The 72,089-nt window shown below is 35.2% G+C and overlaps 2 protein-coding genes across 2 annotated transcripts; both read left to right on the forward strand.

Annotated features, from left to right (window-relative positions):
* Window positions 1-454: 454 nt before the first annotated feature.
* LOC115448092 lies at window positions 455-7,994 on the forward strand. Its single transcript, XM_030175392.2, has 6 exons — window positions 455-676; window positions 2,027-2,177; window positions 4,718-4,835; window positions 5,728-5,862; window positions 6,164-6,377; window positions 7,496-7,994. The coding sequence occupies exons 1-6, from the start codon at window positions 514-516 to the stop codon at window positions 7,648-7,650; spliced, it is 936 nt and encodes a 311-aa protein (XP_030031252.1). The 5' UTR covers window positions 455-513; the 3' UTR covers window positions 7,651-7,994.
* Window positions 7,995-27,302: 19,308 nt separating this feature from the next.
* Window positions 27,303-32,093, forward strand: LOC115448099. The gene is made up of 6 exons (XM_030175403.2): window positions 27,303-27,465; window positions 28,221-28,377; window positions 28,773-28,890; window positions 29,951-30,085; window positions 31,027-31,240; window positions 31,948-32,093. The coding sequence occupies exons 1-6, from the start codon at window positions 27,303-27,305 to the stop codon at window positions 32,091-32,093; spliced, it is 933 nt and encodes a 310-aa protein (XP_030031263.1).
* The last annotated feature ends 39,996 nt before the right edge of the window (window positions 32,094-72,089 follow it).

Below are 72,089 nucleotides of genomic sequence, written 5' to 3' on the forward strand. Positions count from 1 at the left end.
CTATAGAGAACTTCTCAGTTGTACAGGTTTCCTCACGGTGTTTTCCTTCACCGTTAAAGCGAACGATAAATTCACAAATAATACACACATGATTTTTTAGAAAAGTCAGAGGTGTGTGCCCTTAGGATTTGAACCTGCGGACATTCGTCTCGGCAGTCCGTGCCACACCAAACTAGGCTATCGCCGCTCTTTTTGACAATTACGTATGGTTAAATCGGATGAAAATGGATGCATGGGTCCATGGAGATGGAAGTTATGTTTAAAAACATACATGAATCGATTGTATTATTCAATAGTTTGTTTATCGCTATTTTCTTGAAAATATTTATTAATCACATCATAACCATCTCATTTTCATCCTCATATCGTCTTGTTTATGCTGATTAATTTTATCGAATCATTGCTCAAGAAGAAAATATTTGATATAGTATTTTGTGTACTTTTTTCCAGTAAAGTAATAAATTGAGAGTATTATAAAAAATATTACTAGACCGATAATCGTAAATCGGCATCATGGACGCCATTCTAGAAGACAAGTTGTTACGGTACACTCCTGACACTATGCAGGCGTTACGAAGGCTCTGTAATTTAGACAAACCCGGTGACATGGACTTTGCAATAACAGCACTACAGGATTGGTTGAAGAAACAACAACATTTGACTAAAAAGGATTACTGTAAGTTTTTTTTATTTAATTTAACCACTAGGAGTTGTTCGTGGCTCCGTCCGCATGTTTTTACACGTGTACGGCAATGATGATTACCCTCGGCAGTCGACATAATTATGCCGATATCTTTGAACTGGATATCACAAAATTTTGCACCTATAACATTAGTAATGGTCGCCTAAATAAATCAAGCCCACCTTTGAGTTAAGTCTCAAGTAGATATTTAATCTATTGAATTATTTAAGGCGATACCTCAAGGTAAATTTTCATACATTTTATTTCACCTTTAATCTGGGTAACTAAACAAGTATTGGCAAGTAAAGAATTTAAATTCTCGTCTAGTTAGTGATTAGTTCTCGCAGTTGAAAGAAAAATGTAAAAATAATTAATAATCATGGATATTTCGGCCTTTAAAATTTAATATGACGAAATTTTAAAGGCCGAAATATCAATACTTGTTTAGTTACCCAGATTAAAGGTGAAACAAAATGTATGAAAATGGACCTTGAGGTATCGCCTTAATCTTTTTTTTAATTGCTTTGAATGACAAGACGAGTTTGCCGTTCGCCTGATGGTGACCTATACGACCGCCCGTAAACAGAAGAAATACCATCCAACATCTTGGATTACAAAATACTGTTTGGTATTCCACTGCTCCCTTAACACATGAGATATTAAGTCTTATTATGTCCAGTAGTTACACTGGCTACAATGTTCTTCAAACCGGAACCCAACAGTGACTGGCGAACTGTCGGTAGAAATAGAGATTGCAGTGGTAACACGGGCGGACTCTGAAATATGAGAGACCTACCACCAATGCTATTTAATAAACCAACCTTAAGCTGTCATTTAAGGAGATTGTTGTTAGCAGAGTTACCAATGTTTAGTGAACATAACTCAGGGGCCTGATTCTCTATCCCGCACGTTATTTTAACAGTGCGTAACAAGCACGTAACACAACGCATCATGTTTAGGACTATAGAAATTTGGCTTACAGAATACCATTCCACGCACATTTCTCGAAGATAACATGACACGGCCGCGTTACGCGTTTACACTATCATACAGAATAAGGGCCCAGCTGTCAAAATCCATATACTGCGACTTAAGATATCATTTGAGTTGTTGTTAATATCTTCTCATTAAATAACGACGGTATTCAGATGCTTACTGTATTTGACAACGTGTGAGAGAACACTTGAGAGCGACACTGAGTAGTATTTATTGATATGGTACAAGGACTCGTTGAACTTCACTGTTCTTTGTCATAAAATACGTCACTGACAATACTCACATTGGAGAAATATAAAATTTTTAACTTAATTTAAATATGCCTAAAGTTTAATATTTATATTACAGCAAGATCCTATTTGGAGACATTGATAATTCTACAAAAAGGTTCGTTAGAGAGATCAAAAGCTCAAATAGAGAATATTTGCGCGATCCGAACATTATTGCCTGAATACTTTGAGGTTAAAGAAGACGAAGAGATATTTAAACTGGATGGCTTGTAAGTTTTAATTATAATTCAATATGAAATTGGCTGATTGGGGAAAAATGATTTTGGTCCTTTTAAAAAGAAGTTTTGTATTTTTGATTCATTTTATTATCATATACGCAACAAAGATAATATGAAAAAGAAATTCTTCTGTGAAATGAGCTTCAAAATTGGTTGAAAGATAAATAAAAAATAAAATAAAATACTTTATTTATCACGTAGGCGAACAAAGTTGCACTTATGATACGTCAAAACAAAGAATAAGAATAATTATTATTTCTAAACAACTATTAAAATCACTTATATAACTATGGACATTTTAAATTAGGGATAAAGTTTATACAAAAGACAAGGTACAAACCGAAGTAACCAGCTCGGGCTGGCAAGTAGGGGGAAATAGAAGGGTAACGCATCGCGATCCTCACCGGCGAGGACATGAGCCCTAATCTAGCTAACCTACCAGCCTTTCACTAGCTACCTAAGTGATGACTACCCGAAGAAGAAAGGCAGAAAGAAACTCCCGGGCTTTCTTTTTTTGTCATCAATTGTTCAGTACTTCTTTTGTATTTTTTTCCAAGTCTTTCTTGTACATAGTCACAATAGTTATATAAGCTAATGCACGCACATCACCGTTAACATGGGATAAGATGAAATCCAATCGACTAAACCTGGAGCGGCATAAAATAAAATTAGCGAAAGGAAATAAAAGAGAACATAGATTCATACTTAGATAACGGCGTACAACGTGCATTCGCCTACATTTACAATCATAGTTTTCAATCATGAGAAAAGAAATAAAAAAATAGTGATATTAAACAGACAAACACAACATGATCGGGTGGTCGTCTTTCAAAAATTACATTTCATTAAGATATGATATGATTATGTTAAATTAGAATTATAGAAATGTCATTATTATAAAAAAGTATGTGAGACATGTAACAAAAGACATTTTTAGGCAGTTAATTAATTACTAATGTGTGCTAACATGGTGGGTCATTGTGTGCAGGACAAACTTTCCAAACCGTCTGATCATTAAGGTAATCAGATACAGTATAGTATCCTTTACACATTAATTCACGCTTAACATAACACTTGAATTTTTGTTCGGTCAAATTGGTAATTTCGAAGGGCAGTTTATTATAAAACTTAATGCTGTTAACTAAGAAAGATTTATTGGTTTTACAGAGCCTATGATTAGGGACAACCAATTTATTTTTATTTCTGGTATTTAGACTATGCAAGTCACTGTTTTTAATAAAGGTACTAAGGTTTTTACGGACGTACATTATATTCTGAAAAATATATTCGGCCGGCAAGGTCAGTATATTCACCTCCTTAAACATTTGCCTAAGGGAATCATGAGAGCGAAGGTTGTAAATAACTCTAATCGCTCGTTTCTGCAAGATAAAAATGGTCTGCAGATCTGCAGCAGAGCCCCACAGAAGAATACAATAGGACATAATGCTGTGGAAGTATGCAAAATACACTAGCCTTATTCATATTTGAAATGTTGTTGTGAGCAAAAGTGGGGGCGTAATGGGGCTATCGCGTTGTCCTTTTCTCACTCATGGAGCTTTATGGCCGGTAACACTGTGTGACGTCACATTTCATTATTACTGTAATTAGACAGTTTTCCTTTCTACCAAATTTCAAAGCTTTATAACTTATATGTTGTTGCGTGGGTTTAAAAATTCTTTTCCCGATAGATTTTTAAATGAAATAAATTTTTGATAAATGTATTTAAAAACGTCGTCAACTACCGTATTGTCTAAACTACAATTAAGTTTGATGTACATTTTTTTCTCTTAATTTTTTAATTGCTACATAGAATAAAAATGACTCATTTTTGACGAAAAACTAATTGGTGATGCAAAATGTTTCGTCAAAGAAATATTCTAATATGTGGTGGGTACTTTCTACTGTAGTGGGTACTATGGGGCTTCAGTTTGCTTAAAATAAGGTGCAGTGAAGCCACTGTGCCGAGCGACGGTAAAAAAATAAAAAATGATGACGCTATAAATCCCTATTCCATGGAACTTTCGTATCAAGTATTTAAAAACTCAGATAATCTATTATTAGTCAAGGGAGAAAATTACTGGGATAAAAAGTAGCCTAATTAATCTACAATATAGAGCAAATGTGCGTCAAATATCATCAAAATCCGTTGACTTTTAACATAATAATAATAATATCAGCTTTGTATTATATACTGTCCCACTGTTGGGCACGGGCCTCCTCTACTACTGAGAGGGATTAGGTCTCAGTCCACCACGTTGGCCTAGTGCGGATTAATAGACTTCACACATCCTCGAAATTCCTATAGAGAACTTCTCAGGTATGCAGGTTTCCTCACGATGTTTTCCTTCACCGTTAAAGCAAGCGATAATTCACAAAGAATACACACATGACGTAGAGGTGTGTGCTTTTTTGATTTAGACCTGCGGACATTCGTCTCGGCAGTCCGTTCCACAACCAACTAGGCTATCGCCGCCTTACTTTTAAAAGTAAGTAAGATATAAAATTATCCATTGTGTATCTATTCTTTACAGGACTTTTGACTTGCTTCCGACGCTCACAGAAGATTACTATAGAGTATTGGCAGTCAAACACTTCGCTCGTAATGGCGACACTCAACGATTTTTCAAAATCTACAAATGTGCTATTCGTGTAAGTAACATTTTTTCTGGTTATGAAATCGTACACCGAATTAAAAATATTTATCTTGCAAAGATGTATAAGTTTAAATCTAAGCCGGTAGATCGAATTATATTTGGAGTAGGGGCAGGTGGATAGCTTAGGTTATATCAAGAACTAAGTTTGGATTGGTTGGATTTTTGATAGAAGTAAACGCAGAAACAGCTAAACGTATTTCGATGAAATTTCGCACACGGATATACCATGTCTTGTATTAACGCATAGGCTACTTTCTAACCCGTTAACTTTCTCTCATAGTAAATTATGGATTTTTTAAAATTTGATTTCTAAATAGATGACACTAGTGTCCTACAGGTGGTGTTATGACTCACTACAGAGTTATAGGTACCCTTGTAGCGGAAACGGTTTGTTACGCCGGTGAACCGAAGGCAACACTTAGTTACGAAAATGTATTAACTCAATCTTGAAAAACAAAAATGTTTCTACGTCTTTTTCTATTATAACGGGAGTATTGTATTCATCTCTCTAACTTCATGGATATAACAATAATATCAGCCCTGTATTATATACTTGCCCATTGCTGAGCACGGCCTCCTCTACTACTGAGAGGGATAAGGCCTTAGTCCACCATACTGGCCTAGTGCGGATTGGTAGACTTCACATACCTTCGAAATTCCTATAGAGAACTTCTCAGATGTGCAGTTTTCCTCACGATGTTTTGCTTCAAGCGAACGATAAATTCACAAAGAATACACACATGATTTTTTAGAAAAGTCAGAGGTGTGTGCCCTTGGGATTTGAACCTGCGGACATTCGTCTTGGCAGTCCGTTCCACGCCCAACTAGGTTATCGCCGCTTGGATAGCGTTTACTATTAAATAAAGTTCGTGCGTCTGCTGTTTTAGATGACTGAATACGCAATGGCCACGGACTACTGCCGCGGGCTAATTTGTATTCTTGACTTCAGAGATGTCGACATTGTAGACTACATAGGTGCTGTTAACATCAAGGAATTCTATCAGTTTATACAAATAATGACGGTAAGTTCTCTTTAAAAGCCTTGCCGTTAAAATCGCAGAAGAAATTATCATTTAGAATATCGAAAGTCTTTTGTCACTCTTTAGGTTATTCTTTGCAAAAAATATTTTGATCTGTTGGTGCATTGTTTAAACGACAAAGTAAGAAATACTTTCGATTTATGTATACCAATATTAGAGGTCACAATTAATACGATATTGATGAGTATGAAATTATTATTCATTTTACGGCTTTAATCAACTGCGCAACATTTTAACATAAAATACACGACATCAAATTTTAGAAATCATTTTAAAATTACAGAAAAGCTATGCTTTAAGTATAAAGTATATACATGCAATAACACCATCAACAGCAGCAAACGCTTTCGTCAACTTGGTAAAGAAGATGCTCAGTAATAAAATAGCAAATCGCTTCTACGTACATAAAACGATAGAACAATTGTACGAATACGTGGCCCGAGACAAACTGCCTTCAGAATTTGGTGGTCACGGGGAAGCACTAGCTGATAAGCACAGTAAGTTTGTTTTGTTTGCAAATATAAGATTAATACTAGTCCTGCGTTATGTTTTGCCCACTACTGAGAATGGAACTCAACTGCTGAGAGGGTTTTCAAGCTTGGTATACCACGCCGGTCTTATGCTAGTTAATAGATTCCTCATATCTTCGAAATTCTTGTAGTGAAGTCTCAGATGGGATAGCTTGCTTACGATTTTCTTCCCCTTATTATTGAATGATAATTTATTAACAAACGCACGTAACTTCAAAAAGTCAGAGGCAGTGTACCTTGTATTTTTGGGCACCTTCGTCGCAGCAATCCATGTCCGATTACGGTTTTTTCAATTTTCCCAATTATTTGTATAACCAGACCAACTTGTTCGACAAACGTTTACTGTGGGTGTCCATAATTCCGATTCCACCGAGTAATTCCATGTCAGCCAAAGCATTACCATATATATCTAAAAATATAATTGAAAATGTGGGGGGATTTATTATTTTTTGGAACCGATTGGTACGGTAATTAATACAATATTGTAATTTTCAACCATTATGACGTAATGTTCAAGTCGGAAGAAGTTACGTCTATATAACATTTGCAATAACACCTAATATTAGATGTTTGAATAATTATTGCTAGCAATAATTGTCAGGGCATTAGCCTAATATTGTTTAGAGGCAAGCGATTATGTGATAAAAGGATCGCTCAAACCCCTTTTTTCTATAGAGGGTACGAAGAAGAGGCCTTACTGCATCTAATGGTAAATAAAGAGATGCCTAATATAGAAAAAAACCGTAAAAGGACTCGTATATGATTATTATTTAGGCCATTAATGCCTATAACCGCTGACGAGAAATTCCTCACCATTTCTTTTCATAGCAATAATTAGGCTTAAGTGATTGAGTCTTAGGCTTAGTTTGTGAATTAAGATAAACTTAAATCCCAGAATGCCCAGTTACAGTGTTTGTAACGTCCAGACTGGAACACAAAGAACTAATACATTGCTTGGAGACAAAAATGGATATTGTAGTGGAACCTATTTGAAGGAATCTGGCTTAGGAGATATAGGCACATATTATATTTAAATGAGTCGGAGTAAGATAACAAATATTAAATAAAAAACTAATTTATTTCAGTAAAATGGGTGGAAGCGCTGACGTCCAAGAAGTTGATCGAGCATTTAAAAGAAATGAGTGAAGCGAAATCAACGCAAGCGAACAAAATGAAAGACACGATTAGTGATCCGGATTTAGGAATATCAGGAAGCTTCCGATCATTGAATGTGGATTAAACATGACTAAAATTTAATTTATAACATGTAGGTCTATGCAGAAAAAATATAGTCCAAAAAAGTATTTTTTATTTAAAAATGTATTGTGTTTAGAGGATTTTATATGTAAGAATGATTGTGTAATAGTTAACGCGTTTGCAACTTCTCAATTAACGTTTTTTTTTACCTTCATCATATAACCAAATTGAGATTAAAAGTACATCCTTATTCAAATGTAAACCGTGTACAAATTGAAAAAGAAATTACTTCGGTTACACTCTGATCAGATAAAATGTTAAACAAACGGCTTAAACTTGTTCAGGAGAATCAGTAGGTAACAATAAATGAAATCGCAATAAATGAAACACGCCGTTTTATTCCTTTTAACTGTTAATTTTACCCTGAGGCTGCGTTAGTCGAAATCAATTTAAAGATCGTATATTTCGGAAAATCCGGCGCCGCAGCGTCATTCGAAAAGAGCTTTTCTTCTGTAGGTGCGAGGAGTAATTTTATTTTGGCACCGAAACAAATTCGACGGGTCTTTAGGATGATTTAAATCCCAGAGTTTTTCAAGTGTAAAGTTTAAATATTGTTTTGAAGGTGCACGCATCACTGACTTTAATGGAATTTTTAAACGGGAAAGTGAATCGGTGTTTTTGGTATTTGATACAATTTGCACTTAGATTTTATGACATTTGAGCACTTTTTAGATAGTGTTCCAAAATAATACTTGATTACGCGCATTCTTTAAAATTTGCTAGATCATCTTGTTACAATAATTTGTATGAGATAATTGCAAAAATATTTTGGCGAACACTATTTTAGATTTAGAGGCAATGGCATAAAGTGCGTTTTTGAAATCATGCAGACGTTGTAAACTTTCAATTTTTTTTATTACTGTTAAAAGGCTGATACGTGAGACATATTATCGCTAGGACATTGATTCGCATCGAACATAATGTTCTTGGCATTTGATTATTTTTTATAATATTATTTTCTAATTATTTTTTCCTGTAATTTATTTTTAAAGTAGTTTGCATTTGTTTTATATTTATAACTAGCTTTTGCTCGCGGCTTCGCCCGCGTGAAGGTGTTTTCCAGGATAAAATTCCACTGTTTGATAAAAGTCTTGCTACATATTTTCCCGGTACTTATAGGTTCAAACTAATTTTATCCCCAATCTATAATTTCAGTTCAATCAGTCGAAAATCTAAGAACATTTATACAAACTTTCATCCCCTATTTTATCCCCTTAAGGGTAGAATTTATCAAAATCCTTTCTTAGGGGATGCCTACGTCATAATAGCTTTATGCATGTAAAGTCTTAGCCCGATCCGTCCAATGGTTTGGGCTGTTCCTTGATATATCACTGTCAGTCACCTTTGAGTTATATATTATATTAACAACTGAAGTTAGCTAAAATTGAGTTTCTCGAAGCCGACCACTATTTATGTACTATGTATTTTGAGACTATGCAATTTTGTCGCGTTCGCGATTCACTTTCACTTTTGTTGAGTTTCAGAACGCGATATTAGATCCTCCAACGCGCACGCGAATTTGAACTTTATACAGCGGTAATAAATTACAAATTGACTCTCCATTTTATTTAGAAAACGTTTGTATGGGAAATAGAAAAATGCTGTTTTGAGGATTTTCCCGGCAATTATTCGAATTTTTCTCACCTTTTAAAACTTCCCTAGACCTCCACGAATAATTCAAGACCAAGATAAGATAAATCCGTTCAGCCGTTCTCGACTTTTAGCGAGACTAACGAACAGCAATTCATTTTTATATATATAGATGATAGATGTTATATTGTTTATTATTTTGTAAGCCTTCTTGAAAATAAAAAAAAATTACGTCAACATTTGAAGAGATGTCCCATCATTACAATAATTGATCCGTCTAAATGAAGTTAAAGCATGATATGGCACAATTATCATCCAGCACCACCTAGTGATTATTACTGAGGCTACAAGATGAAATAGATAATTAGAAGGCCTAACGGCTCATGTGTCAAAGTCATATTGACAATTAGGAAAAAATATCCAAGTATAACACCAGATGGCCATAGTAAATCCTAAATTGCGGTAGCAGAATTTGCACGACACGCAGCATATATACCCGCTCTGAATGACATCCGTTGGAAGGGCTGCGGTTGGTCAGTCGCATCATCTGCCTGACTGGAGATCCCATCCATACAGAAACGCAAACATCTGTTCTTCTACAGTGACCCATATAGTATTTCGCCAATAAATTGACAGAATTAGCGCGGTGTCTGTGACCGTAATCATTTTGAAAAATAAACCATTATTAATTTAACATAATATTATCAAATCTATCCCTGGTTTCGGAGATTCTGCCTTTCGACGCCATAACTAGCTAGCTGTTAATCTTCTTTTGATAGAAATGAGTAAAACGAGTATATACAGTAATACCCATGTCTTTCCTTTATAAAATAATGTCACGTCCCAAGTTTTCTTCTCTATAAACTTATAATCCTAATCCATTCCTTTATCTTACTCCCCCCGCCGATCCTCACACTTCATCCTGCCTTATTGTCTATGAACGGTAACCGGAGCATCGACTGGGATCCTCAACGTTCCCGGAGACACGCGCTCGTCACTTCATCTTCAAGATCGTTGCGATCACCTAATACTTTTTGCCCTCTTGAAGGGGACATCATAGTAGTGCCTTTGTATTATCTGGTCTATTCTCTTGCCCATTCGTTGGCATACGCCCTACCTATGCCTAACAGACCACTTCAAACAAGAGACAAACTATTTAAAGAAGAAACAACACACGTGTTTTTAAAGTCCTGTATACATATTAAAACACCGTTTACGTTAGTTTTACTAGGAAACTCGCGGGTCCTGTTATTCTATGCACATATTTGCTCCACTCAACTTTTGCTATTGTTCTCTACTTATTTGTTGCGAATGCGTTTACCAGAAGTTTCTGGAAGGCACAATCGCTTGAATAATTGTGTTGTGATATGTTGATGTTGGTATACATTAAGTTTTTATACAATCTTTACATACAACAAAGTCCTTGCAGCATCGGAACGCGGTAAACTCAAAAAAAAAACCGAAAGGATTGCTATGAAATTTGGTGTAGACGACGCGCCTACTCTCGCTAGCTACGTATCGACCCCTCAAATCACCGGTAAGTGTAGGGAATAACTAAAGAAGTGCGTGCATGTATTGTGCCGACCCTTTAATAGTATTAGGAACGTTATAAAGACGATATGGACATTATAGGTAGGTGTGAAAAAGATGTGATATATGTTAACTTTTTGCTTACGATTTTAATTATAACTGGCCACTATATAATGTAGAGGAATTGACGAATATTAGTGTTGCCCAAATTCAGTCTTGGTCTTGCAGTCTTGGTCTTGTTCTTGCGTTTTTGCAAGACCAAGACCAAGAACAAGACCGCGTATTTTTAGCAAGACCAAGACCAAGACTGACCGTGCAAGACTTGAGCAAGAACAAGACATAGCCTGCAAGACTCTTGCGTCTTGCAGCTAGGACTTAGCGCTATTTCACTGAGTAGTTAGGTGTAACAGTTCGGTGTATAGGTAGGTACGCTTAGGAATTCTATGAGACGCAAAAACTGTATCAAAGAATATGAAAAACTGGACCTATGCGCATTACGACTAATACCATAAACATAGCGAATAAAAAATATCTATTAAAATCAAACTGAGTGCATGCATAGCTATGTTTTAACCATCGGCACTTTGATAATGCGGCATCAAAGGTTTTGTACTTACTTCTCAAAGAAATTTGCCGCTTTTCGGAAGTACATGGTTATGATACACGCGCCGGCGGCTTCTTTTGAAATCTAAAACAATCGTTGCCGCCACGCCGAAATCATAACATTTGACACTATTTGATTGCCGCCATAGGGCGTAGGTATACTCATGCAAAATAATTTCGAATTTTAAGAGTACCTACAGGTGTTCCAAAGAATAAATAAGTTTCAGAGTGCTTAGAATGAAAATGAATACATTATACTGATCACGCAAGTAGTATTATGATTGGGATAAAATGGTAAGGATAGCCCGACTAGAAATTTAAAAGTGCGACCAATGGGGCCCCTCTTGGGCTTCCCTCTTGGGGCCCACTTTGGGATGTCACGCAAAGCCCTCTTGGGCCCCCATTGGGAAATCCCAAATGGGCCCCCATTGGGAAATCCCAAATGGGGCCCAATTGGGAAATCCCCATCAGATCCCAATCTAAATTTATAAAAAATCTAAAATTTCAAAAAATCAAAAATAATTTTGAATTACGGACTCTGATGGTACTATAACTTTATATTTCGATTAGAAAGTGAACTATTGGTTAAATGCATCCTTGTCGTCAGTTGGGCTCGAACTCGGGTCCTCTTGATCATCAGTCGTTCACGTTACCACTGGTCCAAGCGGGAATATTACATTCGTCGCTTTATTTGATGTACATCGAATCAACTAGATGATATTACTAATATTGCGGTTAAATGTTTAATATTTGTTTCTGTTTTTCGTTTATCTTAGTTAGATTTATTCAAGCGGAACTATTAGCAATAATTTACTATTTCAACGTTGGGATTTCCCACTTAAATCCCACTCAAGCCCCAATTAGGAAATGTTAACAATAATTTTTCATTTTTACTTTGGGATTTCCCACTTTGGCCCCACTCGGGTCCCAATTGGGAAATATTAATAATAATTTTTCATTTTTACTTTGGGATACAATGATAAATCGTAAAACTCTTTTATTAAATTTCTTATAAGTTGAAGGTTCAATCTCTTTCTAGACAGATAAGTATTGTTCTTTAAAATACAGTCAAGTTATTGTAATTAATTTGTTTTTTACATGTTTTAGCAAATGTAAGCTTATAAATCATAAATGTTTATTAAGAAACAGTTACTTTCATGGAAAACGACATATAGGTCAGTTGATTTTTCGAATTTCTTATCAAATCTTCAGTTATTTATTAATCTGCTTGATCTTTACTATGGCTATGTTAATTCAAGCTCACAATGTTCCAATTCTAATACGTTTTTCTAAGATTTAAAGTAAACTTTAATAAATAGTAATAGACTAATAGGTAATTGCAAGACTTGCAAGACTCTTGCTGCAAGACCAAGACCAAGACCAAGACTGGGAGCGCAAGACCAAGACCAAGACCAAGATCAGGTGTATTGGCGCAAGACCAAGACCAAGACTGGCTAAGTCTCGTCTTGTTCTTGCATTTGGGCAACACTAACGAATATATTAAAAAAACAAAAGTGCATCGGCGTTTTTGTGAGTAGTTCTCAATGAAGTGGCCAAGAATCTAAAAACACCTAAAAACTTATTGACGCCATTGAATCTTCTTTACTTTCCAATCACAGAAAACAAATTTTAAGTGGTTTCTCTGTTTTACTTTTAAAACAAGATAATGCTAGGCTACATGCTGAAGTCATCCCATCAGATTATTTACGGCATCATGTAATGCGTGTACTGGAGTGGCTTTCCATGAGCCCTAAATTAAATACAATTGAACATATTTGGGACTTGCTTGACAGGCGAATCTGGAAGCGATCTATTTATTACACCTCAAACACTGTATCAGCTCGCTGAAGCGTTCATATAAGGATGGGAGCGAATTCCACAAGAAGACATTTGGAGGATCATATGAGACAACGCATCGTTGTCAAACTCTGATTAGGGCTCATGGGGATAGGGATGTAGGAGAAGAGGACACAATACTCAAGACGAATTTTTAGTCAATATAAGAATATTTCTGTGATGGTTCTTTTTTATGACCAATTAGCTTTTAGCGAACAATGAACATTTTAACTATGTTTTTTTATTAGAATTAAATACAATTAGAGTTTTTTTATTACTGATAATTAAAAAATTAACAAAGAAAAAATTACCATAAAAAATATTTTAAACGTAATTATAGTTTTAACAATGTGAAGGACAAAAATCGTGGTCCCCTAATAAAATTGTTTTGTGTAGTATATTAGAGTATATTGCGGAAATCCATTTTCTGTTGGATGATCTATATTTTATATTTAGGATTGTTTGTAACAAGATATTATCGCATTGGGGTAACACCTGTAATGGTAATGTCTATAAATGTAATATATAAATAAATAAATAAATTTTAAATACAAATATAAAAAATAATGTAGCCTGTTGCATATTGTATTGTAATTAAAACTTACAAGCTATATAGTTTTACTATCTCTTTAATCTTAAAGTATTCAGGCAATAATCCTCCAACGAACCGTTTGTAGATTTTTTTTTAATTACTTCAAATTGGATCATGCTTTAGCTTAGCTGTCCTTCTGCGAGTGCGTCATCTAGAGAATTACGTCACGGCATTCCTAGACTGTCGTAAGAGGCGACTAACTGGGGCTTAGAGAGAGTCGCGGGGTGAGCATTAGAGAGCCACTCGCTCGAGTGCAGCAACTCTGAGCTGGACGATAGTGCGAATAGTCGGTCTCCCGATATCATAGACGCCAAATGCGTCCTTTAGTGTACGGGAATCTTAGGCCCCTCAATTGTAGAGATACCGCAATGCGCAAGTGGTAACACGTAGGGACGATTAATTAAATACAATTATTAAATATTATGATGTAATGTTGTACTACTGATATTTATATTAGTTTTATTGGCCCAAAAATTAAGTTTACAAACCCATCATAATACTACAATTGAATTTATATCTCCGACTCTATTAGGTAACCAACGTTTTTAAATAGGTATAATTAAAATAACATAATTAATGTATTTATTATGCAACCTTGAAAATTCGTTATATTGTGGTTTTAGATACTTTATGTGCAAAATTGCGTCTGGGAAGATGGTAACACTTCTTTAATTTTATGTGATTGTGTAACGTTTTTTTTTTTGTCTGTCAACATTCAAATTCAAATTAATAGTTTATTACGTACATTACGTAACTCTACAATTATTTTATACAAAAGATGTTACATTCTAATACACGTAATAAAACGTGGTAAATAAAAGATTTTTTAACCGACTTCAAAAAAGGAGGAGGCTCTCAATTCGACTGTATGTTTTTTTGTGTGTTTGTTACGCGATTGCTCCGCCATTTATGGACCGATATTCAAAATTATTTTTTGTTCAAAAGGAGATACTTCTGAAGTGGTCCCATAGTCACCAAGTCAGACTGGTGACTTGACTTGACAGATGACTTGGTGACAATGGACCACGGAGCCTAATAAAAATAAAAAAATTGTTATTAAAATTTCTACGTAAGCTAGATAAATACATGAACAAATGTACGAAAACAATGTTTTGATTGTTATTAAGTACTAACTCCAAAATTGGTAACCAGTGTATAGCTAATGTTAAATATTTTTTGTTCTTTAGTAGTTTTTGAACGTGCTTTTATTTTTTGTTATTAGTTCGCTTAAGTCCATGATAAGAATAGGGGACCCATGATTATAGTCTAGTTGTGTCTCAGAGCGATATAAGAATAAGTAGATATTGTTCGCGTTTTTGTCATGTATGGAATTATGTTTATGATAGATATCAAAAAGAAGTCTTTCCTTGGGTTTAAGTTAATTAGAATAATAATACCAGCCTCGAGTTATAACTCATGTTTATTATATCCCCCTTATTAATAATCGTTCTTTATCTAAGGACGGAGCATTGCTGTGATAACAAATCTGTTTCTCAGTGCTGACGTCATGGCATCCTTCACAGTGCGTAGACATAGGGCCGTTGTGATTGGCTAATATTGAGATACCACTTTAATCTAGTTGGCTGTCAGTTTAACAAAGCTGAACAAACAGCAAGCTATCAGATAAACATAGCTGAGAAACAGACTTGTTATTACAGCAATGCTCCGTCCTTAGATAAATAACGTTTATGTATACAAGCGTATAGTTATAACTCAACTAACATAATATATATACTACCTACTACTAAGCACGGGACTTCCCTACTACTGAGAGGGATTAGGCCTCAGCACGCTGGCCTAGTGCAGATTGGCAAACTTCACGTATCCTCAAAATTCTTGTAGAGAATTTCTCAAGTATGCAGTTTTCACGATGTTTTCCTTCACTGTTAAAACAAGTGATAATTCACAAAGAAAACACATTTTTTTTTAAAGACAGAGCGTGCCCTTGTAGTTTGAACACCTGATCCTTCATATCCAGTCCGTTTCACTCCCAACTAGTCTATCACCACTTTCGGTCCAAGTTTACTTTTGATTTAATATCATTAATGTAGCTTCAGTTAGATAACATAAAAATATTTGATTAAATCATCGATATATATGTACTTCGTACTGACGTTCTGAACATTAACTGTGTTCAACTGAATTGAACTGTTATCCATTCAAACAGATTTTAGTATGGTGTCAATATTGATGCTTGTGGCTGTGTACCGAGAGCGCTCATAATATAATAACGCTAGTCTAAGTGCAAACTGGGATGTAAATAAAAAATTTCAGTGAAATAAGTTAAGTTATTTTTTATTCAATTAGTGAATAAATATGTTATAAGAGTGACGTTTTGGTTGCCCTTTTAGTTCAGATTTTGAACAAGTAGTTTATATGGACGTTCCTGTCTATAGAAAACACGTCAATGGAATAAAATAGATGAGACTGTTAATAATATGTAAAATTAAAATAAGTCCCTTATTCCGTATATCAATAAATATGCTAATTAAGAAACAGGATTCAATATTCCAGAGTAAATAGCAGTACAGTCAGCCACATAAGTATCTGAGCAAAGTCAAAGCATCATATCGCCTGTACCCATTAAGTTTAGTTGTTGTACTGGTAGGTCTCTTATATGTGAGAGTCCGCCTGGGTAGGTACCATTGCAATGTCTATTTCTGTCGCCAAGCAGTAGTGTGTAGTCATTGTTATGTTCCGGTTTGAAGGAAATTGTAGCCAGTGTAACTACTAGACATAATAAGACTTAACATCTCATGTCTTAGGATAGCGAGCGTAGTGGAATACCAAATAATCCTTCGTAATTCAAGATGTTGAATGGTGTTTCAGCTGTTTATGGGCGGTTGTATCGCTTACTATCAGATGAAAGGCAAGTTCATCTCTTCATTCAAAGCAATAAAAAATAAAAATGTTTTTGTTTCTTTGGGTGAAAGTAAACCTTCTTAATAAAAGAAAAAAAATCTTTGAAACACATAAGTGTATGAGAGGTTGAAAGTTTTGAATTCGCTCAGTTATTTATGTGGTTGACTGTACATCGGATTAAGATAATTACCATGAAAGTTTATATGAGAACATTTAAGTTAATTAATGTACAAAATATATTTTATAAATAAAACGATTGATTCGAATATTTCAATTAAAGTATTGAAGATGAACTTATGGATCCTTATTCTCTGACGGTATAAACTCTTAACACGTTCGTGTTAAGTTATCCTTATAAAATAACCGTGAAATGATATTCCGTATGCCAATTTCTATTGTCTTAAACGCGACGCGGTGCGTTACGTGCTTGTTACGTACTGTCAAACAACGTGTGGCGTAAAGAATATGGCATCTGTGACTGCAAATTGGGATTGTTGCATTATACACTTTCCTGGCCTGTAATAACGTCGATAATTGTTCTTTCATATCTCAGGATTAACGTGTAAGACTTATAACATACTGACTAAAAACCAACTAATTTCCTTTTTTGTGCGTTAGTATACTGTGAAGATTATATATGCATAAGTGGATCCTGCACCCTTCGACATAAGGTAGGATGTAGTATGGCAGGGCTTTATTCGGTAGGATGTATAAGAATCTGTGAATGAATTTCCCCGTAAAAAATGTTTAAGACCCTTCACCAACCAACTGGCCTTGAGCAATCGTTCCATACATTTTCGTCACATGAGTTATGGTGGAATTATGCAATGATTTACGAATAATTAAAAAAAAACAATTTGAGGTCTTTTTGAAAATTTTAATCTACCAAAATATTCCATATTAAATTGTCTACGTGGTAGTGTTGGTTAGAAATATAAATCATGTGTACGTTAGATACACGGAATCAACAATTTTAGTGGCATTTAATTGTGATTTTAGTGGCATTTTAATTGTGATGTCACCATAATGTGAAAAAGCGCACTATGTACACAAAGGGTGGATAGCCCCATGCGGCCCTCCGACGACCCCCCGATGGCCCCTATTAGTCGCTTCTTACGGCAGCCAGGGGATAGCGTGGTGGAATTCTTCAAACGCCCCCAATCCACAGGGCGGAAGAAACCTATACCTGAGAATTTCCATTTCTTTTTATTGCTTTAAATGAAGAGACGAGCTTGCCGCTCGCCTATAGGTAAGCGATACGACCGCCCATAAATAGAAGAAACATCATCCAACACCTTGAATTACAAAGTATTGTTTGGTATTCCACTGCGCTCGCCTGAGACAAGAGGTGTTAAGTCTTATTATGTCCAGTAGTTATACTGGCTACAATATCCTTCAAACCGGAACACAACAGTGACTACACACTGGTGCTTGGCAGAAATAGACATTGCGGTGGTACCCAGGCGAACTCTCACATATCAGAGACTTACCACCAATAATAACACGATATAAACATTATAAAAATTAAACTACCTAAGTTAAAAGAACAGATAGCATCTAAAAATACGGTTAGTGCGCCGTTTTGCTGAGGGAGCACCTTAACATGTAAGTGTTACGGATCATAATGCGCCCTACCGCGGACTATAAGGTCATTCAAGTTGCACAACTTCTTGGACACTGCGATAATAATTTAGAAAATATTACCCACTAACGAGACTTTCCCGCCCTCACACCCACCACTACAACTCCCGTAAGCCAGGATCAGCAGTGGCACGCATTTTATGACACCGAGCAGTGAAGCTCGGCGAGTCTCAGGGAAAACTAATATATCAATATCCCGCAACGAAATTAATCAAATAGAAAGATAGGGAGGAGTTAGAAATATTAATTGTCCACTTCCCTCCAGAGCAATGCGGGTGACAAAATCATGATGTAAGGAGGCGATTTAACTTTAAGGATAGGGACGTTTACAACTAGATAAGCTAGTTATAAAGCACCACGGATAAAATTAAATGAAAGCGTCCTTTCACATGAGCTGTTAGATTTGATTACAATAGGCATAGCAAAAACGCCGGAAAGCAAGGAAATTCCGTCTAGTCTCAACAAGGTCCATGTAGTATACAACCCCAGATGTTATTTGCATACTATTTAACATAATGTTGCGCTCTTCATGCCAGAGACCACACTCCCAAAGTACGTGATGAGCAGATTGTTCAACCTCGTAACCAGGTGTAGAGCATGGGCACGCAGGAGAATCAACCAGCCTAAATGAGAACAGTTTACCCTTAAAATTACCATGGCCGGTAAGGAATTGCGATACACAGTAATCTATTTCTAGCCAAGTTTTAATTAGGCGATCGCGAACGTACGGAAAGTATTTATATAAATGACGCCCTTTCGAAGACGTGTCCCACCTACATTGCCATTCATTTAATAATTCATTGTGTACATCTGTGTGCGGTTTAAATAGTCTATCGATTCTTAAGAGCTCGCGAGACGTAAGAAACTTTTTATCCATATCCTCTCTGGTTGAGTAATACATAGCGGCGCGACGCTGTACCTCCAAATCGACAGGGAGTATACCCGCGAGGACAGGCAAAGCTTCTGTACTAACAGTTCTATACGCCTTGCACAAGAATATCAACGCCGATCGTTGACTCTGGAGCAGTTTCCTGCGCACAGCACCGATAATTGCCCTATCGGCCCATACAGGTGATCTGTATGTAATGCAAGCTAAGTAAGTCGCTCCATAAATGATTTTGAATGTAGTGAAAGACAGTCCCCACGTAGAGGTCGATATCCTTGCCAAGGCGTAAAAGTTACGTTTTGATTTTTCCCCGACATTTTTATATGCTCTAGAAAGGAAAAAATTCGTTCTAAAATCAAACCTAAATAACAAACCGATTATTTTCTTTTTACAACAATATTATTAAATTTTATTCGCGGCGGTGATTTTAATATACCTTTTAAAAGCAGTTGGAACGTTTTGTGAGGTGCGAATGTAAGGCGATTTCTTTCACCCCATTGAGATATTAATTGTAAACACGTATCCGCCAAACTTTCAAGCCCCGATCTACTATTAGATTCTATTAGTAAGAGGCCATCATCCGCATATCCGGTTAAAGTGCATCCTACAGGTAAGGGAATTGAAAGAAAATCATCGAAGCTCAAATTCCATAAATAAGGACCTACAACTGAGCCTTGTGGACATCCCATACTCAGCGACTTCGACACGGCTTGGTGGCCGAGTTTCAGTTTGGATGTTCCATACGAGAAGTATGAGTAAATTAGGGAATATATATTCCTATAGCAGCCTCGTATTTTTAACTTAAGAAGTATCATAAGCCACCAAGCATTGTCGAAGGCACCGGAGATGTCTAGGAAGATACCGAGTAGATATTTATGTTCCGATATACTTACTGTTCTTCTAACCGATATTGCTGCGTCTGTAGTCGACCTACCTATGGTAAATCCGAATTGATTTTTGTGAAATACTGGTCCGCCCGGTAACAGACGAAGGACAATGAGGCGTTCTAGAAGTTTACCTAAAGATGGTAACAACGTAATAGGTCTATATGACTTGGGATCATCGGGAGCCTTACCAACAATGGTAATAAATTCATCTAATGTCGCAAGGTTTGAGACTGGAGAGTTTGGCAATTCCGCGGCCCACATTCTAATTTGGTTGTGATAATTGTTGTCATTAATAATATCATCGGGTATAAGTGAATGCAACAGTGCTTCCGTAGTCTCCTCAATACCAGTTTAATATTACAAAATTTAATATTATCGATGTAAGATAAATGAATTGGTCTATTTGCTTTAAACTCTTGGTGTAAAGGAGACCACGGGCCCTCCTTAACTAGCCGCGCGGCGATTTTACGCAATAAATTAACTTTCGATTTTTGTACTGCTGCTCTATAATGCGACCTGGCAATTTTAAGTTCATTAAAAGCAGATGTAAAAGTGTCACCTGTGACGCAACGCTTTTTAAGCCTATTAAATCTCCTGCGCGCCTTACGAAAAATTCGGCGTAGGTGGACTAGATATTCGTTCCACCAATCCCATCTACGAGTATTTGTAATTGAACCTCGACCGATAGCAACATCTGCACAGTATGTGAACGTGGCCGACATAAGTTCAGCACATGTTTCAGGTGAGAGATCATTGCGAGTAAAATCTCTGGCATGTCTAACAAATAAAGAGCTAAAAAAGTTCCAGTTTGCCACTTTAGTTTTAATTCTAAAATCATAGTTGTTATTAATAAAACCTTGTGTCAATCTATGCAAGAATTCGTACACAATCAAGCGATGGTCACTATACGACGCATCCGGCAGGACACGCCACCTATTAAGTCGAACGTCTCCACTAAAAATTGTTACGTCAATAGAAGACTCACCCGTAGGGCTACAGTAAGTTGGTGGTGCATCGGGAGTATTGAGAATACCAAGATTCATCTCTGCGATGAAATCTTCGACGGCGCAACGCCGATCGGTATCGGTGGATCAATATTTGCCATACCAAAGGGTAGATGACGCATTAACGTCAGCGCCTATAATTACTTTACGACCTGCAAGTGATCGTAAAACCTGGCGGAGATGGTGTATATGTGGTCCTACCGGCTCCGAGTATTGAAAGTAACAGCTCGCTATGAAAACCTTATAGCTCGGCTTTGAAACCTCCGCGACTGCACAGTGTGACGTCATGAGATATATTACCCAATAATGTTACTACTTCCAAAATACTTATTAATCAAACATTCCACATTACAATGCCAATAAAGATAACACAACGCATTATTTGTATCAAACAATTTAGAGCATGATACCTCCAGTGTTATGGGGAAGGATTACGCGCAAATCTATCAGATATTAATTAATTTTAGATGGTAACACTTGACGTACACTATCCTATCCTTCGGGAATAATCCCATTATGTGTGATTGGAAATTATTAACCGTTTCGCATCAGGGACTCTTGTTCCTATTATTTAAACATGTGCATTATATTCTGCTGGTGGTAGGATATATTTTATAATCGCTTGAATAGCGACTGCCGTACACAAGGTATTAACCCTTAACTATGGACGTGATTTTTTTGTCACACTACCACGGACGCGCGGTCTCTCGGACCGCTATGTTCTGAGTTAAAATACAACGTAAATATAAATTTTATTTTTACGCTATTATATTTATTATTTTCTAGGCATATTAAAATGAAATAATTTAGAAGCTTTTAATCAATCTTTATTTATTTCTCACCTAATCCAAGCATATTAACAGTTAAAGGCACTATTTGGCATAAATTTACTTGAGATCAGTTTTAGGGCTGAAAACTTTAATGAATTAATCTTTTTTAAAAAAATAACCGTGTTTTCTATAAATCTAAGGCTTATTCTAACATAAAATCAAAAAAACATGCAAATAATCATAATGTAACAAAGAAATTATAGATAAATGCAGCATGCATTAAATAATATTTTACTAGTTAATAACTATGTTAAGAATAAAAAAAACATAGTAATATGACAATTCTGATTAATTAGACAATATTAGTAACAAAAGTTATTACCAATTAGTAGATGTCGTTGTCTCCTTTCAAATGTTCGTGTGACAAGATGCCACAGCGTCCTTGGATATAATTACAAGAATTACATATTTGCCCCCCACGAGATGGACCGACGACCTGGTGCGGGTCGCCGGAGTCCGATGGATGAGGGCGGCCCAGAACCGGTCCCTGTGCTCAATGGGAGGCTTATGTCCAGCAATGGACGATTCCCGGCTGAAATGATGATGATGATGAACATATTTACAGGAAATATGCTAATATGCGCATTAGAAAAGTGCAAATGACGACATGGAAAAAAAAAATTACAGTGGGGTTTTGCTATTTCGCGGTAGATCGAGTAACCGTCGCATGAGCGCAAAATTTCGTATGATAAGCTTCGTAATGTCTACTCTATATAATCTTAGAACTCTTTGGTACAAGTTAATATTAGTACGAAGTTTATTAAGTCACGGCTTACAACACATTTTTTGCTACACTATAAAAATATATACTTAATAGTTTGGTACACATGAGTTAATTTTCCCAAATTAAAAAACGCATTGTGTACTTTTTTTACGTAATATCTCTATTTTACTTTACTACGTGTTACCCGCAGTTTTGTGCGAGTAAAAAATGCTTTCCCAGTACAAGTCTCCAAATCACTGTAGTTTCATTTCATATGAACGACACTAGCATCATCTAGGTAAAAATCTGAGTACGCCTGGGTAGGTACCACCGCAATATCTATTTCTGCCGCCAAGTAGTGTGTAGTCTCTGTTGTGTTCCAATTTAAAGGACATTGTAGCCAGTGTAACTACTGGACATAAGATTTAACATCTCATGTCATTAAAAATCCAAATATTTTACTTTGACAAATTACAGAGATAAAAGTAGCCTTAATTAATCCTGGACATGGTTCATCCATATAACAGATTTTCTCCAAATCTGTTCAGAGGTTTCGGCGCTTTAGTCTAACTGATATAAAATATTTTCACAAATATTCACTATTATAACAGAGAGGAGTAAAAAAAGATTCTTTAAAAGAAAAATATTTTAACAAAAAATAAAACCGCCTTAAAAAAGGCCTAAAAACCAAAAAATAATTTAACATTAACCAGTATATAGGTTATGTTCACTTATTTTTTGGTTGTTTGTAGCTTTTGAAGGCGGTTTTATTTCTTGTTAAAACGTTTTTATTTTTTCGCTCGCCCTTGTACCTGATATATAAATAAATGCATTATTTCATGCGTGACGCATTTAAAGTCGTTAATCCTGCGCCTGGGCGTCTACTCCCAAAATCGACAACGATATATCGGAAACGATACGATACTGTTCCGAAAGTATCGCAAACACCCTACTCTAATAAATGTTCGGACTCATTATTGTTTATCCTAACCAAAGACTAAATTTATGTTTTTATTTCGTTGTTCGGAATGAATGATAACTGTTAAATACATAAAAATAAACAAATATTCTCTATGGAGTCGTTGTACAAGACATCATAAGTGTCATAAATTGGCAGACAGCTCGATAATTAAAATTGAAAAAATTTTATTTATGAGAATTTTATTTATTATTTGTATATACTATTATTACTTGACATGGAAAAAATCACTGATGATAAAATATATAAGACGGAAGCCATAATTAAAAGAAGAAAGTATTCTGAAGAGACTTGATAAATGTGTTTATACAACGAGAAACAGTAAGTACTTATGTTTATAAATTATATCTGATATTTCGAGTATAAAATTATGTTTTAAGTATTTTATTTTTTAGACTAAGTATGTTTGAACCGTGCAGTGTGGACCAGCTAACAAAATTACATTTGTACAAATTATACTATACACTTAAGGCACCCATAACTGGAATATTGAAGACAACACAAATGTATAAAACTGTGTTTGTAATTTAAAGAAATTAAAGTTATGATTTATTTGTTTAGGTCCTCGCCGCGACTTACGAGAATGCAGCCAACGCAAAGGAGTAACATTACCGGACGGTTGTACAGATGGAACAAGAAAAAAAATACTTACTGATTAATATTGAGTTAAGATTGTCAGAAATAAAGAAAACATTACTAGAATTAGAACATTTATTATAAAACAAATCCAACAAGCTAGTTGGATTTGTGCTCTTTCTATTCCCAACAATTATATCAAATCAATGTTGGTCAATAATTTGTTTTTCTTTGAAGTTATTATAAAAATAAATTACTTATATGTTTATTTCGTTGTTAACTGATAGGTAATTATTGGCTATAATATGTCTTTAATTATTATAATGATAAGTGGAATAGGTTTATAGAAGCCATTCCTATGTCCGTCTTTGTTCCAAGTCAATGCTAGAAAATAAGTATTAATTGTTTTTGTTTTGTTTTTAGTTTAATATGAAAATATGAATAAAAATATCATCTTATTGTTATTTTATTTGTTTGTTGTTCTTATATTCATAAATGACAATTGGATAAGGTACTACTACATCAATAGCAAAGAACCACTTAAATCTAATATTTAAATAATGTAATTGAAATTGGTTCGTATTTGCTGATTCCTTCTGTGACGGGCCATATTTTCGTCCCCGTGAGCTTCTAAGGTGAATAAAAACTTCGCAATTACATTAGAACTGATTGTAAATACCCAATTACCAGTTATTAATTCCACAATCTTAAATACGATACGGTACGATAATGCCGACGACAGCATAAGAGGTCTCGTTGTGATTATCGTAAATATGACATATGCGACAATGTGAAATGCAAATCTTCGTCACTGACAGTTACCATTAAGGCGATACCTCAAGGTCCATTTTCATACATTTTGTTTCGGCTTTAATCTGGGTAACTAAACAAGTATTGGCAAGTAAAGAATTTAAATTCACGTCTAGTTAGTGATTAGTTCTCGCAGTTGAAAGAAAAACATAAAAATAATTAATAATCATGGATATTTCGGCCTTTAAAATTTAATATGACGAAATTTTAAAGGCAGAAATATCCATGATTATTAATTATTTTTACGTTTTTCTTTCAACTGCGAGAACTAATCACTAACTAGACGTGAATTTAAATTCTTTACTTGCCAATACTTGTTTAGTTACCCAGATTAAAGCCAAAACAAAATGTATGAAAATGGACCTTGAGGTATCGCCTTAAGAGTAGGTTTAAATTCGACAATGTCGAATATCTATCGGTCGTTCAATGGTCGTGACGATACTAAAAACAATGTTACTGAGAGTACACTTCGACACGACGAATGTCACGATATATCGAATATCGATTTTTCGATATCGAAATCGATATTCTCTCTTCGATCATGTCGGACGTCTCACTGAACTATGAGAATGAACAGAAAGTGCACCTGTGTATTGCGCACATACTTGTGCACTATAATATCTCCTGCGTGGCTGATCTCCGTTGAAATTAGCCGCCGTATCCAAAGATCGTTCAGGAATGAATCAATTTATATGTAAGAAACAAACATCGAAACTTATTTCATCATCAACGAGCTTCAAAGCTAATACTGCTTATTAAAATTTAAAAGATATAAAAACAAATTATTTTTGCATATATATACTATAATTATTATTTTTAGTACTTTTTATCTTTTCATAATATATAATATTTCTATTTATTACATCTATATAGTTTCATCTTTGCATCACTCAAAGGTTGACTGGTAGAGAGTGCCTTCAGCATAAGTCCGTCTTTATATATTGATGTTAAAAGTGTGTAAATAAATAAATAAGCTTTCTATGAAAATCAAAATATAGAGAAAAAAATTATAATAGCTTTATTGTGAACTAAATTTATTTATAGTTGAATTTTCTGTCTAGATCTTACGTGTTTGCAAACCTATTCTAGACCAGTGTGGTGGACTAAAGATTACTAAACCTTTTAATAATATATGATTTTTTTTCTCTCTTTGAATTACGTGTGCCGCGACAGTAAATAGTTCCCTATTTCTTTCACTATATGACTGATATTACAATTGAATTTGAAATGTAATATCTGCACTATAAAATTCAAATTTACCTTGTTTACAGCCTAAAGATTCAACTAGTATACCGAAGGTTTACTGCGAAAACCTGCAAAACTGCATTTTTAGTAAAATTGAGTTAAATACATGAAAATTATTATATTTTTAAGTTATGTTTATTGAAAAAATCGCCTAAAGATAGGTATATGTTAAGGTAAAATCAAGTAAATACAACAAATTGCTCCAAAGTCGATTGCTCAAAAATAATAAACATTATAAATAATTTCTGCAGTAAACGTTATATTTAAAAGAGAATTAATGTTTATAACCACTTTTTTCTTTTTAAAAGGGCGAAAAAAAAATGTTATATATCAGTCATAAAAATCTAAAAGAAATTATTTGTATTTAGCAAAACTATTTTGATAATATTGCTATTAAATTTGTGTATAACTAATGTTCAATATAAATCATTAATATCTCGTATCAAGCAAATTTTAGGAATATACATGTAAAATCGACTAACCATCTGACCTTACTCAATAAATCATAAGTTACTAATTAAACATATTGAGTAATAAAGTAATAATAAGTAATAAAGTTTTCTTAAAAAAATACATAATGTGATTTACAGAAAACAATGGCTTAACATAACAAATTTCTAAAAACAAAATAAAGTATTTATCAGGGGTACCCAAACTAGGCCTGTACCTTAGGATACAAAAAAAATCTTTATTATATATCTAAAATCGTGACTACTAAAGTAATTGAAGCCTTTTATATTTAGAGCACTTTTATTAGGTTTAAACTTTTAAAACTTAATAAATAACTTTACTACACTTAGCAGGTTTTCGCAGGAAAACTTTCAATATTATGTATCTATAATATTGTAAAATATAAGTTGTTTGAAGTAACTGGTTCTCTGGACTATAAGTTCAGTACTTAATACGACGGCAAACGCATAAACTGTATTTTACATTAAAAATATAAAAAAAAAATATTTTAAAAATAGAACCGAGTGTGCAGACGCCTTTTTTTTGTTTAAAAATATCTTATTGAAATTAAATGCGTTTATGAAACAATTATAATTTATTTATTAAAAACAATGGAGTCGTTACCAAGTGATCCTCTACTTGAGTATAATGATGATACTTTTAAATCTCTACGAAAACAATACAATTTTGAAAAGAAAGAAGATATGGATGCGGCTATCGACGTCTTCGAAGAATGGCTGACGAAACAGAATCATTTCACTAAAAAGGAGTACCGTAAGTTTTTACTTGACTATGGTAGAACGCCTCTGTGGCTTAGTTTTATTGCAAGCTGACTTCCGCTCTGAGGTCTGGGGTTCGAATCCCGGTTCGGTAAAGTGATATTGGGGTTTTTCTTAGTAACAGCCCGATGCCTGGAATTTGTCTCCGATATGGTAACAGGTTCGCCTCTATCACGTCATGGGACGGAATACACACGCTAAAAAGTTGGTGCACTGATTAAGCCTATGCCTACATATAATATGTATGTGTAGAGTGTGTGGATATTACCAACTCGCTGTCTTAGTTATTTATTAAGATTTGATGTTATAAAATATCTGTATTATTATTCTACTTATTCGATTCCACTGCGATGTAGATTTGGTCCAATACACTTTTCCCATATATTCCTGAAATACGAGTATCACTTTTTTAATCCCGATAGCCTGGCTAAAGGCCTTTTTAAGTTTATTATATAAATATCTGAGGTACTGCATAGAAATTATAAGTTTGAAGGCTATCGCAGTAGTCATTTTCGCATTCAAATTACAATTATTAAAAGTCTAGCAATTAACGATTTTTCTGGAATATAAATGTGCATAGATGGTAATAATTGCCATTTTTTTTTTTATATTACAACTTTATATAACTTTAAAATAATAATATCCTTTGTTTATAAATCAAGAACTGAAAAATATGTTTTGTTAAAGTTCTTTTTGTATTTTTTAATTTTTTTTTTTATTAACAATTAAATATGAATTATTAATTTTCAGCAAGAAAATACTTAGAGATAACACTAATTTCGTTGAAGGGGTCTGTAGAACGAGCGAAAACTCAGATGGATCGGTTGTGTACACTCAAAACTATTTTGGCGCGCTTTTTTGACATATCCGATCCAATAGTGGAATACAGATGCTTCAAAGGCAAATTGTAAGTAATACAAGGTGTAACCTAATCGACTCACTGCAATAGAATTGGGACGATATTTTTTTTTACATTGACACGGAAAAGTGACCCACTGTATCAGATGGTAAGTAAATGGGGTCCAATGGAATGTCGACTGATGAGAGATGATTACCCCTCGACAGTCGACACAATTATGCCGGCCTGTTGAATCCGGACATATACAGGCTGATCCCGGAACGCATATTAAGTAATAATATTATATGCGTGCCTTATATTTGTTCGTTCTTATGTGTGTATTATTATAAATAGTTTGTATATATAACACTATTTGTGGAATGAAGTATAACATATAACCTTGTAATATTGAGTCAACGATAAGCTCTTACAATTGCAATCACTTTACGTTTTTATTTTTTTAGCCAGCAAGCGTTACTTCCAAGGCTAACCAAAGAACACCACAGAATATACGTAAGCAGATTCCAGTGCAATGGATTGGATGCAGATTTCTACTTCAAAACTTTAAAATGTGCAACAGCTGTAAGTATAACAGCCGTATGTTAAGATGACCATTAACCAATTTATTAATACAATACATACATAGTATCACTCCTTTATCCCATATGGGTAGGCAGAGACTATGGATTGCCACTTTGCACGATTCTGGCATACTTCTGACGCTTTCTCCTCCTTCATTAATCTTTTCATGCTTCCCGCCGGTTCCGGGTACTTTTTACCTGGCCTTTACTTAGAATGTCAGATATCTGACATTAGAAGGTTCGGTGCGGTCGACCCCTACCGACTCTTCCATCCACATTCGCCTTATAACCCTATTAAAATAGTAACCAGGTAAAATCTATTATATACACATACAGGGTCATTTTCTTTATTCGTGTGCTGCAATGTGATACACCCACTGTTCCTGATGGTAAGTGGAGTCAGGTCCAATAGAATGTCGACTGAGGAGAGATGATTACCTCTCCGCAGTCGATATAATTATGCCGGCCTATTGGAACTGAATTTGTACAGGCTGATCTCGGAACGCGACATTGACATTGCGTTACTAAATAAAACCACTGACTATTATGATGATGTAATATTTAAAATGTGTTCAAAACTTTAGTTTGTGTGACATTCTCGACTTGCTTCAATGGCTATATTACTGTCAAACTATTGTTTTTTTTTACCAGGACTTACAACTTAAATAGACTTTGCTCGTAGCTTCATCCACTTACATATAAGTCCTCAGAACCAGTCTAAAGTTTTGGGAATAATGTAGAACCTCATTAACCAGTGAGAGTTTTTTTTTAATTGGATCAATGGTTTTAAGTTGACCTCCAGCTATACAAAAAGATAAAGGTCAAGGGATCCTATTCCATCTACGGGGTATACCCATATTTTTGTAATTACGGGCGCTCTAATTGAAGAACAGCTTTGATAACAGTATAGGTAAATAGGGGATTTATTTCCTCTTTTACTTATACGGCTATCGAAGCTGTCCTCCAAGTAAAGCACCAGTAATTCCAAAAAGACGGATTTACCCTCATAGATGGAATAAGACCTCCTGACCTTACCTGAAAAGTTTTATTTACCATTTCAGATATGCGAATACATCAAATTGCACGACTATAATGATGGTTTCATCGCGATTGCTGACTTCCACGCCATCAATATTGTCAGCTTTTTGTCCGAAGTGAACATTTCGGACTTACGTCAAATGGTCACTTTGATAATGGTGTGTATTTTAAGAAGAAAGGAATATTTTATTTGGTTTTAGTAACGTAACATTACAAAATAATGAAATAACGAAATTAAAACTACATTAAGACAATTATTTAAATGTGTGTAATCACGTCTTCATAATTACAAAAATGACGAATAGAAGGAAAGAAATATAGGCTGTATGAGTAAATGAATTGCTGTCGACTTTCCACTCTGGGATGCAGTGGCAGCCTTAAGCGATGCGAGGCTCCGTGCAGAACAAAAGTAATGGACGCAATGCCGATTTTAAGTTTTGTCTTAAAAATGCTAAAAAGGTCCTCCAAGTAATCGCTTGAGGCCCCTGTCAGCACAAGGTCCCGGGATGTCCGGTTCACTCTCCCATGAGGCCGGTACTGCTGCAGTGTTAATTCGGGACATTTTTGTTTATACTTCAACAGCAAAGTGGTACCTAGTGGTAACCTGACTATGCCTGATGGTACGTGGAATTAGGTCTAATAAAATGTCGACTGACGAGAGACAGACTGATTCTAAGCAGATAAACCCAATATCACTTTTTCGTCCTGGGATTTGCACCCGAGAACTCGGGGCGGAAGTTATACCGCGCACACAATATTACTACACCCCTAAATTTCTCTATATGAATTTCGAGAGTATATGAAATCTGCTAACCCATACTAGGCGAGCGTGGTGGACTAAGGCCTAAAAGTCCCTTAGTAATAGAGACGGCCCGTATCTAGAAGTTGATAGTATATTTTAATATAGGGCTGGTATTCATCATCCTCATCAGCCACAGGATGTCAACTGCTGAACATGGGCCTCCCCTAAAGATTTCCAGATTGATCTATTGGAAGCGGCCCACATCCAGCATCTTGCTGCGACTTTTGTGAGGTCATCTGTCCACCCAAGGCTGGTATTATTATATTATAAACGATTAAAAAAAATCTGTGCTTCCAGGAAGGTTATCAAATGAGGGTGAAAGCCATACACTTGGTGACTGAATCAACAACAATTGATTTGTTGGTGAAATTATTCAAACAACTGTTCAGTCAGAAAATCGGTCAGAGAATCCATACTCATAAGTCAATCGATACTTTATACGACTATGTGCCTAGAGAAATATTGCCTTCGGATTTTGGTGGCGAAGAAAAATCATTGGAGGAATTATTTGGTAATCCTAATTAAATTTTTTTTTTAGAATTTACATTGCCTGACTAATCCGCTGTGACATGAGATAATTAAAAAAAAATTAAGTCAAACGACAGGAATAAATAAAAAAAATCAATTCAATTTTGAAGTCACATGAACACGATATTACGCACTTACAATCATTTATAATAACAAAAAAAGGTTTTTTGAACCGGTTTGGTCCTTACAATAAATCCTAAATACAATTTCGTTTTTATAACATAAGTCGACAACGTAATGTACATTATACAAAACAACAACAACATTGTTAAAAACAATAATAACATTTGCTGGTTGTAGTATATATTTTATATCCACCCGTATATTGACCACCGTGCACAAGGTGTTAAAACCCGCCATACTGACCCACGTAAGGGTTCCGGATCAGCCTGTGTATATCCGTTTCCAACAAGCTGGACAACAGGTTGGACCTCATTCCACTTACTATCAGGTGTAGTGGGGATACTATACCGCGCACGTATAAAAAAATACAAGCACACAATTTAACCCATTTATGATCGGAATGTTTGCCGGCGAACCGGTTTATGTAGTAAATAATAAGGTTATTTTTCCGTGACACGCGCAATGTCATGTAACTGTCATGATGGCCGGCAAACATTCCGATCATAAATGGGTTTTGGATGTCACTTGAAATAAATGAACTAATATCTATCGGTTTACAACTTCCAGATCATACATTGGAAGTCTTAGGAAGTGAAGAGAACATGCAGGACTTGATGGAAATGAGAAGAGCAACGGTGGTGGAGAAGATGCGACCGAAAGGGTTCGAAGATTATGGAATGATCGGGACATTCAGGAGTTTGAGTGTAGACTGATATCTCTGCCTATCCACTAAGAGACTTACCGTAAAACTAAGTCGAAATGTTTTTAAGAAACGTTTAAAATGAGTTTTGCTTCCTTCTCATTATAGCAGAACAAGAAAAAACTACTTAAGGTCGACCGGTATAAGGTCTACAGTTGTTTGGCAGATACGATGCCAGAGGCATTTATGTACCTTGAACGTATAACACCACTCTTTTTCTGTAGGGGCTAAAGAATAAGTCAAACACAGAACCTTTTACTTTTTGAAGTCCGTTTTAAATATTGAATAGTATTTTTTAATACGTTGGTAGGTAGTTATATTATTGTTTAATTTGCCCCATGTAAACACAAACTATGCTCAAAACACATTCAACAATAGTGTGTAATGAGTTTAATACAATTTTTTCTTATATAGACCTGTTTACAGGCTACTACTTTAAGTTTAAAAAATAATTAGTTGTATGTAATTTTAATGACACTTCTTGTTTTGTTTTTTGTAATAGTTTTCTCTTAATTTGATATTACGGTATTTTTAATAATTATTAGTGAAAACATTGCTAGTCTATGTATTAGTGTTATAAATATAATTAGCTAGCTTTTGTTCGTGGCGTAAAAAGCGGCGATAGCCTAGTTGGGTGTGGTACGGACTGCCGAGCGAATGTCCGCAGGTTCAAATCCCAAGGGCACACACCTCTGACTTTTCTAAAATCATGTGTGTATTCTTTGTGAATTCATCGTTCGCTTTAACGGTGAAGGAAAACATCGTGAGGAAACCTGCACATCTGAGAAGTTCTCTATAGGAATTTCGAAGGTGTGTGAAGTCTACCAATCCGCACTAGGCCAGCGTGGTGGACTAAGGCCTAATCCCTCTCAGTAGTAGAGGAGGCCCGTGCTCAGCAGTGGGCAAGTATATAATACAGGGCTGATATTAATATTTGTTCGTGGCTTCGCGTGAAGAAGTTTTCCGGGATATAAGTCCCGCTAAAAAAAGTTTCCGAAGTCCGATTTAATTATATTTATGGCTCACTGTTTTGGTCATAGTGGCTTCCACACAAAAGGTAGCTATACAATGTCGCGAACTTTTATTTAGAACTATTTAAGACAAACAAACCTATGGTACATCATCATTGTCCAACGGTTTCGGCAGCGCACGCCAAGATAGCGATTTTTTTTCCGACTTACTTGATAAGGTGCGTTGGGGTTAAATCGGACGCTTTTTCGACGTGTTAAACAGTCTTCTCGAATTATTTTTTTACAATAATTCTATAAGAGCTATCATAATGAATCATTAACTTAGCTATATGTTATTAAATATACTAAATGGTATATATTTTTTCAATCCCTTATATATAACAGTTAATGTTTTATAGGGCTTTAAAAAGTACCATACTTTTAGAAATGTGTGAGAAAGATAGGACCTTCACAGGTATAGTTCGGACTACTATCTAAAATCGTCTATGATACAGGGATTCTAAAATCCATAAAAAGAGCATATTCTGATCTAGATATTCATTTATAAACATTCAAAAAAAATTATAAATTTCGTAAGATATTTTTAGAAGCGAACTTTGTTTTTTTAATAGTTCTAGGTATACAAATAAACCAAATCGACTTCGAAAATATTCGAAGAAATAGTACATACACGTGTAAATAAACAATAAATAAACCAAATCGACCATTCATCTGAGCTATAAAAAATACATAATTAGTGAGTTCAGACGTTTTCGTGTATAAATTTTGATAAAAACTTGCAATATTTTACAAGTGCTAGATCGAACGATTTTTATCCGTTCTTTAATGACAAATAATTATATGTATAAAGATCGGATCTCAGGGAATATACGTGTTTCGACAAATTTGAATAAACAAGTCACAAGATTTATTTCCTTTATGATAGTATACACCTACAAAATTAATTGAAAACAGTAAATACTCAATTAAAATTAGGCAAATTCTTGCATGGGGTTAATCCGGATCTGCCATGGAACGACAAAACACCGATATTCTGTTTGTTAGCACCGTAAACATTATTTACTTGACGAATTCACTCATGTGAACTAGTGCAACGTAGGGTACAAGATGGGGTCGCAGGTAGTGTTGACCGAAAACAAAAATTATAACACAATTACGAGTTATTTGATTTATACGATGTTATACCTCCTACGATCTTACCCCAACGCGCCTTATGTGTCGTTATATTATGACTAACTTACACAAAATCATTGTAAATTGTAGCCTATGTGTTATTTTGATGTATAACCAATATATCTGTAAAGTTTCATCCAAATCAGTTCAGTAGCTTTTTCGTGGAAGAGGAACAAACACACATACATAAATACATACGTACATCGATACATCCATCCTCACAAACTTTCGCATTTATAATATTAGTAGGATTGTACTGTTTGTTTTCCAAACATAATAAAATAAAATTATGGTTCGACTGAAATACTGAGGTCTCGCTTTCGATTCCCGGGTTGGACAAAGTGATATAAGGTTTTAATACTCAGCTCGGAGTCTGGAATTTTACCTGATATAGCAATAGGATCGACATCTATCGCATTGGAACGATACACATGGTGAAAAGTGGATGTACCAGTTGCGCCTCTGCCTATCCCTTCGAGGATAAAAGGTGTAAATGTGTGTCATCTCAAAGCAAACAATTTATGGTAAAATAAAAATTGTCATTGCTTATCACTGTGCTGAAGCAATTTTCTTAACGTTATCAGTTTGTCTAGAATCTAAACCCAAAATGTCTGATAGATTTTTTCGCGGGTACGTGGGTACGTGCGCCTGAAATCTACAATAACTAAGGCATGAACATAATATGAAATATAAATGTAAAACTGCAAAAACAAAAAAAAATTAAAATAAAAAGGCTTATTTATTTATCTATTGTTATTTATTACTCCTTCGCCTGAAACTCTTTTCCTAGCGTAATAAAAGTCGAGTAGTTTTGCAAATGGCAACCTTCATCTGAAATTCCTGGGTTAAAAGACTCACTATGTCTTTTCCCGGTATAAAAAATATCTATCTTACTCTAGGCTTCGGCTATTTGTACCAAATTTAATCTAAAATTATTCAGCATTTTCTACATTTACTTTCTTAAAAAAATATCAAAATATCTTCGTAGTTACGGCATTTATAAAACAAGAAGAATTAGCAGTAAAATATCACAGCCTGGACCATCTCAAGATCTTAACACAATAAACCAACGATAAAGCAAATGTAAAGAAAAAATGTCAAAGGAATCGGCGGAATCCAAAGTAAACGTCTTAAGAGATATTTATCCGTAAAATATTCCAACAAAACATTGGGCGCGCTGGGATCTGGTCATAAGGCGTTATCTACAAGTTTAATTTATTTAATTTAGAATTACACTGACATCTTTAAACAAGGAGTACGCAGAGGCGCAAATTATACCCATCGATCACCATTCTTATTCCGTCCTGTGATATGATAGCCGATCGTCATAAAGGGCATAATTTCTTGCTGCTGATACCGAAATACCCAATAAAATATTATCCGACTCGGAGATGCTACCGGAAATTAAACCTCAGCATACTGCAATCCAACCACCTCACCTAGGCAGCAGTGTTCTACAAGGAATATAAGCTAAGGATACGTCGCCTCCTTATAAGTTAAACACTCTTGTACTACTCTCTATCATTTTTACTTTAAAATCTATATACTGTACGTATATACTATCTTACTTCTTACTAGTATTATAAACGCGAAAGTTTGAAAACTTTTGGACGTTAGTATGTTTGTTAGAATTAAATGGACTTAGATGAAATTTAGCACATGGGTAGACCATATCCTGGATTAATAAATAGGTTATCCCGGTAAACTGTTCCCATGAGAAATATAATGTTTTTAATCTAGTCTTTGAAATAGATGGCGCTAGCAACAGTGTTTTAGGAGCTTTTGTAGAGAGCTATTCACGTGGTCGAAGCCGCAAGTAACACCTAGTAATATTGTATTAAAATAACTATCTATTATTTTTCCGATTGCCAAAATTGTTTCACCGATGCAAAGCTATAGTGTGTAACTAATATAAGGTATTTTTGTCCTGGCCACCTACAGAATCAGTGTGTATCTAATATAAGGTAATTGTCCTGGACACATACATTTAGCCAAAAGAGCTATAAGGTTATGACTATATTTCAATAAAATTGAGTAAAATTTCTTGAATATATAATTATTATACGCACGTTAACAGTTAAACATATTCCGACAGAAAAGCAGCAACGCCACAAACGTTTACGAAGACACGTTCAGATTCACATTTTGAGCATTTATAAACATAAACCACACTTAAATTTATGTTTATTTAACAGGAGCTGTGAGACGGTAACACTAAACATAAGAATAGTTGCTCACGAACTTCAGTGTGGACGCGGCTGTGGAATTCGAATATTGTCTACAATACTAGGGTTTAGCCAACAGCTTTACATAATGAAATGGCTTCTAAACCGCGCAGGAATGCCGCACTATACAGCTGACGCCTAATTTGTGTATTTCTCGAAGGTTTTCGAACTGCATTGGGATAACGTCGCATTGAATTTTGAATTCCTCGACACAGGTTTTGCTATAGTGGCCTGTGTAATGTACTATGTTTCACTGGTGGTAGGTTTCTCATATGTGAGAGTCCGCCTGGGTAGGTACCACGGCAATGTCTATTTGAGCCGCCAAGCAACAGTGTGTAGTCACTGTTGTATTCCGCTTAGTAGAACATTGTAGCCAGTGTAATTACTAGACATAATGAGACTTAACATTTCATGCCTCAGGATGGCGAGCGCAGTGGAATACCAAAAAATACATTGTAATTCAAATTGTATGGTGTTTCTACTGTTTATGGGCGGTCGTATCGCTTACCTTCAGTCGAACGGCAAGCTCGTATCGTCATTCAAGTAGCAATAAAAAAATGTGAGTGTCACGTTCTGGAATGAGCCTGTATGTAATATAACAGGCGGGTATAATTGTGTCGACTGTTGAGGGGTTGTCTCTCGTCAGTCGACTATTGGACCCCACTCCACTTACAATCAGGTGTAGTGGAGTAGCTTTTCAATGCACGTATAAAATGATAACAATTATAACCTCAGTATGCATATGAGAAAAATAAATATTGCACAAAATTGCAGCAGCCTTCTCGTTTATGATAGGCAAAACTTTATTTTAGCGTAATTGCGCATAAAAAATGTCCAGGCACAAAACGACTTTTTTTCTTACCACCGTACACAAGCTATAACACCCGCCATAGTGGCCCAAGTATGACGCGTTCCGAAATTAGCCTGTATATATCCAGTTCTAACAAGCCGGCATAATTATGTCAGACTGTGAAACAGACACAACAATGCTCCATCCTTAGATAAAAAACGTCTATGAATAAGGGAGTTATTGTATTCAATGTGTATATGAGTAGTAAATATTTCACATCAGAATTTAGATTGACATCAAGTTGTCATCGTTTGCCGGCTTGTCCTAGAAAATACCGGTCTACAAGATTGTAGAGGTGAGTACAGACGTAGCCAAGTGTTAGTATCGGTGGAGTAGGAGAGAGGACTCCAAAAAAAAAACAACAATTTATATTGAATGTCGTCTTATTTGAAAAAAATCCAGAAGATTGAAATACTTAATAAGTTTAAAAGTAATCAATTTTAATTTCAGCAAATATTGAAGAGGAGGGGTGTAAACGTCAAGCCACTTGGCTACGCCCTTGGTAGTCAGTGTGATAGTCTCATATTTTTCATGGAAAAAGTCTAAAAATATAATAATATGAAGTATACCATAATATATTTGGGCATTTGATATTCTTTATCTCTGAAGAGACTGTCTCAGTAGCGTAGTTATCTTGCGTACGCGGTAACATTATCGCGATGAAGTTTTGTGTTCGAATCCCTTGGCAGGCAAAGTAATATTAGATTTTTCTACTAAATGTCAGTCCAGAGTCTGGAAATGTGCCCGGGAAATGGCATTAAGCCCACCCCCTATAATATGTGCCTTAACTAAGCTGACGAAATGTGGACTGGTTACATCTCTGCCTACCTCTGTCTATCACATAGGTCCTAACTAAGCGAAATGTGGGTTGGTTACACCTCTGCCTACCTCTGAAAAGGGAATGACTGTGATGTGTGTATGTAATATATTTGATATGAGTAAGTCACGGAAGAATGTGTTTAGTAAACAATACAAAGGATCATAATATCTGTGTTTTAGAGATTTTCGTTTTCCTTGTAAGACGGAGGTAAGCCTTATTATTATAACTAGCTTTTACTCGCGGCTTCACCCACTTGAATGAGTTTTCCTGGATAAAAATCCTGCTACATATTTTCCTGGGATAGAAAGTAGCCTATAACCTTCCCAGGGTCTTAAACTATCTCCATACCAAATTTCCTAAAAATCCGTTCAGTAGATTTTGAGAAAATCGATAACATACAGACAGACAGAAAAGAGGACTTTGTTTTATAGTATGTACATTGTACATATATAGTACCTCACTACACTCTTACTACCGAAAATTTGGAACAATACTTGATTGTTTACGTTTACAAAAATATAAAATACTGTTACTGCACCTATTTTAATATATCAAAGGATATTTTACTAATTAATCATACTATGTTGAATTTGAAATAACATATAAAAATTTAGTTTTCTTTTTTTTAGTTCCTCAAACTTATCATTTAATGTTGCATATTCTGCTAGTTTTCCTGCAATTATCATGCAAATATCAAACTATGTTGCATATAATCCAATCCCTAATAATCAGCTTTAATTCAGACATCATGAAGCAGTCCCTTAATCTTATTTTTACTCACTACAACTACTCTAAACTCATAGAGCGTCTAATAAAAACTTAATTGGCACAAGTGTTAGACGCCGAATAAAATCATAACTCTAGTACCAAGCCTCTACGTCTGAACGCGCCTCCAATTACGCTGATTTATAGCGACGGTTCAACGGTGATCTTGGATACTGGAAGAGGCTGTAATATACCATAGACTATTATTTTTGTTTTGATTTTAATTGATGTGTCGTATATGTGTACACCTCTCATAAACCAGTCAAAATTAGGTAGATTAATTAAGTAAGCTGCGATAGTCTAGTTGGTTGTGTAACGGACTGCCGAGACGAATGTCCGCAGGTTCAAATCCCAAGGGCACACACCTCTGATTTTTCTAAAAATTATGTGTGTATTTGTGAATTATCGCTTGCTTTAACGGTGAAAGAAAACATCGTGAGGAATTTCGAGGGTGTGTGAAGTCTACCAATCCGCACTAGGCCAGCGTGGTGGACTAAGGCCTAATCCCTCTCAATCGTAGAGGAGGCCCGTTAAAGCAAGCGATAAATTCACAAAGAATACACACATATTTTTTTAGAAAAATCAGAGGTGTGTGCCCTTGGGATTTGAACCTGCGGACATTCGTCTCGGTAGTTCGTTCCACAACCAACTAGGCTATCGCCGCTTTATGTATTTCATAAAGAGTACCTTTGGCTAATTTCGGACGGTATTTCGGTGTGTTGCGAGGAGTTTCGAAAATATTTTATTTCTCATAAAATATTTAAGCGATACCAACATTTTATATAAGAAACTGGTTATTATGAATGCTACTTTATGTGATAATTTAATCATCTTCCAATTCACTCTGTGACAGCTTAAAAATAGATGATAATATCTGTATAGAAATTTAAAACCCTTAGAAAAAATCGGACCTTCGCGGGGTAAGTTCGGACTCCGTTATAATAACGCTTCTAATTTTAGTATGATAAGGTCCACAAAATCAAACAGAAGTCTCAAAAATGTTAAGAAGAGCGAAATCCACCTTTTTTGTTTCAATGCACATAGCGCACCCGTTCTTGGTCGTAGCAACAACTGTGGTATACAGGGTGGGGCAAAAAGAGACAGCGTAGTCGCTTACATAGCTTAAACTAAAAAATAACCATAGATTCGTGGTACTTTTTCGTTATACGATCTTTAGTCGATATATTTCTTTTTTTATACGTCACTCCTATTTTGGATTTTATCGCCTCTGTTACTGTGCCCCATATGCATAATGGTTTTTACCATTGCAGGAACCAGGAAATTATTTTATTATTTCCTAATTCTATACGTGGCTGGTAATAGTCTTATTCAATTATTTCCTATAACATAATCATAAAATCGTAATATATATCCTTGAATGCATAAATAAATATAAATGTGAATTACTCTTCATTAAATTGCAAATGTAGGCTCATTATGATGATTTGATCTATATTATATGTCTACTTGGTTTTGCTTATAATCCGGTTCACAAAATGGCACTTTTGAGATAGTGAACATTGCAGTTTAAATCGTATTCTTGCTCATTGATAATCCATTTTATATTTTGTTAATAATAAGTTCAAATTAACATATTTTGACTAAGATGTTTTTACTAATGGAAAATATAGACTTTGTAGATTAGAACTACGTTGGCATACTCGGCTCATTTTCGAACATACTATGGGTTGGATCCTTTTTGGGTATCTATGTCCAATTTGTCTACCTTAAATAATTTTATGGAGTAAAAAGGAGCCTAAAATTTCTATAAAATTATCCGCTACATATGTCAGATCCTGTTATATTAGATTTAGAACATGTTTCACAACTCCTGAGTAAATGCTCCTCGTCACATAAATGTATAAGCCAACCAAATATAAAAGTCACACAGTAATCTTTCCATATGACGGTCTTTTGAGTAAATGCTGTTTTTTTTAGATACAGACCCCGCAGTCTACACCGAGGAAAAAAAAGCGAATGGCATCCTAGAATCCCCCGGCTTAGCAACTGCAGGGTCCTGGAAGAAGGGGAGGAGAAAGACAGAAAGGAAATGAAGCGGGAAGGAGAATGAACTATTTTTAGGATGGGCGGATAGGAGAAGAAAGGGAAATGTTCGCGAACCCTTATAGGCCTCAATGTGATATACAACTATGAGGTATATACACTCAACTATATGCCTAGAACCGCGACAAATGTCCTCGTGCATGGGCGTGCATTCGGAGAGGAGACCGAGCACAAGAATCACCTCGACGGGGAGAGGGGGTGTAAATGCTGTTAGTCACATCAATATATAAGCCGACTAAAAGTCACACTTATCATAGATGTCTCATGCTCTCCCAGTGACCGTTCTGAGTTGAGGTTCGTAACCCGTTAGTGGGTTGCCCTCAGCATGGTCGCTTAATTTGCAAGGGTTGCAGCGCCTAAAGCGCTCACAAAAGTCCGGTGTGTTTTGAGCCAATCCTTGTCAGGCTAAAACGTAGACATGTAAAAAAATAAAAAGAGGTTACACTCTAAACAATGCTCCCAAATAAATTGGTAATAAAATGTGTACTGTATACATTAGCTCTTTATTTATTTAATAAAATTAAGACGCAAAACAGATTACAATCAAAATTAAAACTAATTATAAAATATGCAAACATAAAAACTAGATAGTGTTCCTAAACATTGCGCCCTTAGACTAGTTATTTACTTAAAGTGCGGACTAAAATAAATTAAGACTATTGAGTACTGAGTATAGTTAAAAAACTGAAACAAGGAAGTAATAACTTAAAAAAATATGACTATATATACTAATACGATAAGTGTTAAATAAAATTAACTTTAAATAAAACAGCCTTTAAACTATCTAGTGGATTAGTTTGGACTTTTAACTAACAAAGGTAAACAATAATGGCGGGATAGGTCCCTTAACGGATATTTCTTTTTATTCTGCTCAACATTGTCATTGACATTTAGCTATTCATTTTTCCTAACTGCGCCTGTTTTATATTTTTCTCAAAAACAAAAAAATTTCAAGATAACTAATAGATAAAATTTATTTTTTTAGTTTCTTCCCACATCTCACACAATTTCATCCACCAAATAAATTACCACAAACTGTTTAGTCACTTCTATTATACCGAAATCTACGTCAAATGCCGACAGGAGGTACAAATTAAGGGTAACGCAGTGTGCAGCTTTATTTATTTACCTTAATTTAACGCTAAGACACCATAATGACCTATTTGGATTTTAAAACGCTCCACCGTATATTTATGGTGGTTTTTGGTTTCTGCCATTGTACGTAACTTAAGTGGTAAGTCAATATAACATAGCCGTGTTATATTAACTTAAATTGATATAGATAATACTGTAAACTTTCGAATAACTCTTGAATATTTTTGATTGAATTTATAAGGGATTAGTTTTTCACTACGTGTTTTTGGCTGTTACGTATTCAAATATAGTGAAATAAAATATTATAAAATTATGGCATTAATCTCTAAAACAACTACTTCGATTCAAATATTCTTTCATTAGTAGAAAGCTACATATCTCTGAGTGCTATAAATTATTTTGAACTTTGCAACAGAGCAAAAGCTTCTTCATAATATTCAAATAATATAAACTCATATTATATTCTTAAACCAACAAATATGCATACAATATATTTACCATCTGCCTCGCCATCTCATTGTTTTGAAGAATTCCATATTGAAATTGAAACTTCTGTGTATTCATAAGATTTGCACAAGTCAGTCGTATTTATTTAGCGTAGGGTTGGCCACGTTCACCATATCTCATACTAGTAATAGAAGCACAAATGTTCGTGTGGATTTTTGTTTAAGGAAACTAAGAAACAGCTGAATGGATTCGGAATAAATTTGGCCCACAAAAACCATGTCCCAGATGCAGGGGCGGCTTTAGTGGGAGGCGAACCGGGCAATCGCCCAGGGCCTCGCGCCTACAGGGGCCTCACGCGCGATGCTTTGGTGGACCTTTTTTACAATCTTACCAAGCAAACTGATAAAACCGGGGAATTTTTTTACTCCGTCCGGGGTATCGCGATGTATTTTTGATTTCGTCTGGGGCCTCGCATCCACTAAGGCCGCCACTGCCCAGATTCATATATAGGAGCCTTATAACGGCAACTTGCTCCGAGAGATATTTATACTTTCAATGATTTTTTTAAGTTTATGGTGTTAAGTCGTTCATATTGTTTTATGAGTCGATAGTATCTTAGGTAGTTTTCTTGCTGGAAAGGCTGTTGATGTGGACGAAGCGAGCAACACCTATTATAAATAAAAAATAAATAAATATAGAATTAATATTTTTTGTACTGTATGCCATTGGTTTTCCTAACGCTCTGGACTCTTGAAGTAAATAAGTATTTGCAGTTGGTAGGCTATTTGACATCCGGCCGGGTAGCGACCAGCGGTCACAAGGTGGTAAAGTGTGGTAGTGACCCACGCAAATGAGTCGCGTTCCGAGATAAGCATGTGCATATCCAGTTCCAGCAGGCCGGCATAATTGTGTCCACTGTCGAGGAGTTATCCTCTCTCATTAGTCGACATTCTATTGAAACCCACTCCACTTACTATCAGGTACAGTGAGGTTACTCTGCCACGGCCGTATGAAAAAAGAATATTTAAATTATTACCCTGAAACGAAAATTGAGCCGTAAAGCAAGAAATAACATCTATACATATTAAAACAAAGTCCCCTTTTCTATATGTCTGTGTGTTATCGATTTTCACAAAATCTTCTGAACGGATTTTTATGAAATTTGGTATGGAGATAGTTTAACACCCTAGGAAGATTATAGGCTACTTTCCATCCCAGGAAAATATGCATATAGCGGGAATTTTATCCCGGAAAACTCTTTCACGCGGGCAAAGCAGCAAGCAAAAGCTAGTTAGGTACATATTTTGAAATATACGAACATAATTACTTACCAATAGTATTCAACGTTATTTGTAAATATGTCGTGTTCAGTCTTCCGTGAAAGTTATTGTAAGTAAAATGTAACTCAAATTATTTACGCGTACGCGTGAGGCAGCGGTTCTCAATGAATTACGTGTTGGTAAAAGGGATGCATTGTTTATTATAAGGCAACGAAAAATGACTCCACCACACCTGATAGTAAGTGAAGTGGGGTCCAATAGGTCCAATAGATATTTAAGAGGAATAATTCCGTCATACATGTGTTGCGTAACTTTAACCGCTTGCGCGTGCAAGGAAACCTCGCAAAAGGAATAAACGTTCCCCGTTTTAGCAACATTTTTCATTGATGCTCCTATTACTCATAACGAAACCTGCAAATGGGATACTAGAATCCCCCGGCTTAGTGACTGTATGGCCTTGGAAGAAAGTTGGAAGGGAATATCAGGGGATGTTAAGTGTGGCGGGAGGAGAAGAAGCTTCTTAGAATGGGCGGATAGAACACCAGGACATATTTGCGACCCCTCATAGGCTTCAACGTGTTGCTTAAACCATGAGGTATAAGCAACACGTTGAAGCCTATGAGAGACACACTGGCGACTGGACTGTGGGCCTACGCGGCATCTCCCCGTGCATGGGCCTTCATTGGGCGTGAAGACCGCGCGAATAAGATTTGCTTTAGAGTACATTAGAGCTTGTTAATGCTTAAACTATACCTTAATGTACCATTACACAAAATATTTTTTCATAATATAATAAGATTCGAATGGGATTTAAAGAACAGTTTAAAGTACATAGCGGCTTTCAAACCATAGGGGCGAGCCCTAATACGTCTAATACAAGCAATAATATTTAACTTAAACGGAGACTTCGTACTTTTAAATGAAATATATTATACTTGTTAACAAAAATAATATTTTTTCATTTTTATGATTTGTAAGTCGCGATATATTTTCCGAATTTTTTTGAGAACCGCGGTCCCACGGTTTATAAGACCCCTATGACACAAAACGAATTCAAATGTTGTGTAATAAGCAAATATTTTATATTACTCATGGATAATAATTTGTTAATTTTGTTCATATACCAGAAAAATTTTCAATGCCAAGTTTAAATTGCGTGTTGTGTGTTTTTTGTGTGTAACCTTACATGAAATAATAATAATACATATACTAATATTATAAAGAGGAAAAAAAATGAGTTTGTCTGTAGGTTTGTAGAGGCTAATCTCTGGAAGTACTGAACCGATTTTCAAAAATGTTTCACATATAATCGCTACATTAATCATCAGTGCTTTACTCACTATTGCTACTTTTTATTCCGGCAAAATGTTTATCACGGAAAAACTTTTTCACGCAGACGGAACTGCGGGCATTATATTTTATAGGGCCGGCACAGCGTCAATGTTAATTATATTACTCGCCTTAACATTTTTTATTCATTATCATATTACTAACATACTTTATACTACTTACGTCAACTCTCATAGCATCAACATAAACTTAATTCGTTCCGTGATATTATCAACTAACAAAATCCCATTGTAAATTTATTAAGCATGTTAAATAAATAAAAAAACAGTTTTTTAAAAAAATTTAACCCGCCTTCAAAAACCAAAAAATAATTTAATATTTCCTATATACTGGATACCAATTTTGGAGTCGGTACCTAATAACAATCAAACATCGTTTTCGTACATTATTTCATGTATTTATCTAGCCTTACCAGCAATTTTAATGACTAATGTTTAATTTTAAAACGTACAGTCAAATTGAGTACCTCCTCCTTTTTTTAAGTCAGTTAAAAATAATAAAGAATACTATATAAAACTTTTGAATATTGAAATCTATCAACTCTCACTCATAGTAGACTACGACTGCCTTAGAATTGCGGCCTCTTTAGCATCGCAGCCCTCTGTCCATACCCACCAATGGTACAGCACAAGACTGATCTTATTAAACTAGTTTTCGCACACGTGCCAACCCTAAACGTATAGCAATATCAGAATGAACTAACTCGTCCTATTCTTATTTCGATTCGTTGTTTGCATTCTCATTGTGAATGCATCACGCCATGTTTCTATCAAGTTTACGATGTTATTACATTATAACTTAAAAAGAATAAAATACTCGGGCAAAGATTTTTTCAGAAGCGACATTGTTTTCGAACTTACTCGAAGCGACATGGGCGTGAAAGTGATGCTTCTAACTGACCAGAAATATAAAAAACCTACTTTGGACCGCCCCTTTTGATTTTCGTTTTAACGTTACCAGTATTAGAAATTAGTTACATATTTGACAACAGCGTGAGGAGGTTTTTGTTTTCCTCGTCAGAACAAAAAAAAACACTATTTTCAGTTACAATTCGTAAACGCATGCGCAGCATTGACGAGAGATGAGAGATAAGATTTTAATTAGTCAGTATAATTAAATATATTACTCCCAAGTTGCACTTATATTTTTAATTGCCTAAATATGGTTAAGGTTTTAGTCAACAACAAAAAAATATATATACTAAAAGCAAAAAATAATTATACGCTAGATATGGATTATTTTATGCCCATTCAAGTCAAAGGGCTGTCTCTATCCGCCTCTGATTTAAAAGACAATTATAATACCGCCATAATAAAATATATATTATAATACTTCAGCTCATGTATCTTACAGTTCTAATGAAAAGCCTGTCAAAATTCAATCACTCAAACAGCATACTCAGAAGTCGGCCGCAGTACGAGGCTAGTGTTATTTTTATATTATTATCACCACATCATAGAAACTGGTTAATTTTAGTCAGTCAGATGTTCTTAAAATATAATATTTGACAAAACAAATAATTTTGAGCATTATCTATATGTGATTTCCACAACAGCGACTGACAAAGTTGATCGCTCCAATGATTTACGAGTTTATTATAGAATAATTGGTTAAAATTGTAGATGCGACAATTAATAAACCAGGACACAGTGGAATTATGAATTATCTGTAATATAATGTAAAATATTTGTGTACTGGAATATTTTGTTGATATTTTAAGGCTTCAAATTTTTTGACAATGTTTGATCATGGTGTAAATGTAAAATATCTATAACTCATTATTATTAACCCAATTGTCATTGGAATGTTAGCTGGCTAACATGACAGTTGCGCGAAACACGCGGAATTTGACCTATTTCTCATGTCAATAAGGTCGAGTTTCGCGTGTTTGTCGTTTAACGCTGTCGCTACACGCGCAGCTGTCATGTTAGCCGGCTAAGATGTCAAGCATTCAGTGGTGTTAGTCAAATATACTTAAGAAAACTAAAATTATCTACCAGTCTCTTGTAAGCAAGATTCCGTCTGGGTTATAATGAATGTTGTACGCTGTTATGTAAAGAATATTATTGCCAAAATACTTATTGTAAGACTAAACATTAAGCCTCAAAGCGACAAACACAGAATAATGAAAGAGATAACACTACAATGCGGTCCAGATCTAGAGAATGTCTACGTTACAGACCTAAAATAATTGACCGCAGAGTCGATTTCTCTCTTTCCAAAAAGTTATTAATTCTATAAAAATTGTTCGAGTAAACGCAAATACCAGTGCCCCATAGACTCACCAGTCAGTGTACATCGATAGTGCCTAGTCCCTTCTCTATGTCTCTAATCTCTGACTGATATACAGCTTTTATCTTTTAATATATTTTAAGTAAAAACTTAATTAAACAGTGTCATTAAATGCTTTATAACAACAAGAATATTGCTATCTTGTAATATATATTGTTGATACAAAACGTATGGACTCTCATTTCTGTATTATTTAATCTTTGTCAGCTCACGGTTTATTGGCGATTTAGCTATTATAAATCAAATTTCGCTAAACTGTCGACCTCGTATTGTTCAATACAGCGGAATACGGCTATAGAAATTTGAAAATATGTAAGTAAAAAGCGACGATAGCCTAGTTGGGTGTGGAACGGACTGCCAAGACCAATGTCCGCAGGTTCAAATCCCAAGAGCACACACCTCTGACTTTTCTAAAAAATCATGTGTGTATTCTTTGTGAATTTATCGTTCGCTTTAACGGTGAAGGAAAACATCGTGAGGAAACCTGCACATCTGAGAAGTTCTCTATAGGAATTTCGAAGGTGTGTGAAGTCTACCAATCCGCACTAGGCCAGCTTGGTGGACTAAGGCCTAATCCCTCTCAGTAGTAGAGGAGGCCCGTGCTCAGCAGTGGGCAAGTATATAATACAGGGCTGATATTATTATTATTAAGTAAATATTACAAAAACTTATGCTGTTTGCAGCACAAATATGTTTCTTTACCTGCAGTTTCGCCGGATAAAAAGTATCCGATAGCATTGAAGAGTAATATAGCTTTCTATTCAATAAAAAAAATCGATTTAGTAGTTCCTAATATTAGCGCGTTCAAACAAATAAACTCTACTGCTTTATATATTAAGTATAAATTACACTAAAATACGAAAACATTGTACTTTATGCCTTACAAAGTTGTTGCCTTCAAAGTACTGGATATTATTCGTGATTATCTTCAAACTTGACCTAAAATAAAATGTCCTAAGGACACATTGGGATTAAATTAGCCTAGAATATCTTAGTATGAGGCTTTATCTATCTTTATAATTCAAATCCATTTAACCAATTGTCATCTAATAGGAAATATTAAAATTACAGCATTTAATTCTAGTAATTTCCAAGTATAATATTTGTCATTTCGTTTAAATTCACAATCCAAAAATGAATCGCACAGAAAAACATTAAAAATTACTGTCCAGTAATAAAATTGACTGCATTATTTTATTGTGAGAGGGCAGAATTAAAGCAATAAATAATCAATAATAAATCACGGGCCTGCGGCGAAATACATAAAGCAACTTTTTCAATACCGTATTGGGAACAACGAAGTTGAATTATTCAGCGTTAAAAACAACGGTATTTTCAACTTTCAGCATTGCTCATAAGTTGTAAAATTTAATACCAACTTGTGCTGCATTGATGATTTTTAACGTGCCTTTTTTGAGCCTTAGTTGTTTATGGCCGAAGTGTTATAATAATAATACCAGCCCTGTAATATACTGTCCTACTGCTGGGCGCGGGCCTCCTCTACTACTGAGAGGGATTAGGCCTTAGTCCACCACGCTGGCCTAGTGCGGATTGGCAGACTTCACACACACTCGAAAATTCCTATAGGTAATTTCTCAGGTATACAGGTTTCCTCATGATGTTTTCCTTCACCGTTAAAGCAAGCGATAGTTCACAAAGAATACACACATATTTTTTTTTTTAGAAAAGTCATAGTTTTGTGCCCTTGGAATTTGAACCTGCGGACATTCGTCTCAGCAGTCCGTTCCACAACCAACTAGGCTATCACCGCTTAAAGTGAAGGCCGAAGTGTTACTTATCCTATAATGATAGATACATGTCAAAATGTCTATTATATAAGGCAGCCTGACTATATAGTACTTATATCTTCTGCTTTTCAAACTGATACTGACATTGGCAGAATTTATTACAATACAGCCAATCACAACAGATTGGATTGGATTCATGTCAGTGTTACTTCTGTTCGAAATGATGACTATAAGAGATTAATGAAGTGAGTGAAGAATAGTGCGTGTGCGCCGAATGGTAGCAATAAAACTGGTAGTCTTTATTAGGCTAATGATATATTACACCCTCTCCATAATAATACTAGCAACATAATAATAAATAAAAGAGACTACCTCAATGACATAGTTGTATTGCGTGCGCAATCAACCATCGCTCTGAGGTCTCCTAGTTCGAATCCCGGGTTGGGCAAATTTTTATTCGGTTTTAATATTCAGTATGAGTCCGAAGTTTTTAATTTTGCCAGGCATGACAAGAGGCTAGTCAAAAGGAATATATGGCGAAAGTGACTGCAATAGTTGCGTCTTTGTCCACACCTTTAGGAATAAAGGCAGGAACTTCGCCAGCCGATGGCCCAGTGGACGGCAAGTTGATATGGATGAGAAAAGTATGAATTTTAAGTCGAGAGCACATGTTCCTTCCCAACTTCCTCTCTCCCGCTTTAACAATAACAACATAAGATGTTAGGAATGGAATGGGTGAATTCATTCGAGATTTAGAACCTCTGGCGGCGGGGGTCTCTGCCCGCCCTTGGATAAAAGAATGATATAGAAGCTTCTCGAAACATTGGTCTTCGTGGCAAATCCCATCTCCATATGCAAATTTAAGCTGCCTGCTTAAAAGGTTATAAAAAGGCAATGAATATCAGATTGCGATGTATTCACTACCAGTTATACCACAATAGTCGTATAACTTTTATGTACTTGCACGAAAGAGCTTAGTTTAATGGTCGACACGATTACAAGCGCGCTGTAGAAGGCAGACGGGCTATAATCTCAATATAATGGAAAATAAATAATAATATCATCCCTGTATTGTATGCTGTTCCACTGTTGGGCACGGGCCTCCTTTATTGAGTGGAATTAGGCCTTAGTCCACCACGCTGGCCTAGTGCGGATTAGTAGACTTCACATACCCTCGAAATTCCTATAGAGAACTTCTCAGGTATGCAGGTTTCCTCACGATGTTTTCCTTCAGCGTTAAAGCAAGCGATAATTTACAAAGCATACACACATAATTTTTTTGAAAAATCAAAGGTGTGTGCCTTTGTGATTTGAACAAAATCAACTAGGCTATCACCGCTTTTTTCGCCTACTTAACAGAAACCAAAAACTAAGACAAACTTTAATAAACCTAAAAGGGAAGCCGGTAGGAATCGGGTTGAATGGCACTAATAGTTTTACAGTATAGATGTTGCTCGCAAATTTGATCACGTAAAAATTTCCTGCCACAAAGTCCTTAAAACATTGCAACGATTCATAACGTTACTTGTACGACGACAGCGCCATCTATTAAAAAGTCTAATTAAAAGTCTATTCATTGTGGAAACTTAATTGAGCCATGTACTACTTAATTTGTTTTATTTTTGTGTTATTTATTATTGCTTATATGTTTCCCTAAAAATCCAATTAATAAACTTCCTATTTCCCATGGGAGCTAATTACCGTGATAAAAAGTCACCTATGTAGATACAGTCTATCCGTGTGCCTAATTTTATCCATATTCATTCAGTTGTTTCTTGTTTTACTTGTAATATCCAAATATTTTCACGAATTTTCGCATTTACAATATTACTTAGATTGTATTAGTTATTGAGTAAGTCGCGTGCCGGGATAAGCCTGTGTATCCAGTTCCAACAGGCCGGCATAATTGTGTCAACTGTCGAGGGGTAATCAACTCTCGTTAGTTGACACTATCGGACCCCACTCCACTTACCATCAGATGGTCATTGTGCCGTGCCCGTATGTAAAAAAACACTAACGTAAATGAAAATTAGGTAATTTTATAATTAAAAAAATATGTAAAAATGTATACCTACCATGATTATCTCTGCACCACCCTAAGGTTCGCTGGTAGAGAATGCCTATGGCATTAAGTCCGCCTGTATACATTTGTATATTAAGTGCAATAAGTAAATAAATAAATAAAAATGTATGTTTTTATAAAGCATTTACTATGTAGTAAATACTAACATATAAATCTGATTTATACCATTACAGTTATGTCATTTGCTAAACAAACTTCTGAAGTCCGGTATTGAACGGGTGATTTATCCCTGACAAGGCAGTGAAGTGATCTCCGCTAAGCCAAGTCCGACGTTGCGGTTGTATCGACAACTGCCCTTAGGCGATAGGGTTGGCACTTGGCACATGATTCGCACTCTTAATAAAAAATGACCCATTCCAAAATTGCCAATTTGTGAGAATCGTCAAACAACCAATTTCTGTTTGCGAGATTTTAGTTTTTTCCCTCTTTTTTATCGTGCATTTTCATTTTAGGTTTCATTTTTTAACCAATCTTTAATAAGCTCAATTTTATAGCAACTTCAAAAAAAGGTAGCAAACAAAAATTAGTTTTCCGACAACTGTCGCAAATTAACAATTTTGAAATAGGTCATTATTTTATTAAGAGTGCGGTATGGGTTTCGTATTTATTTTTATTATAGATTGAATTTTTTCCGAAAAACGAATATTTTAAATTCCAATTATTAATTACGCAAGCAAAAACCTTTCATCCAGAACTCCGTATAATTCTGACAAACAATATATTTTAAGAACAAAACACCAAAAACGTTATAACATAATTACAAACTTATTAAATAAATATAATTTTTTAGCTAAGCTGAGTTTAAAATCTAAACAGCGTCACAATCTCTCGCATTTATAATTTTAGTTAGTAAGGAATTGTTTGAGATAATAGTGGAATGTGCCTTGATATCTGACATTTTAGGCAAAGGTTAAGCCAGTTCATCCAGGCTTCGTCATGGCAAGGTAGCAGACGAGCTTATCATCATAAAAAGTGTGTGTGTTTTTTTTTTCAAACAAATGCAGTCAAACAAACAAGTCTAAATCTAGAGCTTTATAGTTCAAAGTACGAAATACTCAACCAACAATCCTAAAGAAACACATTTGTCCAACCTCTATCTACATCTAGAACTTCACGATTCATAGCCCTAAATAGGTAACTATCAATCTCCATCACCCTTTGAAAATCTCATAGCAAAACGTACCTAGCACCGGTAAAGTATTTTTTTTCCGGACAGCACACCCCTGGCTCGGTTGTGTGATGTCAAACGCGTGGGCAGGCGGTGTTGGCGGTCGCTTATCGCCTTCGAGCCAACTTCATGTTTTATGGAGCCCCCCAATTGGCTTCGTGTTTCCCCTCTGACGTTATTTACCATTGTTTTACTAGGCTTTGCTGTTTTTGTTGGAATTGGGAGGTGTTTAAATGCACCAGCTTAAGGCGAGGGACTCGAAAAATGTATAGAAATTTAGCTTCTAATTATGTTTTATTTATTTATTGCACTTAATATACAAATGTATACAGGTGGACTTAATGCCATCATGTTTTAAGATTAATAGAAATTAATATAGTGGTAATTTTTGTAAGCGTATATATTTTTTAATAGGAACTGGAAAACAAAATCGCGGTTATTGTAATCTTATGTGGTAATAAAAATTAATATAGAGGTATTAAAATTAAACTGTTTTTCGGATTTCATCGAGAAGTCTCACCGGTGACCATGAAGGCTGCAAAGTCTTCGAAACATTGGTAGAAAACTTAAACATTAAAACCGCGATCAAAGCCGAAAAATTGTTTAATTTTAATGTCTAACATTCGCGTAAATATAAGAAATCATTATTATATGAAGGTAATTCTTAGTAAGCATTTTTTTTAAAATTGGACTAAACAAATTAGCGGGTATCTTAATATAATGTGGTAATAGAAATTAATATGGAGGTCATTGTATGTAATCGTACTTTTTTCAATAGAAACTAATAAACAAAATGGCCGGTGTTGTAATATGCGATATTGTATCCATTGCCGGTCGGTACTTTCTTTGGGTTTCATTTCGTTTAACATCAAGTGTACTGAAGCCACTTTGCCTAACAAAAAAAAAAGAAAAAAAAGCATGCTCTGAAGAAAAAAAAGAAAAAAAAAGCATGCTCTGAAGAAAAAAAAAAAAAAAAACATGCTCTGAAGAGTAATTGTCTTTGCAGAACTGGTACTAAATAAAACATGTGATCAGTTGTAAATATTATATACGATCTAACCTTACTCCTTACTATCTTATCTTACTAATAAAATAAATGGGAAAGTTTGTGAAAAACTGGATGTTTGTTAGATGTAAACGCAGCTATAACTTAACGGATTTGGATGAAGGTAGACCATGCCCTGAATTAAAACATAGGCTACTTTTATGCTTATTAGGACTGAGTCAAATGAAGGAAAGTTTGACAGATTATTAAAAAATTACATGTTCAGTAACTTACATAATGTTTATTAGGTATGCACGTACATATTTTATTCGAAAGCATAATAATTTTATAAGCTAGGTGCTCGTTACATTGAACTGCATTTGCAGATAAACTGCGCATGTACTTTTGTAGGCCACTGTATTAGTATATAAAAACATAAAATTGTATTTACTCATAAATAAAATAAAAATAAAATTTAACTTGGTAATTTGCTTCCATAAGAAATAACGGATTTTTTCAACATTTTTTATTTTATTTTAATAAATAGCGCAGACGTACAATGTTACTCCAGAGTATACAAGCGTATCTGAACTTTAAAGAGCATGCCTTTAAAACTAGACTCAAAAATGTTTTCACGAAAAAATCAATTCCGGATTTGCAAGCAGTACGGTATGAATATGCAAAAACCGTGAAAAATAGAGTTGCGGTGACGGAAAACCTGGTATAGAAACATTTTTGACGATATTTCGGTTGTTTTTACTTCAAAAATGTGACGGAAAATCTAGATGCAATAAAAAATATATCTCTCGCAAGAGGCCGGTTGTTAAAATACCATCGCTATTTGATTAGCCATCAAGCAACTATATCCAAGTACTATTGTATTCCAATTTGGAGGACACTAGGTGATATAATTCGCGGGTGGTGTGAGATCATGGCCGTATCACCGTCACAGTGATACGGAACTACCGAGCTTTGGTATCCCTCTTGGCCCATACTTATATTAAACTAAACGCCCAAAAGTTCACACTGCCCTGAAGAGCCCCTAAAAAATATAGATATAGAGCCACTCTATGGGAAGCTATGCTACTGTTTAAGATCAAACATCTTGTAAATTAGGGTCGGACGCAGTTCGCACAAAGGTTTGTGAAGTCGAATGACACTACTGTCTTTATACCATTTCCTATTAGACGGTTTGTTAGTGCCATCATTCATAAAAAAGCGAGGAAATATACGATCAGTAACTTAAAATATTACAAATCGTGACAAACGATTTTCTGAAATAATCCCGCTGTCCCTTGAAATAATTTTACTACAGGCAGGTGCATTGCATCATTACTTAAAAATTGCAACGGAACAAAATTCAAAAGACAGCTTGTGAAATAAATATTATGCTTACTAGCATCATTCCAACGCGTATAAATTCCATTACCGCACTGCAGTAAGTTAAATTGTTTTCGCCAAAACTGCGAGCTAAATTGAAATTCGTATCTTTCAGCTCGTAGAAAGAAATAGTTTTCAAATTCCGTGTGAATGCATCTTTTTTAACTTTCCTACATTAGGATTTTATTTTAGCATGGCGAAGAGATACTGGAGGAACGAATAGCCGCCTTTCTTCTATACCTCAGCCAAGACTTAGGCAAGCAACGCATTCGCAATTTTTTAATATTAAGGGTGTTTATTGACAACGGATACCTCAAAATCTAATGACCCATTTGCCTGTTTCCATCTACGCAATGAACTTATTTATTGCCACTGAAGATAGAGAGCTTATGTGACGTAGAACAAGTATATTTAACACAACTGCAGCTTCCGGTTATATTGAGTTTTTACATTATATTGCGTTGTATATTGTGTTTACACACACTCTTAAAACTCCTATAGAGAACTTCTCAGGTAGGTATGCAGGTTTCTTCACAATGTTTTTCTTCACTGCTAAAGCAAGCGATAATTCACAAAGAGTACACATTTTTTAGGTTTGTGCCCTATTGGTTTGAACCTGCGGATATTCTTCTCGACAGTATATTCCACAGCAAAACAGACTATCACCGTTTCTACATACACGACAAACTGATTACTATACCATCATTAAAATCGATCGAAAATAAGTCAGAACGATGCGCGAAGTACCTCGCACTCAATAAAACAAAATACCTCTTTAAGATACAGTACAGTCGTAAATCTCGAACTGTTTCGAACTTGTGTTATTGTTGGATCTTTAAAAAGTATTGGAACGTTTCCTTCCACCAATAAATGTTTATAGATGTTTCGCGTAAACTAGTACTGTTTATTGTCTGCATCAGATACTTTGTCATAACTATTGGCTATCTATGGGACTGTGAATTATGTTGCTCGTTCAGTTGTCTGTTTAGTCCAGTGGTAGTTATATGAATGAAAGAAAGAAGAAAGAAATAAATCTTTATTTGTCCATTGTCTCTGGACTAGATGGCTAAAATTAATTGGTACGTATGGCAGTACAGGTATAGAGGGTACATGGCGTTACTAAATTAAACCATACACTTGTCTTCGCTTTTGCTGAAATCGTGACAAAAATCACCCATTAATAAATAATAACTTATACTTTTACGAAAATACTGGTTTAACTTTTCAGATTTTTTGATCATTTTGTAGTTTAATCCGAATATGGATTGTGCGTGGGTGTATTTCTTACTGAAAGTATGATGTTGCCGCTGCAACGAATTCTCTTAGAGTAGTAGTGATGGCTTTAGGGCGCGTAAACTTAAAATTACTTTTTATTATTTTTTATTTTGTTCGCAACTTACACTTTTTTATTTTACATCTACTTTTAAACTTATTGTAAAGTGTTATTTTCAAGTAAATAAGTATGTGGTTTCATTTAGTAACGCGATGTCAAAATGACCCTGTATATGGTATAATTAGTAAGTATACATACAAAATTAAGAAAATATACTTAAAATAGGTACGCACAATAAAAAAAATAATCTACCGGCATACCTACTTACACTCCAACCATCCACGTCCGCCATGACCAAAAAGGCCACGAGCTTAGCGTATGGGCTACGGAGGTTTTGGTTTTCAGGTTTGATTATCAGGTCAGGCAAACTCGATATGATTTAACAACTCGGCATGATTATACCGACACTATCTGGGTCCCACATCACTTGCCATCAGAGGCAGTAGAGAAAAATCAAGAAATAAAGTTTTATCTACCTCCACCGATTTCTCCATAAAACCCTGGAGACCGATTAATTTTACGTGTTATTATAGATTCAAAATGGCGCCATTTTAATTTCGTTGATAAAAAACCTTGGAATTTGAAGTAGCAGAAGGGAACTCCTCAGAATAGAATAGGATTAGAATGATTCTTTTTGTATTGGGTTGATTCTTTTTCTATTTACATAAATGTTATACATTAAAATAAAATTGTTTTGCGCTAGTCCGTCTTGTGACCACGAAAACTGAAAGAAATTCTTCAAAACGTCGTAAGAAAGTTATAATATAAAAATTTGCAATAGAATCCGCAAAATAGTTTAATTTTAATGCCCTAGTTGATATATAAATTGAGAATGTTTTTTTAATTTAAATAAATCTATATCCAGTAGGTAAGTATGCTATATTACGTATAAGTTAATCTACAATTACCTGTAGCTAATTAGTTGAAATTTGCATTTAATTGCAACTTATACCCCTATAACACATATTTGTTATAATTATTATGCAATTAAAGTTATCTTATATTGTTAATCATAATTAAATCTAACAACCGTGAATGGTAAAGTAGCCTTTGTAACTTATAAACGTACCCTGCATGACAAAACAACTACCCGTACTTTATATGGTGTTTTTCCTGATAGTATATTTGCATCCAACTACCTCGGTACTGTAGTTGTAATAGGGGACCGGCCTTTGCTTGATTATGTACATTATTCTATATGAATGGTGAATAATACGAAAAAGAAGCACTCCTGCGAAAACTGCATAAAAATTGGTTAAAAAATGAGCGAGTAATTCATATTTAAAATATTGTAAGCGGCGATAGCCTAGTTGGGTGTGGAACGGACTGCCAAGACGAATGTCCGCAGGTTCAAATTCCAATTCCAACTTCTGACTTTTCTAAAAAATCATGTGTGTATTCTTTGTCAATTTTTCGTTAGCTTTAACGGTGAAGGAAAACATCGTGAGGAAAAATGCACATCTGAGAAGTTCTCTATAGGAACTTCAAAGGTGTGTGAAGTCTACCAATCCGCACTAGGCCAGCGTGGTGGACTAAGGCCTAATCCCTCTCAGTAGTAGAGGAGGCCCGTGCTCAGCAGTGGGCAAATATATAATACAGGGCTGATATTATAATTATTAATATTAATATGCAGAAGTGGGCGCGATGTGGTGATATCGCTTCATCGCTTTCTTTCGCACGCGTCGTAATTCCCGATGACGTCACATGTGGGTATTTCGTCTCTTTTCTGTTTCTTGTTAATTACCCCTTCCACCGAAATTCAAATACTTATAACTTGTTGATTTTTACCGGATTTTAATAATTCCTTCTGTGGCATAATTTATATTATATACATATTTGATAATAGTAAAGAACAAAAATTAGTCCAGTACCGTATTGTACATGGTACGAGTACAACTACCGCGCTGAGGTCTTGGGTTCGAATTACGTGTTGGGCCAAAATAATTGTGACTGGGGTTTCCCATCTTAAAAATTACTCAGTCGCAGCTCGGAGTCAGCAAGTTGGCGGTGTGATATCCCCGTGCCTCGGAAGACACGTAAAGTCGTTGGTCCTACACCTAATCTCTCTGGCGACGTCGCGTTGGATGGCCGTCTTACCGGACTAAGAGAATGAAGAAACAGAGAGTGCACCTGTGTATTACGCATATACTTGTCCACTATAAATACGCCTTTTTATTTAGAAAATTATTTTAAATAACATTTAAAATATTCGAAAACGTGAAAGATCAATACCTATTTCCACAACATCCATTAAATTCAAGGTAAAATATTTATAAGATCTTAATAGGAAGTTTCTGTCCGCCATATTGTCTATTAAGACTTCTTATGAACCCTTGATCTAGTAACCTTGTATTGTATTTGAATGTTACACAAAACAACATCGAATTGCTCAAATTATATCGTAATTTCCTCAAAATAATTAACCTTAAAAAGGCCCCTTTTTTAATTGTTATTTATAGTGTTATACACGAACAATACTATTATAATCCGTAAAAAATTGAAGGTTTCCAATTCGTTATATTGTAGAGTTATTTTTATCATTAATTACCCTGTCCGTTACTTCATTTATCTAATGTAGTGATTTAACACATGAGATGATGATAATTTAAGAACTTTTCGATATTTAAACGATTAGGGACGTTTAGAGGGTAAACATAAAATAAGTGTACTAATATTGTAGAGAAGTGGCGGTAGCCTAGTTGGGTGTGGAACGGACTGGGATGGACTGTCCGCAGGTTCAAATCCCGCGGGCACACACCTCTGACTTTGCTAATATTATGTGTGTATTCTTTGTAAATTATCGCTTGTTTTGACGGTGAAGGCAAACAACGTGAGCAAACTTGCATCCCTGAGAAATTCTCTATAAGAATTCTGAGAGTATGTGTATTCTACAAATTCGTACTAGGCCAGCATGGTGGACTAAGGCCTAATCCCTCTCAGTAAAGGAGGCCCGTGCTCAGCAGTAGCACAGTATACAATACAGGACTAAGATAACCACATTATATAATTTTGTAGTCTGCTGAGTGTAGGCCTCCTCTTTGTCACGCCACTCTTTACTGACTTGTACGAGTTATAGCCACTGCTTGCCAGCACAATGCTCAAGGTCATGTACCTATCGAGCTGGTGGACTACTTCCACTCCTGGAAATTCTACATAGAACACACCTTTAATTCCTTTTTGCCATCTAAAATCCATACATCCATGAAACTTCTGGTATTATGATTTCTTACGTTTACGCGAATGTTAGACATTGAAATAAAACTAAAAACTATTTAACGGATTTTATCCCGATTTTTAATATTTTACTTTTCTCCCGACGTTTCAAAGACTTCGCAGCCTTCATGGTCACGGGGGGGACTGAGGTGTGTCCCGCGATAAAATCCATTAAATAGTTTTTAGTTTTATTTCAACTTCTGGTATTGTTAATATAGATTTGAATTATTCATTTGAAGTATTTTAGCCAAATTGTTTACGATTTTATAGTTTATTAGTGCTGTTACGAAAAATATGGTAAGTATATTATTTCTGGTATATTATTACATTGAATATAAGTGGACCGTAACTTCTAATTAAACTTTGATATATTAATTTGGTAATATAATTCTTTAATATAAAAACCAAGGCCATTTAAATAATTACCTAAATAGTTTTATTGTTTACTAGTTGACCCGACAGACGTTGTCCCGTCTTAAGGTGGTAGCTCAAGGTCCATTTTCATACATTTCGTTTCGGCTTTAATCTGGGTAACTAAACAAGTATTGGCAAGTAAAGAATTTAAATTCACGTCTAGTTAGTGATTAGTTCTCGCAGTTGAAAGAAAAATGTAAAAATAATTAATAATCATGGATATTTCTGCCTTTAAAATTTCGTCATATTAAATTTTAAAGGCCGAAATATCCTTTAAAATTTAATATGACGAAATTTTACCACCTTAACTATGAATTTGCAGCGCGCATTCTGTCAATCGCTGACAGTTATTTCAAACAATTGACAGTTATATCAAAGGAGAATGCCCATTTTTGTATTAAATTTGGGCTACGGATGCGTCTGTACAAAACCTTCACTAAACTTTAGGGAATATATCCTATTTTTTATACAAATTGAAAACAATTGGATATTCGATGGGAGTTCGGAGTAGTCAGAATTTTTATAGCGCAGATATTTTGAGGTTAAGTATGGACTGCAATAATGTAAGGTAGAAAGTACTTATTGTGCCTAATTAAGTTCAATATTGTAGTATCTACTTGTTATTGCTATAAGCAATTATTGGACGTTCTTTTCACCTAGCTTTAATTGCCCTCATAAGAAACTGATAGGTACTAACATATGTGATAAGACGAAACTCCAATAAAACTTCTAAGATACTTTGATAGAATATTAGTTTTTTCTCGGAGCATATGTTACCTGACCGTTTGTGTATATATTTTTCTGTATTACGACTTATTCGATTACATGGATTACCTAATCTTTATGTTCACCAACAATTATCTAACTCCAATATGGCGTCAACACATATTGTAGAATAGATTCAGCTTAGTTTTTATGACCGGCCGTATGCCTGACGCCAACCCTCTTTGGAGGATTCTGATCCCAGCCAACTCATGTTAGAAACGCGGAGATAAAATGTGGCTTAGCCTGGAAATCGACCCCAAGAACTCACTTCACAGCCTGATTAGGCTAATAGTTAATTAGCATAGGGAAAGAAAAATAAAACGAGAAATAGGAAATCCGATGCATATTTTTATATACATGTATATTATTAATAGAGGTATATATTCTTGGTATCCCAAAATAAAAACAAGAATTTGATATATGTAGCTGCAGCACGTTTATATATACAGCTGAAGTGAGTTAATGACTTCTTTCAGCGCTGGTCGGGTCTGTCATGTTGTTGTTGTCTGTGAACCTCTCTATTAGCTGATCTCCAGCAGGCAGCACAAACTCACTCCAGCCTTGAAACCTAAAATATAATGTAAAAGTTGAGTAAACATGATTATATTATTAACTGTTTTCTTTAACTTTGGCAAGATTTTCCCCCTCATTGTGGGTATGTTAATAATAATCTACATAACTTACAAACTGGACAGCTCGTCCAATAAATATACTCGTCGCTGCTGTGGCACCGCAATGGTGCAGTTAATACACCGGGATATGCCGTTTCGATTAACTGTCCTGGGTCTAGGCTCTAGACGACATTGTGTTGCTAACTAAACGCCTTCCGTCTCAAAGTTCGAAACACACACTATACACGTTGTTTTTTAACAAAGGATTTCTCGACTCAACATTAACATACATAAGAAAAACACTCCGATCTTGAGTAAGATAAAATAATAAAATAATTTAATGATTTAACACTCAAACAAATCTGAAGTGTCAAAATGTCATTAATTTCAGTTGCCAGTGTAATAAAAATCTGTACCCATATATTCATTAATTAAAAACAAAGCCTAGACATGTTTTAGCTGACTTTAGTATTTCTGTCAATGGAAGTACAAGTGGCAATTTGTTTGTTTTTCGAACGATTAATACTTTCTCCTTTTTAGCAGCTATTTGGAGTTTGGTCATAATTATTAAGTAAAATATATTATTTTATAACAATATATTTAAGATGAATAATAATATATTTAATACATATATTATAGATTCAAGTACAAGCACATTTATTGTACATATTTACTTTTTTATTCCATTTAAAAAGGGAATCTGTTATGAATTGGTATCCATTCGCCATATTGGCAGTAAATTATCCGGTGTTTCATTTGCAACAATTAAACAACTTTTTTTTTATATCTTTTAAACCCCCATTCGCTTATCAATGAAATAAATACTAATGAAGTAATAATTAAAATGATAATTTTTTGTGGATATTTGTTTAAGACGCATGACTGACGCAAAGATAGCCTGGTTTTGGGCATTGTCCTTTATATTTTCGTTAAGTTTTCTTAAATTTTCTAATTTTCTGCGCAATTTCTTGAATTTTTTTCTTTCATAAGAACATTCTCTTGACAATAACAAACACAACAAAAAAAAATTAGTGAAATCGGTCCAGCCGTTCACGCGTGATGGCGTGACCTAGAGAAATAGGGATTCATTTTTATATATATAGATAATAGTGAACTGTTCAAAGTATTTAAAATTGGCTGTGTTTTATTTTGTTATTATTTTTTATACACGCACAACAAAGTTACCTTACTACACATAATGGTAAATGGAGTGGGGTCCAATAAAATATCCACTAACAATTAGTGATGATTACCCCTCGTCGGTCGAAACAATTATGCCGGCCTGTTCGAACCGGATATACATAGGCTGATCCCGGAACGCGACATACTTACATGGGCAACTGTGGCGGGTAACACATTATGTACGGTGATCGCTATACGGGTGGATATAAAATGTATCCTACCACCAACAGAACTACATATTTTAGACCGGAACATCGAGATTTTTTTATTGCTTTGAATGACGAGACGAGCTTGCCGTTCGCCTGATAGTATGCGGTACGACTGCCCGTAAACGAAAAGAAAGTATTGTTTGGTATTCCACTGCGCTCGCCAACCTTAGACATGAGATGTTAAGTTTAATTGTGTCCAATAGTTCCACTGGCTACAATGTCGTCCAAACCGGAACAAGACAGTGACAGTTGCACCGCAATGTATATTTCTATCGCCAAGCAACACACTGCTGATTGGCGGCAGAAATAGACATTACGGTGGTACCCAAGCGTACTCTCACATGTCAGAAATCTACCACCAGTATTTTTTCCGCAGAATAACTATCATACTGGCGACTCCGGAGTTAAAACCGCTGTAATTAATTATAACTGCACTCTAGACGCAATTTCTCCTACATCGACGTGTGGCCACCATAGCAATGATTGCAGAATATATCGTCGGTTTACTGCAAGATCTCACTAATTGCAAAAAAATTATCAAGTATAGTTTATAACGCCCTGAACATAATATGATATTTAACATATTCACTTGATCTTAAGAATAAAACTATTCATGAATATATCTAAGATGATATAGGGAAAACAATATAACTAAAACTAAAAGTGGCTTAATTCATACTTTTGTATTCGTCAGTTAATGAGTTCTTGCAGTACGATGTAAAATGATGATATCACCAGACACTATTATCACTGGCACTTTAATGTCAGTTACAATTACTGTATGTATGATAATTATTATCTCATATTATATGACCCGACAGACGTTGTCCCGTCTTAACTGTGAATTTTCAGCGCGCATTCTGTCGATCGCTGACAATTATGTAAAGTTAATAAATATTGTCGTTAATTTTTCTTAAATTTTCTAATATTACACGCAATTTTTTTAATTTTTTGTATCATAAGAATCTTTTCTCCTGACAATAATTAATACAACAAAAAAAAATTTGCGAAATTGTTCCACCCGTTCCCGCGTGATGAGATGACCAAGGGAAATAGAGATTCATTTTTATATATAGATATAATGGACTAAGCAACATTTAGAAAGAGACAGCACGGCTATTTGTCTCTGTTCTGCTGGTCTGAACACACACACACATCACGCATTTATCCTCGAAGGGGTATGCAGATTGCAAAAGCGCAACCAGGGCACCCACTTTTTTTCAAGTATGGTCCGTCCCATGATGTAGTAGGGGGCGAGCCTATCACCATATCGGGCACAAAATCTAAACTCCGGGCTGATACTGAGCAATAAAACCCAAATATCACTTTGCCCGACCTGGGATTCGAACGAAGGATCTCAGAGCGCTGCCGTACCACGCATGGTGTACGACTATGCCACACAGACAGTTTGCTGGTCTTTGCTCTATAGCAAATAGAACATATAGTCTTTATGAACAATATCAATCGTTTTGTTCGATCTATTGCGAGAATTGACCAAACAGAGCGAAGTTTCGACGTGCTGAAATTATTTGGCTTGGTTTATTGTGGAGCTTTGATAGAAGAATAAAATTTGGATCGTGGAAGTCGCAAGAGCTAAGCACCTCAGCTCCAGGGTGGAAGTGCTCAATCTGCGTAATAGCGAGGAAACCCGCTCCAGGACGCGACAGCGTCTCGCGATGGTGAAATCCATGCACACCTCTCGACACCCTTAAGCCACCCACATCGGTGTTGCGTCCTTGGCTTACGCCAATTATGGGATGCCCATATACTGGGGGGCAAGTCACCGCCTGCCTTGAATACATAAGATTGAGACATTTTACTTGGCAGGCGTCCCGTTGTCTCAATCAATAGCCCAGCAACCAGTCCAGAAGTCTAGCTAGATCCCATCCATAGACCCAGTATAATTCCCATCTTTTCAGCAATAGTCCCTACACCTTGCAAGCGCTGTCTTTGGCTGTATTTCCTCCATAAGTACAGACAGAGAGAGTACTCGCAAGGTGTATAAACCCCAACTAGAGTAATGTATCTTAAAGGGGCCTCTACGTGTTGGATCCATGTCGCCACGCAAGCCTTCCAAAAGGACCGGCCTTTATGCCGTGATTTCCCGCAGGAAAGATACAACATAATAATAATAATACTGATATTATGATACTGACTAACTAATACAGGGTTGACCCTGTATTTTATACCGTCCCAATGTTGGGCACGGGCCTCCTCTACTGCTAAGAGGGATTAGGCCTTAGTCCACCACGCTGGCCTAGTGCGGATTGGTAGACTTCACACACCTTCAGAATTCCTACAGAAAATTTCTCAAGTATGCAGGTTTTCTCACGATGTTTTTCTTCACCGTTAAAGCAAGCGATAATTCACTAAGAATACAAATATATTTTTTTAGAAAAGTCAGAGGTATGTGCCTTTGAATTTGGACCTGCGGACATTCGTCTCGGCAGTCTGTTCCACAACCAACTAGGCTATCGCCGCTTATTAATATTTTTGCCATATTAGACACCAATTCCAGACTTCAGGCTGATACTCACAGAAAAAATACAATATAACTTTGCCCGACTTTTAACTTTTTGGAATTTTCGAGGGTGTGTGAAGTCTACCAAAACCGCACTAGGCCAGCGTGGTGGACTAAGGCCTAATCCCTCTCAGTAGTAGAGGAGGCCCAGCATAGCACACACACACAGGCACAGCTAGCAGCATCGTCTGACGTATTTTATGAAGGTTGTTATTTATATGACGTATGAGCTCTAAGTAAAGTACCTTAAAGGTTATTATTAGCTGTTTAAGTTCCTTATATTTTAACATTTATTAGTACGTAATCCAAATAGAATGAAAATATCAGTACTTTAAATTACAAGGGAACTTGAGAACTGCATTGCGTTCATCATTTTTTTTCTTACTGGCACGTTAAAATGAGGACACTGCACGTGATGGTAAACGGAATGGAGTACATATAAGGTTTTGATTGACGAGAGAGGCTTATTGCACTCAACATAAGATTCATTTTTGTTCTTTAGAGTAAACATTTGTACACCACAAATGTTTACTCTAATCCTAACACAGATTAATTGAAATCCGGTATAAAATCAACGAGTCATAAACCTTAAAATTTGTTAGCAGTGGAAAGAGCCAAGAAACTTGAAAGGTGGGACAATACACGCACGTGACGTCATCAGGAATTACGATGCGTGCGAAAGAATGAGATAGAATGATATCGCCACGACAAAACCTCTCTCGCACATTGCTATATTTGAAACACTAGCTTCCGCCCGCAGCTTCGCACGCGTGGATTTCGGACTCCAAAAATGGAGCCGGTCGCGAACGTTCGAGAATGTTCGTTTTACGAAGCTACTCGCTAGGTGATTCGCTAGCCTCTAGGTGCCAAGCAAGCCGCCTGCCTGTGCGTTCGCGACCTTATGTATATACAAAAATAATCCTTATAGCATGATTCAGTATTCACGCGTGATGGCTTATTATTAGGGTATTTCATGTATAACATTGGTGTTTCTATACCGATTTATATGATTCTTTTTTATGGAATATTTAATAATGTTAACTTTTTTACAAATATAATGAGAAAGCTTCGAACTGCTAAGCTATCGGGAGTTACACGTGTTATTGTGAGTCAACCATAAAAGATAGACATATGCTGTCGTGGGATATTTTTACATAATTTTAAGGAGAACATTTCCGTCATACATGATTTCTGTGTAGCTTTAACTATTAAGGTTGCACACGCGACGGAAGCTTAAAAAATGGAGTAACTTCTCCCGTTTTCCCAACATTTCCCTTCACTGCTCTGCTCCTATTAATTGTAGTGTGATGAAAAGTATACTATAACCAGGACAGGAGTATGACATATAATTGTACCAAGTTTCGTTAAAATCCATCGAGTAGTTTTTGTTTCTATAACGGTTATACAGACAGACAGACAAAAATTTTACCAATTGCATTTTTGGCATCAGTATTGATCCCCTAATCACCCCCCTGATAGTTATTTTGGAAATATATTTCATGTACAGAATTGACCTCTCTACAGATTTATTATAAGTATAGAAGATAGAAGATATAGAAGAATAGCTAGAAGATAGATAGAAGATGAATAACACCCTCATTTCTTTGTCAATTTTAATACAGTTTTCACAGAACATATCGACGGGTGAAAAGCTATTGACTTAGCGACATTTTTTGCGACAGTTAGTTTCATACATATTTAAAATCAGCATTTGTCTATATTTTTTTAAACTAGTTAAATTTTTCAAAAACATTTCGCTTAAGTCAATGAGCTTTCCAACCGTTTATGTAAATTAAAATAAAATAAAACTAGAGACATTTGTAAAATGTCATAATGTATTACACTAGTTGCAGTTTTGTAATTGAGTGCAAAGCTTGCGCACTTCTAAATAGACATTATAGTACTTGTTTAGATTCTCATACAAGTAACCTACATAGTAATGCTGTTAGCATAATCGTACTATTTTAAGATATGTCATAATGTGAAACATAAAACCTATATTTTATAGCATTTCTTAGAATGTTGATTTTATGGTTCTCAGTTAATTAAACAATACTTCATTTTCAAATACGCGAACTTTTATAGTTCGCTTAGTATTGCCAAATAGATTCAATGCACAACAAATTTTCTATTCCGATATTTAAATAAAAATATTTCTTATACTGGTTGGTATAAGTAGGAAATTATATAAATTAAAATGAAAAATATGGAAGTGCGATAAGACTGCTAGTACTTCTGTATGTTTATTATCTTTCTTTTTTTTTTTGCCTGACTGTACCTTATCGAAGTTCGGGTGGATTATATCCTAATACATCTAGATATAGCTTATAACCCATAGTGGAACCAAAATACATGGAGTCGAAAATACAACATTTTTTGTAAGTCGGTTCATAACCTTCTGTACCTACTTTGCAATAATGTACTTTGCTTTGCAATAACTCACTTTTGCTCGCAACTTCGCCAGCGTAAAGGAGTTTTCCGGGATACAAGTCCCGCTTTATATTTTCCCGGGATAGCAGCAGACCTTCCCAGGGTCTTAAACTATCTCCATACCAAATTTCATAAAAATCCGTTTGGTAGATTTTGAGAAAATCGATAACATACAGACAGACAGACAAGGGGACTTTGTTTTATATGTTTAGATAGATGAAATACACAATTTCAATTATAATATTTGTTATCTTGTATAATAATATTTAAATGGCGGGAATTACCTCTACACGGAGCTTTATAACGTCTACAATATACGAAAGAACAATATCCCTTCACTTACAATTCACTATACAATATTAAATTTGACGAGTGGCGTGAAGTGTTACCGCAGGTTCGGTTCCGTATCCAGATAATTAATGTCATCAATATCAGCCACATAAAGTCCAATGCTAAACATAGGCATCCCCAAAAGATTTCCAGACGGACCTGTCGAAAGCGGCCTGCATCAAACGTGTTTCTGCAATCTTTATGAAGTGCTCTATGATTATAATTAACTAGCGACACGCCCCGGCTTCGCACGGGTGCAATGCTGATACTAATTTAATGGATGTTATTATACATATAAACCTTCCTCTTGAATCAATCTATCTATTAAAAAAAAACCGCATCAAAATCCGTTGCGTAGTTTTAAAGATTTAAGCATACAAAGGGACATAGGGACAGAGAAAGCGACTTTGTTTTATACTATGTAGTGATGTGTGTGATTCAAAATATTTTAGGCGACTTATTTGGTACGACAGTTGAAGGATAATTGACATAAGCTATAGTTTTGCCATGCAAGTTATGCACATAATATTTGAAATCAGTGTACTTTTCTATATCTTTTGAAAGTAGATGATTTTTATTTTATAAAATGTCGCGTGGTTCAATCGCTGGTGTAAGGATATATTAATATCCGCCCGGATAGCGACCTCCGTACACAAGGTTAAAACCCGCCATGGCCTACGTAAGTGTCGCGTTCCGGGATCAAACTCTGTATATCTGATTCCAACAGGCCGGCATTATTGTGTCGACTGACAAGGGGTAATCTCTCGGAAGTTGTCACTCTATTGGACCCCACTTCACTTATCATTAGGTTTAGTGGTGTCATTTGGCTGAGCACGTATAAAAAAGCCTTATAATCGGTGCTACATAGATGTTCCCACAATATTTTGTTTCATCCTTATAAGGGATTTTTCAAAACAAAACTTTTCCCGCTTAAAAAATTCGCAAAAACACTGAAAGACACTAACGCCATCTATTAAATCTGATTAAAAATTCCATTATTCCTCACGGGAGCAAAGTGCCGAAATAGAAAGTAGGCTATATATTAATCTAAGACATGGTCTACTTATGTGCCATTTCATCCAAATCCGTTTAGTTTTATCTGCGTTTACTTCTAACAAACATTCAAATATTTTCACATTAAAAATATTCAAACATTCAAATATTTCATTAAGTAGGTTTAGAAGTAATATAATATATTTTTTTATATAAAATAAGTAAAATAGCTTCAAACTTATCCTTACATTTAATTATATATATGTAAATTCGAGTCACATTTTAATAAAACATGCATAAAACACGAATTTGTGCAGTAACAGGTTTTCCAGCCTTTTCCTGATACAAAATTATTTTTCTTTAGAATTCTAAGTCATTGCCTGATGATATTACTAGAACAAGGAAATATACAAATCGAAACGAAAATATTATTACAAAAAGGCATCCATATCTGCTTATTATATTTTATTTTAAAGAATAAAAAAAGAAACTTCGTACCATTTGTTTTCCGAAAATGATCTTTAAGATAAGCAATCATACGGTTTTTTATGTAAATATTAACTATACATTCACACTGAGCTGTGGGTTGTGGAAAATACCTTTCCGTGCAACCGCGTATATGTATGACGTTTTACCAGCGTAAAACCCCATGTATATTTTTAAATCGAGTTAAAGACATTCTACATCAGAGATGGCGAACCAATGGCACGCGTGTTGGTGGCATATGACGTAATAATTCGCAAGTAATATGCTAAATATTATATTATACGCATCTTTCTTTAGACATCACTTCGCTTACACTTTGTGAAGTCACTATGCAGAGTCCCGATAAAAATAAAAAAAACATAAGTCATAAAAAAGGGGCACTCGCGTCGGATAGATAAAACTGGTGATGGCACGTTATAATAATAATAATAATATCAGCCCTGTATTATGTACTTGCCCAATGTTGAGCACGGGCCTCCTCTACTACTGAGAGGGATTAGGCCTTAGTCCACCACGCTGGCCTAGTGCGGATTGGTAGACTTCACACACCTTCGAAATTCCTACTTCTCAGATGTGCAGGTTTCCTCACGATGTTTTCCTTCACCGTTAAAGCGAACGATAAATTCACAAAGATGGCACGTTATAGGCCCCTATTTTTTTTTATAAATAATGGTTAACCATTAAAGGTTCGCCATCCCTGCTCTAAGCACACATTTCAAGATCATGTTCAGATTAGCAAGGAAAATCGGAGAAGCAATTTTTACCGTTTAAACAATCATGGCAATATCTGCAATTTTTTAACCTTGCTCAACTTGCGGTGAAACGAGTGTGTACAAATATTGCTGCTAATGCAAACGCATCTGGAAACCTGCGCAATATTCTTCTGCGAAAACTTGTTAATAGATAAACTTGGCTAAAAGTTGAAGGAAAAATGCGCCATTGCTGCACGCATATTTAACTTGCAGTCTGTAATTTGTATACAGGCTTACTGGGCACTCTTAATGAAATAACGACCTATGCCAAAATTGATAATTTGTGGGAATCGCCAAAAAACGAATTACTGATTGCAACCTTTTTTTAAGTTGCTATAACATTAATCTTATTAAAGATAGGTCAAAAATTAAACCTATAGCATAAAAAAAAGGAAAAAAGAGAAGTTCGCAAACAGTAATTAGTTTTTATACGATTCCCACAAAACAACTATTTTGGATTAGCTCATTATTTTATTAAGAGTGCGACTGATGGTAAGCGAAGTGGGGTCTCTTCGGCATGCGACACAGTTATGTCGGTTTGTTGGAACCGGATATACACCGGCTGATTCCAAAACGCGACAACCTACTTAGGCCATTATGGTGGGTTATAACACCATGTGTACGGTGGTCGTTATCCGAGCGGATGCAAAGATATAAAATTATAAGACAAGCTTTTAAAGTCTGACGAATGGCTTGATATCAAAAAACGAAAACAGAGACTTAATAAAATCTTTATGACGTCAAGGGGAATTCAGATGTGTGAAAAAGAAAAAGATAAAACGATTACGTCTCCACGTCTATTTTTGAACATTGCATTGTTTGAAAAATAAATTGCTGTTTCATTTTTTTATTAGTTTTATTGCCCGTTTTGCAAAAAGCTTCTTTTTGATTATTCTACGTATCCGCATACTTGTTAAAATCGTACATAGTAAAATATCATTTAAAGCATTGTTTGCTACAAACATTTCCAAACATTTTTTACAAATTTAAAAAAACACTTTTTTTCTTTGTTCATTGATGGTTGGTTATTTTTCTTCGCTCTCGCATTCATCGGTTGAATACATAGTATTAAAACTAAAAATCGTTTTATTCTACCATTAGATAGCAAACAATCAAAAATGCAACCTAATGTCAAGTAGTCAAAGCCTATAAACACAATAGCAAAATTATTCAACCATCCTGCACTTCTATTAACTCGGTATACCTATTTTGATTTCGTAAGTCAAATATTGCAGGAAATACAAATTCATTGCGTAAAATTCGATATTAATCAAGTAATCTATTCAATTTAACCAATCACTGACTTCCTCCTTTAAAATCACTTGTATTCCTACGGATTTAGATTCAAATTTACATTGACATAATTTTATGATCGATAAAATTGTATCTAACATAATTGTCTTTTTAAACTTGCATTAATCACTAGGCTATAATTGCCAAGACTGAGCCATGTGTCAGAATTGTCAAGATTTTAATCTCTTCAAGTAATAGCTAATATATAGTGTATTTTTTTTTTATTTCTTTGAATGACGAGATCAGCTTTCCATTCGCCTGATTGTAAACAATACGACCGCCCATAAATAGTAGAAACACTTTCCAACACCTTGAATTACAAAGTATTATTTGGTATTCCACTGCAATCGCCGTCCTGAGACGTGAGATCTTAAGTCTCATTATGTCCAGAAGGTACACTGGCTACAATGTCCTTCAAATCGGAACCCACCAGTGATTAGGTCTTATATGTGAGAGTCCGCCTGGGTAGATACCACCACAATGTCTATTTCTGCCCCCAAGCAGTGTGTAGTCACTGTTGTGATCCGGTTTGAAGAACATTGTAGCCAGTGTAACTACTGGACATAATGAGACTTAAACGTGATACATTTTGCCAAGATGCATATCAAGTTTTATGCATTAAGTAAAGGATATCTCAAAATCGAGTTTAACTAGTTTTTTATTGTATTGACATTGAACAATAAAATGTTTTATATTAACGGTCAATGACATTATTTACAAAATTAGCCTTACATATAGTGAGACTGAAGTGAATTATTTAATGGTCGAGAGTCAAAATGCC

The sequence above is a fragment of the Manduca sexta genome, chromosome 9 (assembly GCF_014839805.1).
Source record: "Manduca sexta isolate Smith_Timp_Sample1 chromosome 9, JHU_Msex_v1.0, whole genome shotgun sequence".
Lineage (NCBI taxonomy): Eukaryota > Metazoa > Arthropoda > Insecta > Lepidoptera > Sphingidae > Manduca > Manduca sexta.

Coding starts and splice junctions, on each gene's coding strand:
- LOC115448092 (XM_030175392.2), top strand. CDS start 514: ATGGACGCCATTCTAGAAGACAAGTTGTTACGGTACACTCCTGACACT. Junction 677..2,026: donor TTTGACTAAAAAGGATTACT/GTAAGTTTTTTT, acceptor TTTATATTACAG/CAAGATCCTATTTGGAGACA. Junction 6,378..7,495: donor AGCACTAGCTGATAAGCACA/GTAAGTTTGTTT, acceptor AATTTATTTCAG/TAAAATGGGTGGAAGCGCTG.
- LOC115448099 (XM_030175403.2), top strand. CDS start 27,303: ATGGAGTCGTTACCAAGTGATCCTCTACTTGAGTATAATGATGATACT. Junction 28,378..28,772: donor AGATGCTTCAAAGGCAAATT/GTAAGTAATACA, acceptor TTATTTTTTTAG/CCAGCAAGCGTTACTTCCAA. Junction 28,891..29,950: donor CTTTAAAATGTGCAACAGCT/GTAAGTATAACA, acceptor TTACCATTTCAG/ATATGCGAATACATCAAATT.